The sequence below is a fragment of the Coenobita brevimanus genome, chromosome 2 (genome assembly GCF_032717465.1).
Source record: "Coenobita brevimanus isolate Jiangsu-jjx chromosome 2, ASM3271746v2, whole genome shotgun sequence".
Lineage (NCBI taxonomy): Eukaryota > Metazoa > Arthropoda > Malacostraca > Decapoda > Coenobitidae > Coenobita > Coenobita brevimanus.
In genome coordinates, this window is record NC_136955.1 from 31,298,562 (window position 1) to 31,370,650 (window position 72,089).

Sequence of the window (72,089 nt, forward strand, 5' to 3'; positions counted from 1 at the left end):
ACACATTTTTTTTTTTTTTTTTACAAAGTAATAGGATTGCAGGTACGAAAGTGGTACACAAACAGGAGGGAATAAAAAGGAGGAAGGTAGTAAAACCATGTCATGACAAGTATATAAACAAGATGATAAAGTTGATGTACTCAAATGTGGATGGAATGGTATCTAAATTACTAGAGATGAATGATTATGTCAGAGAAAATGAACCACATATAATATGCCTAACTGAAACAAAATTAACACCAAGGATATCCAATGACATACTAAACTTAGAGGAATATAATATATGGAGAAGAGATAGAAACTTAAAAAAAGGAGGAATTATAATATTAACTAAGAAAAATCTAAAACTCAATGAAATAAAACTAGACATACCCTCACAAGTAGAACTGATCGCAGTAGAGATCAACACATCTGAAGGGAAAGTAATTGTAGCCAATTTGTACATGCCACCCAGATCAAACACATTGAAAAGAGACGAATATGAGGACCTGGCAGAGAGTACAATTCAGAGTTTAAGAGCATTACTACATAAAATGGAAGAGAAATCGGAAAGAATTATACTAACTGGAGATTTTAATACAAATATAAATTGGAATACTCTAGATATAATTAGCCAAGAAAGCTGTTGGGACCAAAAGCTCCTGCATTTCGTGCAAGAGTTTTTCCTAACGCAACATGTGAGGGAAACCACCAGAAAAAGTGGACTCAATGTACCTTCAATGCTAGATCTCATATTTACTAGGCAAGAAAATGATATTGACAGTTTAATATATCACCCTCCACTCGGCAAAATAGATCATGCAATACTAAATTACAACTTCAGGATAGCATATAACATATTTAACAGCAATGAAAGTTACAAAAAAAAAAAAAAACTAAACTATAAAAAGGGAAATTATCAAGACCTAAAGAAGTATTGTTTAGAAGTTGATTGGGAAAATGAGCTTAGAGGACAAGATTTAAATGCTGTATATAAAAAATTCAGCAATGAAAGTTACAAAAAGAGCCTAAACTATAAAAAGGGAAATTATCAAGACATAAAGAAGTATTTCTTAGAAGTTGATTGGGAAAATGAGCTTAGAGGACAAGATTTAAATGCTGTATATAAAAAATTCTGTGAATTTTTTGAAACAGGAGTCCAGAAGTAAATCCCACAGCACAAAGAAGCAGATAAGACAATACAGAAATGGTTCAATACAGAATGTAAAAAATCAAAAGAAAGAAGAGATTTGTTGTGGAATAGATACAGAAAACACAATAGTGAAAGGGCATATAATAATTACAAACAGGCAAGAATCGATTATACAAGAATAAGAAGGAAAGCCCAAAAACAGTTTGAGGAGGATATAATAAATAAAAGCAGTGATCAACCAAAGCTATTTTACAGCTACATCAAAAGCAAAACCAAAGTAAAAGATATAATACAATCCATTACGGACGAGGGAATCACCTATACACAAAAGAAAGATATTTGTGAAGCGCTAAATAAGAATTTCCAATTAGTTTTTACAGAAGAAATAAATTTTGAGGGATTATGTGGAACAAGCATGTCCACACATACTACCAGATATACAAATATCAGAAAAAGTAATACAGGAGGAGTTAAGTAAATTAGACAGAGGAAAAGCAAGTAGCCCTGATGAAATTTCATGTTGGGTACTACGAGAATGTGCAAAGGAGCTAAGTAAACCATTATTTTTAATTTTCAAGAAACCTTCAGTCAAGGTAAACTACCTGATATTTGGAAGAAAGCAAATATTGTCCCCATATTCAAGAAAGGGAAGACACAAAATCCACTCAACTACCGACCAGTATCACTGACCAGTTTTGTAAGCAAGGTATTAGAAATGCTTATAAGAAAAGCTTGGCTAAATCATCTAGAACACAGTATGATAACAGAAAGACAGTTTGGTTTCAGAAAAGGAAAATCATGTGTTACTAATCTGCTGAGCTACTATGACAGAATAACAGACACAGTACAGGAAAGAGAAGGATGGGTGGACAGATCTATTTAGATTTCAAGAAAGCATTTGACACAGTACCACACCAAAGACTTTTATGGAAACTGTACCATCAAGAAGGAATTCGAGGGAAACTGTTTTGTTGGATGCAAGATTTTCTCATAAAAAGAGAAATGAGAACAGTACTATGGGGAAATTACTCATCATGGAAAGAAGTGACTAGTGGAGTACCACAGGGTTCAGTGCTGGCACCAATCATGTTTTTAGTGTATATAAACGATATAAACAGTAACACTGGAAATGAAAGCTATCTATATATATTTGCAGATGATGCAAAAATACAAAGGAGAATTACTAACACAGACTCTTGTAAAGAGCTACAAGAAGAATTAAATAAACTTCATGAATGGAGTAATACATGGCAAATGGAATTCAATGTGGAAAAGTGTCATGTAATCAAGTTTGGTAAAAGTGGAAAAAGACCTGATTGGGATTATACATTAGGAAATAAAACCCTACAAACATCAGAAAGAGAGAGGGGCCTAGATGTGATTATCAATAATAGACTGTCTCTGGCTGACCACATCAGCGAGAAGGTACGGAACATGTATACACTGCTTGTAAATATGAGAATAGCATTCACATACATAAATGAAGACATGCTAAGAAGGATAATAACATCATTCATCAGACCAACCCTGGAGTATGCATCAGTAGTCTGGAGTCCTCATCTCAAAAAACACATAGACAAGATTGAAAAAGTTCAAAGGGCCGCTAAAAGATGGATACCAAGCTTAAGGGATCTAAGCTACGAAGAAAGACTAAATAAACTGAATCTACCAACACTACAGGAGAGAAGGAAAAGAGGTGACATGATAATGCTATATAAATGCATTTCAGAGAAGGAGAAAATAGACATAAACGATTACTTAACATATGGGGAAGCATCAGCAAGAGGACACTGCAAAAAACTGCATAAGAAGAGAGGTGATAAAGACGTAAGGAAATTCAGTTTCCCAAACAGAGCAATTGATCAATGGAATGCACTACCGAATGAAATAGTGTGTGCCAAAACAATTCACAAATTTAAGGATATGTACGATAAATATGGTTTAAGACACGGGACAGTACGAGCTTGACTCATTCCTGTAAAGATACAATTAGGTAAGAATTAGGTAAGAACATCACCCAGCTGAAAACCGGCCAGTAATATATCCCAAGATATCGGAGGTGAGAGTCAGAGAGAACCAGAGAAGGCAGAAGGGGACTGAAGAGATGAGAGGAGGAAGCTTAGGGGATAAGGTAGAGTAGGAGGTTCGCCATCATGCTAACAACATGTGAGTCACGTCACTTGTCTGTTACATAACTGTGTCACAGTATAAACCCCTTAACTCCAGAGCGTCTAAACCTCACCTTCACTTACGATACAAGGTAGAGAGAGAAGCAAGGGAGACAGAGAAATACCTACCTCAAGATAAAATCCACAACGAGCTATCCAATGCATCACGGCTTTATATTGGCAGCAGCTTACACTACTGGTGACAGAGGTGCCTCACCAATCTACAAATAAAATCCCAGATCCAAACCATCACTATTATCTACATTTGGCAACAGCAGAAATCTACGATACTCTATGATACAACATTGGTGGCAACAATTCTCCACAATATCCACTTATTACCTAACTACCTAACTACCTACCTACCTACCAATGTACCCTATTAACATATACAGTATACATTGTCATTATTTTTCTGTGTAACCCAACTTAATCTGATCTAAGAACAAGAGGATGAAGAACAGGAATAATACAGCTCCAATAACAAGAATAAGAACATGCAGATGCACTCAGAGCGTGCAACACCTGTGCACAGCAACTTTACTAAAAGTCAAATATTTGACTTTGCCCTGTAACCTAGACATTCAAAAGATTATTCTGAAACTGAATCATTATTTCTGTCTGACCCTAAACCATTTCAACAACTTTGGCTCAAATCAAAACTGATTTGATTTATCCAGTGACCGTGGCCTTTGGCAAATTGTTCTTTCAGTTAAATATCTTTATCCTTGTTTGAAACTGTACCCTTCCACAATTTATTTAGATTCAGATCAAACCTGTTTAAGTCGACCTTGCCATGTGGTCTTGACCATTGACCCATTGTACTAAAAAATTTAATTAACCCCTTGAGTGATCCTAAACTCATCCATCAAGTTTGATAATTATAAAAATATCAAAACTGTTCTAATAATTTTTTAACACAGACATAAGGATTGAACTTTGACCTTGCCTAGTGAGCTTGATCTTTGACTCGCTGTTCTCAAAAGTGAACCACTTCATTCCCACCATACTCAAAACCATTCCCCTAAGATTAGTCATAACTGGATAAAAAATACTTAAGTTCATGTTGCTAGGCCAAAGTTTGACCTAGCCCTGTGGCCCTGACCTTTGGCCTAATATTCTCAGAAACTATATGTTTCCTCTTTGGCTGATCCCCAACCCTTCCTCCAGATTTGGGTAAAATTGGATAAAACTAAGTTATTTTGTTCACACACACACACACACACACACACACACACACACACGAGTGGAGCAGACGCACATCGACACCAATCCATAACTGGCAGACTTGGCCAGTGGCATTACTTAAATTAGTATCTATATATGAGTCATGCTCTGTACCAGGTGAGACTAAATGGTGTTCTAATATAAAAAGGAAGAAGTTTTAAGTAAGACTTGTTCAAACAGTAAAGAAAACAAAGTAGCACAAGAATGCGCACAATCAGCTGATCGTTTGTTTTGTCTACAACTGCCCCAGGGAATGTAAGTACTATATGTGCTTTTAGTACTGCAAAATGACCACATACTTTAGTAAAGAAAATTTGGAAAAGAAAAGGGATAAAGGTAGAAAGCAGGATGATGATTTCTACCAAGAACTCGTTGAAATGGACACTCACAATAAACTGGTTGAACAAGTACACAGACTAGAGATGGCTTTTCAAAATGAGATTGATGAAATTAGGAAACAGATGCACTTGCAAAAGGAAGAAATAGAAAAATCAGCAAAGGAAGTCAACAAGAAAGACACAACCATAGATGAGCTGACAGTAGAAGTGGGTTCACTTGGGAGAAAATTTAGTCAACTGGCAAGTACACTAGTCAACCACGAGAGTACTATGGAAGAGTTCAAAAATGATACAGAGACAATTAGGCAAGTAAGCAGTCTGACAGATCAGAGCAGTGATATTGAGGAGAAGATAACACAGGTGAATGAAGCTGTGCAAAGCTACAAAAATGATGTGGAAACCACATATGCTGAAATGGTGAAAGTAAGGAAAGACTCAGAAACAAGGGTGAAAGAAAAAAGCATTAAAAAGGAAGTGAAAAGAATAATCCAAAAAATCCTAAATTAGTCAGAGATTCAGCAGATATCAACAAATCTATAGTAATCACTGGTATAGAAGAGGAAGAAGTAAAAAACAAGATCTCAAGAGACAAAAAGGAGATGGCAAATGTAATGAGTTTATTCAAAGAAGTATCAGAGGAAATCTGTAGTAAAGACATAGAGGAACACAAAAGGTTAGGGAAATAAGACAGAAGCAAGTCAAGCCCCCTAAAGTTAACCTTCCAGAGTGTAAACACTGTGGAGGAGATAATAAAAAATGCAAAGAATCTTATGGAAAAAGAGGAGTTCAAGAATGTATGGATAAAAAGATGCCTAACACAAGAGGAATTGGAATTACTGAAAGAGAAGAGCGAGGAAGCAAAAACAAAAAATGAGGGAAGATCAGAGGAGGAGAAGAATACATTTTTTTTTACAAGGTAATTGGATTGCAGGTACGAAAGTGGTACACAAACAGGAGGGAATAAAAAGGAGGAAGGTAGCAGAACCAAGTCATGACAAGTATATAAACAAGATGATTCAGTTGATGTACTCAAATGTGGATGGAATGGTATCTAAATTACTAGAGATGAATGATTATATCAGAGAAAATGAACCACATATAATATTCCTAACAAAATTAACACCAAGGATATCGAATGACATACTAAACTTAGAGGAATACAATATATGGAGCAGAGATAGAAACTTAAAAAAAGGAGGAGGAATTATAATATTAACTAAGAAAAATCTAAAAGCCAATGAAATAAAACTAGACATACCCTCACAAGTAGAACTGATTGCAGAAGAGATCAACACATCTGAAGGGAAAGTAATTGTAGCCAATTTGTACAGTTGCGGACATATCAAACAGAAACACCCCGCCCACCAGCGAGGTGGTGTAATGCTCTTTGCATCTGGTAACACTGATTGGTATGGAACTTCACCAGGTTTCGTTCGGTAGCTAGGACGAACCGAATGCGGTGATTATTGCTGCTGTGCACAGTTACTGATGGCATATAAACAATGTCCCGCCTGACAGTATACTGAAAGTAACGACATTTTGTGAATATAGTAATAAAATAAATTCACACTATACATAGGCTATTCGTAATTTATTTACATGAAATACACGTTTTGTAAGTGTGACGAACCATATATTATTTACTGACGGTTGGTATAAAAGCCATAAAATTATAACATAGTCTGCATTCCCTCATCTATCATAATAATCACAAAATTACCGTGACCCCCTCCTCCCTGACAGTCAACCTGAAACTGGTAGACCTCTTTAGGTGGCGCCACAGAAGGAGGCAGGGTGGGGCCCCTGGATGACAGGAGCAGGGATGTTCGTGAGGAGGGAGCAATACTGGTCTGGCTGGTGGGAGGGGGCTCTACAGGAGACGAGTGATGCGGTAGGGGAGAGTGAACTAGGATGGGGTGCATAAATGATACGCTGATGACATGGTGCCAAATTATCTATAGTTCAACGTTGGTTATGGAATTTGATAGTCAGGCTGTTAAACGTTATACAGACTTTGGCACGTTACGCAGTCTACCAGCATGTTTTGTTATATCGTCTAAAGGGCGACCTACTCCCCATGGGGTGGCACATTACACAAACCCTGCAGTATTAGTGTATGATGACGACTATGTCATCACGTGGTGGTATATGAAACGTCCCTAGAATGTCTGATGTCACCTGTTGTCACAACGAATGGGAGCTATTCTTGTTGCGATTACGTAGTAACATCGTGGATGGCGACTGTGATATCGAAAGCAGAGGAGGGGGAGGGAGGAATTTTCTCTGGCTACAATTAATAATAGTGAACAGTAGTGATTCATGCCTATGGTTCTCGTTACTATCTGTATGGCACCGGTGTAAACCAACACGAGATTTACTAGGGGGGGGGGGAGGGATGGACTTGGTCCCAGAACATAGGTGGCGATACTGGGATGGGTTAATAGTCCGTTAGAGAGATGCCATATCAGCTGTGTTATATGATCTTTATGTCGGATTACTGTTAACCCTAGAGTGATAGAGTAAACTGTGGTATGAAGGACGTGTAACTTAAACAGTCTTATTCACAACATCAGTATCCAGTTTACTATTCCCCCTTCCCTCTTCCCGACGACTGCGTGCACTCAGACATGTGTACTGACCGGGAAGGGAGATGGCCATAATGAGTGCTCCACCATGAACCGCGGATCACATGTTTATAGATCAACTACAGTGGTTCACCTGTTTTCTTTGGTGGATTGCAATATACACCGTTACTCAGCCAGGGCAATAGCTTCATGCTCGGACACTGCTGAAATGTGTGGCTCACTAGTTTCTCTCCGTGAACAGGACAATGGTCCTTGTATCTATCTTTATCCTGTCTGTTTCATACAGTGTATAGGCCACTCGGTTGTTTAGCATAACAAAACACACTGCAGATGAAGTGTTTGCATTTCATACAAAAATTTTCTGTAACTAATGGCAAAGTCAATGTAATATGCACGTGCTCAAACTGGATAACTGCAGACATTACAACCTTGTTCCACCATTGTTGGCTCAAGGGTTTGTGAAGGAATGCTTTCGACATAGGACAGTTGCTCAGTATGAACGTAAGTATAACTAATAACCAATAGCAATCTGTAAAATCAACAGCCAGATATGGCATACAGAAAACGGTAACATACCTGGTTAAGTAAATCCACCTTTAGTTTACACTGGTGCCATACATATATTATTGAGTACCATAGGTACCATCATTACTGTCAGACTGTTCATTTTTATTGTTGATAATGGAAAAACCTACATAGGTCTATCCCTACTCTGTTTGCGGTATCAGTCGTAATAGGCTACAAGGGTAATTCCCAATCACTATGACAACATCCGTAACAGCTGACAAACTGTGGGGACGTGTAATATATTTGCACATTAACAAATAGTCACCATACTCGTAACACAAGGGTAGGCCTACTGAGCCACCCAGTGGAAAGTGTGTTGTGAACTGTTACTAACCATGACGGTCAATAACAACATTGTCAAAGCTAACATAACGTTTCATGGTCTGACAGTAATAATCCATATTCTCTATGAAACACCGACTTGGCCCAGTCATCATCATGTAATCTGTCCCTCCCACTGTAGCTCCTGTCGTCTACCAAAGTCCAGCTTCCCCTGCTCCATCTCCCCTCTCCTCTAGCCCCCAGTTCGAACACTATTGTCCCCTTCCTCATCCACTTCCTTCCCCGTGTCTCCCAGGTCCCCACCACCACCTTGCTGCACCCTGTGGAGCCACCTCCTGGATGTAGTGAACTTGCTTCGATTTCAGAGGTCTACCAATGTTAGGTTCATTGAGAGCTATAGGGAAGCTGATAACTATGACTTATATATATGATAAATTATTAACAATGGCATGGTTCATGACTCGAAACTAAACCACTCATGAAATCCTTGTCAAAACCACTCATGAAATCCGGGTCTAAACCACTCATGAAATCCTGGTCTAAACCACTCATGAAATCCGTGTCAAAACCACTCATGAAATCCAGGTCATTCTTATAATAACTGCCATTATGTAGAGAGTGTACTGTGAGACATAATATTATAAAACTTACTACCATCAGTATATTTTCTGACGAAAAATTGCTCATATAATATCACCATTAACTGAACACAGCGGCAATGATCGCCGCGTTCGGTTCGTCCTAGCGACCGAACGAATCCTGGTGAAGTTCTATACCAGTCAGTGTTACCAGATGCAGAGAGCATTACACCACTTCGCTGGTGGGCGGGGTGTTTCTGTTTGATGTGTCCGCAGCTGTACATGCCACCCAGATCAAACACATGGGAAAAAGGCAAATATGGGGACCTGGCGGAGAGTACAATTCAGAGTTTAAGAGCATTACTACATAAAATGGAAGAGAAATCGGAAAGAATTATACTAACTGGAGATATTAATACAAATATAAATTGGAATACTCTAGATATAATTAGCCAAGAAAGCTGTTGGGACCAAAAGCTCCTGGATCTCGTAGAAGAGTTTTTCCTAACGCAACATGTGAGGGAAACCACCAGAAAAAGTGGACTCGATGTACCTTCAATGCCAGATCTCATATTTACTAGGCAAGAAAATGATATTGATAGTTTAATATATCACCCTCCACTCGGCAGAAGCGATCATGCAATACTAAATTACAACTTCAGGATAGCATATGACATGGTTAACAGCAATAAAAGTTACAAAAAAAAACTGAACTATAAAAAGGGAAATTATCAAGACCTAAAGAAGTATTTTTTAGAAGTTGATTGAGAAAATGAGCTTAGAGGACAAGATTTAAATGCTGTATATAAAACATTCAGCAATGAAAGTTACAAAAAGAGCCTAAACTATAAAAAGGGAAATTACCAAGACATAAAGAAGTATTTCTTAGAAGATGATTGGGAAAATGAGCTTAGAGGACAAGATTTAAATGCTGTGTATAAAAAATTCTGTGAATTTCATGAAATAGGAGTCCAGAAGTACATCCCACAGCACAAAGAAGCAGATAAGAAAATACAGAAATGGTTCAATACAGAATGTAAAAAATCAAAAGAAAGAAGAGATTTGTTGTGGAATAGATACAGAAAACACAATAGTGAAAGGGCATATAATAATTACAAACAGGCAAGAATCGATTACACAAGAATAAGAAGGAAAGCCCAAAAACAGTTTGAGGAGGATATAATAAATAAAAGTAGTGATCAACCAAAGCTATTTTACAGCTATATCAAAAGCAAAACCAAAGTAAAAGATATAATACAATCCATTACGGACGAGGAAATCACCTATACACAAAAGAAAGATATTTGTGAAGCGCTAAATAAGAATTTCCAATTAGTTTTTACAGAAGAAATAAATTTTGAGGGACTATGTGGAACATACATGTCCACACTTACTACCAGATATACAAATATCAGAAAAAGTAATACAGGAGGAGTTAAGTAAATTAGACAGAGGAAAAGCAAGTAGCCCTGATGAAATTTCATGTTGGGTACTACGAGAATGTGCAAAAGAGCTAAGTAAACCATTATTTTTAATTTTCAAGAAACCTTCAGTCAAGGTAAACTACCTGATATTTGGAAGAAAGCAAATATTGTCCCCTTATTCAAGAAAGGGAAGAGACAAAATCCACTCAACTACCGACCAGTATCACTGACCAGTGTTGTAAGCAAGGTATTAGAAATGCTTATAAGAAAGGCTTGGCTAAATCATCTAGAAGAACACAGCATGATAACAGAAAGACAGTTTGGTTTCAGAAAAGGAAAATCATGTGTTACTAATCTGCTGAGCTACTATGATAGAATAACAGACACAGTACAGGAAAGAGAAGGATCGGTGGACAGTATCTATTTAGATTTCAAGAAAGCATTTGACACAGTACCACACCAAAGACTTTTATGGAAACTGTACCATCAAGGAGGAATTCGAGGCAAACTGTTTTGTTGGATGCAAGATTTTCTCATAAAAAGAGAAATGAGAACAGTACTATGGGGAAATTACTCATCATGGAAAGAAGTGACTAGTGGAGTACCACAGGGTTCAGTGCTGGCACCAATCATGTTTTTAGTGTATATAAATGATATAAACAGTAACACTGGAAATGAAAGCTATCTAAATATGTTTGCAGATGCAAAAATACAAAGGAGGATTACTAACACAGACTCTTGTAAAGAGCTACAAGAAGAATTAAATAAACTTCATGATTGGAGTAATACATGGCAAATGGAATTCAATGTGGAAAAGTGTCATGTAATCAAGTTTGGTAAAAGTGGAAAAAGACCTGATTGGGATTATACATTAGGAAATAAAACCCTACAAACATCAGAAAGAGAGAAGGACCTAGGTGTGATTATCAATAACAGACTATCTCCGGCTGACCACATCAGCGAGAAAGTATGGAACATGTATACACTGCTTGTAAATATGAGAATAGCATTCACATACATAAATGAAGACATGCTCAGAAGGATAATAACATCATTCATCAGACCAACCCTGGAGTATGCATCAGCAGTCTGGAGTCCTCATCTCAAAAAACACATAGACAAGATTGAAAAAGTTCAAAGGGCCGCTAAAAGATGGATACCAAGCTTAAGGGATCTAAGCTACGAAGAAAGACTAAATAAACTGAATCTACCAACACTACAGGATAGAAGGAAAAGAGGTGACATGATAATGCTATATAAATGCATTTCAGAGAAGGAGAAAATAGACATAAATGATTACTTAACATATGGGGAAGCATCAGCAAGAGGACACTGCAAAAAACTGCATAAGAAGAGAGGTGATAAAGACGTAAGGAAATTCAGTTTCCCAAACAGAGCAATTGATCAATGGAATGCACTACCGAATGAAATAGTGTGTGCCAAAACAATTCACAAATTTAAGGATATGTACGATAAATATGGTTTAAGACACGGGACAGTACGAGCTTGACTCATTCCTGTAAAGATACAATTAGGTAAGAATTAGGTAAGAACATCACCCAGCTGAAAACCGGCCAGTAATATATCCCAACATATCGGAGGTGAGAGTCAGAGAGAACCAGAGAAGGCAGAAGGGGACTGAAGAGATGAGAGGAGGGAGCTTAGGGGATAAGGTAGAGTAGGAGGTTCGCCATCATACTAACAACATGTGAGTCACGTCACTTGTCCGTTACATAACTGTGTTACAGTATAAATCCCTTAACTCCAGAGCGTCTAAACCTCACCTTCACTTACGATACAAGGTAGAGAGAGAAGCAAGGGAGACAGAGAAATACCTACCTCAAGATAAAATCCACAACGAGCTATCCAATGTATCACGGCTTTATATTGGCAGCAGCTTACACTACTGGTGACAGAGGTGCCTCACCAATCTACAAATACAATCCCAGATCCAAACCATCACTATTATCTACATTTGGCAACAGGAGAAATCTACGATACTCTATGATACGACATTGGTGGCAACAATTCTCCACAATATCCACTTATTACCTAACTACCTAAATACCTACCAATCTACCCTATTAACATATAGAGTATATATTGCCATTATCTTTCTGTGTAACCCAACTTAACCTGATCTAAGAACAAGAGGATGAAAAACAGGAATAATACAGCTCCAATAACAAGAATAAGAACATGCAGATGCACTCAGAGCGTGCAACACCTGTGCACAGCAACTTTACTAAAAGTCAAATATTTGACTTTGCCCTGTAACCTAGACATTCAAAAGATTATTCTGAAACTGAATCATTATTTCTGTCTGACCCTAAACCATTTCAACAACTTTGGCTCAAATCAAAACTGATTTGATTTATCCAGTGGCCGTGGCCTTCGGCAAATTGTTCTTTCAGTTAAATATCTTTATCCTTGTTTGAAACTGTACCCTTCCACAATTTATTTAGATTCAGATCAAACCTGTTTAAGTCGACCTTGCCATGTGGTCTTGACCATTGACCCATTGTACTAAAAAATTTAATTAACCCCTTGAGTGATCCTAAACTCATCCATCAAGTTTGATAATTATAAAAATATCAAAACTGTTCTAATAATTTTTAAACACAGACATAAGGATTGAACTTTGACCTTGCCTAGTGAGCTTGATCTTTGACTCGCTGTTCTCAAAAGTGAACCACTTCATTCCCACCATACTCAAAACCATTCCCCTAAGATTAGTCATAACTGGATAAAAAATACTTAAGTTCATGTTGCTAGGCCAAAGTTTGACCTAGCCCTGTGGCCCTGACCTTTGGCCTAATATTCTCAGAAACTATATGTTTCCTCTTTGGCTGATCCCCAACCCTTCCTCCAGATTTGGGTAAAATTGGATAAAACTAAGTTATTTTGTTCACACACACACACACACACACACACGAGGAACCGAGTGGAGCAGACGCACATCGACACCAATCCATAACTGGCAGACTTGGCCAGTGGCATTACCTAAATTAGTATCTATATATGAGTCATGCTCTGTATCAGGTTAGACTAAATGGTGTTCTAATATAAAAAGGAAGAAGTTTTAAGTAAGACTTGTTCAAACAGTAAAGAAAACAAAGTAGCACAAGAATGCGCACAATCAGCTGATCGTTTGTTTTGTCTACAACTGCCCCAGGGAATGTAAGTACTATATGTGCTTTTAGTACTGCAAAATGACCACATACTTTAGTAAAAAAATTTGGAAAAGAAAAGGGATGAAGGTAGAAAGAAGGATAATGATTTCTACCAAGAACTCGTTGAAATGGACACTCACAATAAACTGGTTGAACAAGTACACAGACTAGAGATGGCTTTTCAAAATGAGATTGATGAAATTAGGAAACAGATGCACTTGCAAAAGGAAGAAATAGAAAAATCAGCAAAGGAAGTCAACAAGAAAGACACAACCATAGATGAGCTGAAAGTAGAAGTTGGTTCACTTGGGAGAAAAATTAGTCAATTGGCAAGTAAACTAGTCAACAACGAGAGTACTATGGAAGAGTTCAAAAATGATAGAGACAATTAGGCAAGTAAGCAGTCTGACAGATCAGAGCAGTGATATTGAGGAGAAGATAACACAGGTGAATGAAGCTGTGCAAAGCTACAAAAATGATGTGGAAACCACAAATGCTGAAATGGTGAAAGTAAGGAAAGACTCAGAAACAAGGGTGAAAGAAAAAAGCATTAAAAAGGAAGTGAAAAGAATAATCCAAAAAATCCTAAATTAGTCAGAGATTCAGCAGATATCAACAAATCTATAGTAATCACTGGTATAGAAGAGGAAGAAGTAAAAAACAAGATTTCAAGAGACAAAAAGGAGATGGCAAATGTAATGAGTTTATTCAAAGAAGTATCAGAGGAAATCTGTAGTAAAGACATAGAGGAACACAAAAGGTTAGGGAAATACGACAGAAGCAAGTCAAGCCCCCTAAAGTTAACCTTCCAGAGTGTAAACACTGTGGACGAGATAATAAAAAATGCAAAGAATCTTATGGAAAAAGAGGAATTCAAAAATGTATGGATAAAAAGATGCCTAACAGAAGAGGAATTGGAATTACTGAAAGAGAAGGGGGAGGAAGTAAAAACAAAAAATGAGGGAAGATCAGAGGAGGAGAAGAATACATTTTTTTACAAGGTAATTGGATTGCAGGTACGAAAGTGGTACACAAACAGGAGGGAATAAAAAGGAGGAAGGTAGTAGAACCAAGTCATGACAAGTATATAAACAAGATGATTAAGTTGATGTACTCAAATGTGGATGGAATGGTATCTAAATTATTATAGATGAATGATTATATTAGAGAAAATGAACCACATATAATATTCCTAACAGAAACAAAATTAACACCAAGGATATCAAACGACATCCTAAACTTAGAGGAATACAATATATGGAGAAGAGATAGGAACTTAAAAAAGGAGGAGGAATTATAATATTAACTAAGAAACATCTAAATGTCAAAGAAATAGAACTAGATATACCCTCACAAGTAGAAGTGATTGCAGTAGAGATCAATACATCTGAAGGGAAAGTAATTGTAGCCAATTTGTACATGCCACCTTGATCAAACACATGGGAAAGAGGCTAATATGAGGACCTGGCGGAGAGTACAGTTCTGAGTTTAAGAGCATTACTACATAGAATGGAAGAGATATCGGAAAGAATAATATTAACTGGAGATTTTAATACAAATATAAATTGGAATACACTAGATATAATAAGACAAGAAAGGTGTTGGGACCAAAAGCTAATGGATCTCGTGCAGGAGTTTTTCCTAACGTAACATGTAAGGGAAAGCACAAGAAAAAGAGGACTCGATGTACTCTCAATGCTAGATCTTATATTTACAAGGCAAGCAAACAATATTGACAATTTACTATATCACCCTCCCTTCGGCAAAAGCGACCATGCAGTACTAAATTGCAACTTCAGGATTGCATATAACATAGTTAACAGCAATGAAAGTTACAAAAAGAGCCTAAACTATAAAAACGGAAACCATCATGACCTAAAGAAGTACTTCTTAGAAATTAATTGGGAAAAGGAGCTTAGAGGACAAGATTTAAATGTTATGCATAAAAAATTCTGTGAACTTTATGAAACAGGAGTCCAGAAGTACAAACCACAGTGCAAAGAAGCAGAAAAGAAAGTAAAGAAATGGTTCAATACAGAATGTAAAAAATCAAAAGAAAAAAGAGATTTGTTGTGGAATTGATACAGAAGACACAATAGTGAAACGGCATATAACAACTATAAACATGCAAGAAACGATTATACAAGAATAAGGAGGAAAGCCCAACAACAGTTTGAGAAGGATATAATAAAAGCAGTGATCAACCAAAGCTGTTTTACAGCTACATCAGAAGCAAAACCAAAGTAAAAGATATAATACAATCCATGCCCACACATAGTACCAGATATACAAATATCAGAAAAAGTAATACAGGAGGAGTTAAGTAAATTAGACAGAGGAAAAGCAAATGATCCTGATGAAATTTCATGTTGGGTGCTACATGAATGTGCAAAGGAGTTAAGTAAACCATTATCTATAATTTTCAAATCCTTGAGACGAGATAAACTACCTGATATTTAGAAGAAAGCAAACATTGTTCCCTAATTCAAGAAAGGGAAGAGACAAAATCCACTCAACTACCGACCAATATCACTAGCCAGTGTTGTAAGCAAGGTATTAGAAAAGCTTCTAAGAAAAGCTTGGCTAAATCATCTAGAAGAACACAGTATGATTACAGAAAGACAGTTTGGTTTCAGAAAAGGAAAATCATGTGTTACTAATCTGTTGAGCTACTATGACAGAGTAACAGACACATTACAGGAAAGAGAAGGATGGGTGGACAGTATCTATTTAGATTTCAAGAAAGCATTTGACAGAGTACCACACCAAAGACTTTTATGGAAACTGTACTATCAAGGAGGAATTCGAGGCAAACGGTATTGTTGAATCCAAGATTTTCTCATAAAAAGAGAAATGAGAACAGTACTAAGGGGAAATTACTCATCATGGAGAGAAGTGAGTAGCAGAGTTCCACAGGGCTCAGTGCTGGCACCAATCATGTTTTTAGTGTATATAAATGATATAAACAGTAACACGGGACATGAAAGCTATCTAAGTATGTTTGCAGATTGATGCAAAAATATAAAGGAGAATTACTAACACAGACTCTTGCAAAGAGCTACAAGAAGAAATAAATAAACTACATGAATGGAGTAATACATGGCAAATGGAATTCAATGTGGACAAGTGTCATGTAATCAAGTTTGGTAAAAGTGGAAAAAGACCTGATTGGGATTATAAATTAGGAAATAAACACTACACACATCAGAAAGAGAGAAGGACCTAGGTGTGATTATCAGTAACAGACTATCTCCGGCTGACCACATCAGTGAGAAGGTACGGAACATGTATACACTGCTTGTAAATATGAGAATAGCGTTCCCATACATAAATGAAGACATGCTAAGAAAGATAATGACATCATTCATCAGACCAGTCCTGGAGTATGCATCAGTAGTCTGGAGTCCTCATCCTAAAAACATAGACAAGATTGAAAAAGTTCAAAGGGCTGCTACAAGATGGGTACCAAGCTTAAGGGATCTAAGCTACGAAGAAAGACTAAAAAAAACTGAATCTACCAACACTACAGGAGAGAAGGAAAAGAGGTGACATGATTATGCTATATAAATGCATATCAGGGAAGGAGAAAATAGACATGAATGATTACTTAACCTATGGGGATGCATCAGCAAGAGGACACTGCAAAAATATGCATAAAATGGGAGGTGATAAAGACGTAAGGAAATTTAGTTTCCCCAAAAGAGCAATTGATCAGTGGAATGCACTACCGAATGAAATAGTGTGTGCCAAAACAATTCACAAATTTAAGGATATGGACGACGAATTTGGTTTAAAACATGGGACACTACGAGCCTGACTCATTCCTGGAAACATACAATTAGGTAAGAATTAGGTATGAAAACACACACACACACACACACACACACACGAGACACCAAGGAGTGCAGACGTGGGCCGACAGCGCTTCATACCGAGCCAGCACGGCCAGTGGCATTACCTAAATTAGTATCTTTATATTAGTCAAGCTCTGTACCAAGTTAGACTAAATGTTTTTTTATTATAAAAAACAAAAATAAGAAAAAGTTTAAACAAGACTTGTTCAAACAGAAAAGAGAACAGAGTAGCGAAAGAATGCGCTCAATCAGCTGATTGTTTGTTTAGACTACAACTGCCCAAAGGAATGTAAGTATTCTGTGCTTTTAGTATTGCAAAATGGCCACATACTTTAGTAAAGCAAATTTGGAAAACAAGAGGGATAAAGGTAGAAAGCAGGATGATGATTTCTACCAAGAACTCGTTGAAATGGAGACTCATAAAAACTGGTAGAGCGTGTACACAGACTGGAGATGGCCTTTCAGAATGAGATTGATGAAATAAAGAAGCAGATGCACTTGCAAAAGGAAGAAACAGAAAAACTAGGAAGGGAAGTAAACAAGTAAGACACAACCATAAGTGAACTAACAGTGGAGGTGAGTACTCTTAGGAGGAAAATGAGTGAAATGGCAAGTACAGTAGTCAACAACAAGAGTATTACGAAAAAGTTCAAAAATGATAGAGACAATTAGGCAAGTAAGCAGTCCGATAGACCAGAGCAGTGATACTGAGAAGATAACACATGTGAATGAAGCTGTGCAAAGCTACAAAAATGATGTAGAAACCACGTATCCTGAAATGGTGAAAGTAAAGAAAGACTTAGAAACAAGGGTGGAAGAAAAAAGCATTAAAAATGAAGTGAAAAGAATAATCCAAAACAATCCAAAGTTAGTCAGAGATTCAGCAGATATCAACAAATCTATAGTAATCACTGGTATAGAAGAGGAAGAAGTAAAAAACAAGATCTCAAGGGACAAAAAGAAGATGGCAAATGTAATGAGCTTATTGAAAGAAGTATCAGAGGAAATCTGTAGTAAAGACATAGAGGAACACAAAAGGTTAGGGAAATACGAGAAAAGCAAGTCAAGACCTCTAAAGGTAACTTTCCACAGTGTAAACACCGTGGAGGAGATACTAAAAATGCAAAGAATCTTATGGAAAAAGAGTTCAAAAATATATGGATAAAAAGATGCCTAACACAAGAGGAACTGGAATTACTGAAAGAGAAGAGGGAGGAAGCAAAAACAAAAAATGAGGGAAGATCAGAAGAAGAGAAGAACACATTTTTTTTTTTTTTTTACAAAGTAATGGGATTGAGGTACGAAAGTCGTACATAAAGAGGAGGGAATAAAAAAGAGGAAGGTAGTAGAACCATGTCATGACAAGTATATAAACAAGATGATTAAGTTGATATACTCAAATGTGGATGGAATGGAATCTAAATTATTAGAGATGAATGATTATGTCAGAGAAAATGAACCACATATAATATGCCTAACTGAAACAAAATTAACACCAAGGATATCGAATGACATAAACTAAACTTAGAGGAATATAATATATGGAGAAGAGATAGAAACTTAAAAAGAGGAGGAGGAATTATAATATTAACTAAGAAAAATCTAAAAGTCAATGAAATAAAACTAGATATACCCTCACAAGTAGAACTAATTGCAGTTGAGATCAACACATTTGATGGGAAAGTAATTGTAGCCAATTTGTACATGCCACCCAGATCAAACACATGGGAAAGAGACGAATATGAGGACCTGGCAGAGAGTACAATTCAGAGTTTAAGAGCATTACTACATAAAATGGAAGAGAAATCGGAAAGAATTATACTAACTGGAGATTTTAATACAAATATAATTTGGAATACTCTAGATATAATAAGCCAAGAAAGCTGTTGGGACCAAAAGCTCCTGAATCTCGTGCAAGAGTTTTTCCTAACGCAACATGTGAGGGGAAACAACCAGAAAAAGAGAACTCAATGTACCTTCAATGCTAGATCACATATTTACTAGGCAAGAAAACGTTATTGACAATTTAATATATCACCCTCCATTCGGCAAAAGCGATCATGCAGTACTAAATAGCAACTTCATGATAGAATATGACATATTTAACAGCAATGACAGTTACAAAAAGATCCTAACTATAAAAAGGGAAATTATCATGACCTAAAGAAGTATTTCTTAGATGTTGATTGGGAAAATGAGCTTAGAGGACAAGATTTAAATGCTGTTTATAAAAAATTCTGTGAATTTTATGAAATAGGAGTCCAGAAGTACATCCCACAGCACAAAGAAGCAGATAGGAAAATACAGAAATGGTTCAATACAGAATGTAAAAAATCAAAAGAAAAAAGAGATTTGTTGTGGAATACAGAAGACACAATAGTGAAAGGGCATATAATAATTACAAAGAGGCAAGAAACGATTATACAAGAATAAGGAGGGAAGCCAAAAAACAGTTTGAGGAGAATATCATAAATAAAAGTAGTGATCAACCGAAGCTATTTTACAGCTACATCAGAAGCAAAACCAAAATAAAAGATATAATACAATCCATTACGGACGAGGGAATCACCTATACACAAGAGAAAGATATTTGTGAAGCACTAAATAAGAATTTCCAATCAGTTTTTACAGAAGGAAAAAATTTTGAGAGGGACTATGTGGAATATGCATGCCCACACATACTACCAGATATACAAATATCAGAAAAAGTAATACAGGAGGAGTTAAGTAAATTAGACAGAGGAAAAGCAAATGGTCCTGATGAAAATTCATGTTGGGTGCTACGAGAATGTGCAAAGAAGTTAAGTAAATCATTATTTTTAATTTTCAAGAAATCCTTGAGTCAATGTAAACTACCTGATATTTGGAAGAAAGCAAATATTGTCCCCTTATTCAAGAAAGGGAAGAGACAAAATCCACTCAACTACCGACCAGTATCACTGACCAGTGTTGTAAGCAAGGTATTAGAAATGCTTATAAGAAAAGCTTGGGTAAATCATCTAGAAGAACACAATATGATAACAGAAAGGCAGTTTGGTTTCAGAAAAGGAAAATCATGTGTTACTAATCTGTTGAGCTACTATGACAGAGTAACAGACACAATACAGGAAAGAGAAGGATGGGTGGACAGTATCTATTTAGATTTCAAGAAAGCATTTGACAGAGTACCACACCAAAGACTTTTATGGAAACTGTACCATCAAGGAGGAATTCGAGGCAAACTGTATTGTTGGATGCAAGATTTTCTCATAAAAAGAGAAATGAGAACAGTACTAATGGGAAACTACTCATCATGGAAAGAAGTGACTAGTGGAGTACTACAGGGTTCAGTGCTGGCACCAATCATGTTTTTAGTGTATATAAATGATATAAACAGCAACACTGGAAATGAAAGCTATCTAAATATGTTTGCAGATGATGCAAAAATACAAAGGAGAATTACTAACACATTCTTGTAAAGAGCTACAAGAAGAATTAAATAAACTTCATGAATGGAGTAATACATGGCAAATGGAATTCAATGTGGAAAAGTGTCATGTAATCAAGTTTGGTAAAAGTGGAAAAAGACCTGTTTGGGATTATACGTTAGGAAATAAAACCCTACACACATCAGAAAGAGAGAAGGACCTTGAGTGATTATCAATGACAGACTATCTCCGGCTGACCACATCAGCGAGAAGGTACGGAACATGTATACCCTGCTTGCAAATATGAGAATAGCATTCACATACATAAATGAAGACATGCTAAGAAGGATAATAACATCATTCATCAGACCAACCCTGGAGTATGCAACAGCAGTCTGGAGTCCTCATCTCAAACAATGCATAGACAAGATTGAAAAAGTTCAAAGGGCCGCTACAAGATGGATACCAAGCTTAAGGGATCTAAGCTACGAAGACTAAATAAACTGAATCTACCAACACTACAAGAGAGAAGGAAAAGAGGTGACATGATAATGCTATATAAATGCATATCAGGGAAGGAGAAAATAGACACAAATGATTACTTAACATATGGGGAAGCATCAGCAAGAGGACACTGCAAAAAACTGCATAAGAAGAGAGGTGATAAAGACGTGAGGAAATTCAGTTTCCCAAACAGAGCAATTGATCATTGGAATGCATTACCGAAAGAAATAGTGTGTGCCAAAACAATTCACAAATTTAAGGATATGTACGATAAATATGGTTTAAGATACGGGACAGTACGAGCTTGACTCATTCCTGTAAAGATACAATTAGGTAAGAACAATTAGGTAAGAACGCAAAGAGAGAGAGAGAGAGAGAGAGAGAGAGAGAGAGAGAGAGAGAGAGAAACATCCCATGTACTCACAAATAAATGTCGCCATGCTCCTTATGCATGTCTTCCAGATGCTCCTGTAAGTTCTTGTTGCTGAGGGGGACGTAGCCGATCAGGGGTAGTCCCCATCTCCCTGTTAAGTTTAAATAAGATGCCGATTAAACAGAGAAGACGAATAGCCAGACCTAACCTGCCATAACACAATACAGTCTAAGCCTCCAGTCGAGTTTCAATGTTAGTGGGGATGCGGAGGAAGTGTCCAGCTTCCGCATATAATCTTTTTACCCGTCCCCGCCCCAGAGGGGCTCGGGGACGGATATTGTTTTCACTCGGTTTGTCTGTCTGTTTGTTTGTTTGTCTGTTTGTCTGTCTGTCTCGCTGTCAGTCTGCCTGTTAACAACTTTACGAGAAAACCACTGGTGCGATTTTGACTAAAATTATAGGGATGTTGGGCTATGACCTGATTACCTTATTAAAATTTTTGGCCGAAATGGGCCAAGGTCTAGGCTGTAGGCCCAAGAAATGTAAAAAAAAAAAACGGGGACGGGTAAAAATCGTTTTTTCATCATAACTCCTTTCAAATTCGTCATATCGACATGAAACTAGAACCCAAAGGTGCATCCTTCAAATCGGCATCCCATAACATGCCTCATTACATCGGGGGGGGGGGTCACCCCGGTTATCGGTAGGGGAGTCAATGTCAGGCGGGTCGGGCGTAAAATTTCAAATGGGCATAAAATCGTCAATTTTCACGCGATTTCCTCCAGATATGTTATGTGACATCTTTGACTAAATAACCTGTTGTTTTTAAACATTAGTACAAAAATGACTGCCGGGGATGGTTTTGCTGTGCCTTGACACCACTTCTTGTTTTTTCACTATCTTGGCCCGGATTTTCATCCTTTTGCAGCTTGTGTCACTCAGTGGTTAAAATGACAACGGTATGACTCTACATCTTTTACATACCAGTTATTCGTGACTGGCACCGAATCCTAGTGCCAATCCTCCGTTACAACTCAGACTTTATGTTGGAGTGACTGCAGTCTTTGGTCAATTTTGAGTAAACAGTTTTAGGACACTTTAGAGTAAAAATGGTATAGTTTCATCACAAACAATCATTTAAGTAAATGCATTTTTTATTTTGTTGTTGCTACGTGCAAATGATAATCCACTTGTGGAGAGCCATCAAGCTGTGAGAGGACTTATGGAAATTAACTGTTTCTAATTCCGTTACTGCAAAACAATGACTTATCCAAAGTTAATAATATGTAGGCAACATGAATAAACTAAAAGAGTACATCATTGGATTCCAGGGGTCAAAGCAGATGAGCTTAACCTAACCTAATTTCATTGAATCTAAGAAGAAAAACAGTAGCCTAGCCTAAGTTAACCTAAGACAAAGAAGAGTTAGATAACAGGAGACTTCTTCACCCTGTTGCTGGGTATGTTAATGTTGACAAGGTTCTGTATGTTATATAGGCAAGGTGTCTCAGTATTAGGAAAGGTATGACTTACAGTTGAATATTAATGTGTTCGCTCCAAAGACGGTTTATACATTTTGTTCTTGTTATATCCAGAAGATAATATTTAGTTTACAACAAATAATTCTACCCGGGGGAAGCAGAGATATCCATCATGAAACCCTTCAGTGCGAAATACTTTGCCCTTTAAATAAAATAATTTAGAGATGTCAAAAATTAACTTTCGAAATTCCTCAGGCTGAAAGCGTTAAAGTCATGTGTAAGGAAAACACTTAAGACGAGGTGTTATGGAGCTTTCTACGCTAGTTCAGTTCTCAGTGATCATAAAGACCATTTAAAGACCGGATTCACAAATTAATTTGCAGTTAATTTTCTGTCTTATTGGAGTTACTTTAGCAGAAATATCTAGATACTGAAAAATCCTGCATTCGTCTGTAACTGTTCTTATTACATTACTCACGACAAGGAACTAAGAGTGAGTGAGCTTGATTGCAGATCCCGACCCATATCTGCTGTAGTTTTCTCTTGCTGCAATATAACTACCAAAAAGCAAATAACAGCTTTTTCACTGTCACGATTTTCTAAGCAGACCAAAATAGTCTGGTATTAGCCAACTAATAACGTGCTCTTACTAGAGTGCGTCTATACCAGTTAAATGGTTTATTGACTTATGAATATAACCCTTAATCCTTGTATAGTGTGTTCTTGCTGCTGCCAGATTTTATTTAACATCGGAAAGCTTCCTGATACTCGAGAGTTAAAAGCTTTGTTTGACTTCTGCGGTCTCAGTGTCTATAAATTGTGTAAAACTTTCTGATTCTTGTCAGACTTAAAGTATCGGCTAAGCAGAATGTATTATACTAATTTTATTTTATGCTTGCTCTCTCTTTTTTGTTTCTTTGGGGGGGGGGGGCAGGTAAACCACTTTTTGTAGAAACTGAAGGGTTAGACAGAACCTTCATTAACCCCATCACTGCTAGACTTCTCTTCCAAATCTAATATAACCACCTAGTCTGCCGGTACTCTAATTCGTACTCAGATTGCTATCTTTCATCGTGAATACCGAACTGCAACAACAGATGAACATAGTAATAGCCTATGATGCTGGTCACTAAGACTATGGAAATCATGAATGCCTTAGCAATGTCTTTTTCAGGCACTGAACTACGTGAAAAAAGCAGTTTTGAGGACAAATAAAAATCTACATAAGTTACTGTGCAAGAAGTATTGTTGTAAGAATAAAGTAAGAAGTCAGAAAACACATACCTAAGCCATCGTTATTATATATATATATATATATATATATATATATATATATATATATATATATATATAACCCTGGTCGAACACTTCTAAGAGCGAGGTCTTGTGGCCCTCTAGCCAGTGCGGGTCTAAAACGTGTGAGAGCATCACCTCGCTTCTTAAATTTACTGGCGCCCCCATTGCATTGGGTCAGGGTGTGCGAATCAGAAACATCACATTTCATGATGCTCTCACACCTTTTAGATCTGCAGTGGCGAGGTGGCTACGAGACCTCGCTCTTAGAGGTGTTCAATCGAACCGGTGGTATATTCCAAACCGTCATGATATATATATATATATATATATATATATATATATATATATATATTCTTTCATTCCCCGAACTGCATCTCTCTGGAACTCGCTTCCCCAGAGTTGTTTTCCTCCAAATTTCAACCTACAACTCTTCAAGTCTAACTGTTACAGATATTTTATGAACAGAGGACACCAGTAATCTGGTGTATGGATTATTTTTTTTTCTCCATTTGTTTTTCCTTCCTCCGTTCTGTTATTTAAAAATATATATATATATATATATATATATATATATATATATATATATATATATATATTCTTTGCTGCCATAATTCCTCTTTCCTACCAAACAAATACGTTTACGGTCTCACATGCAATTAATCTACAGTCACAGTTTACCCTGACACAATATCTTAGAGGATGCATACCTAAGCCAATGACAATAATATCTATGAAGTATTCCTACATCCGGATTCGTATCCACCTCAAAATCTAATAAACTCTTCCATACCGAACTGCCCACCTATCCACCAGACTTCAGTGAATTCCGATGGCAACTTTGTTAGACATCTTGCGCACAAGCAGACAGACACAGGTGAATACATGATCTCCGTCCAACTTTGCTGGTGGAGGTAATAAGCCCTGCTGCTGAAGGGGTTAAAATGATGTCCTGAGGCTAAATGAATTAAAGTGAAAAAAATAAGGTCCTAAGAACAATACAGAGATGATGCTGATAAATGAGATCTAGCACGCCAACATCTTATGTTATGCCTTTCATGGGCCGGACAGTTCTTGTATTCTGTTCCAGCAAACGCCAGATTACTTCACTCATCTGGGGGTGAGTCACAGGAGCCAAACAATTCATGCTGGTGCCGCCATCCTCATGTCAGGACAACATTAATATTTCATTACATGTAAAGTGAAACGATTTTATTCACCTGAGAATGATTTACAGGAGGATAAGCGTGTTCAAGTTGCTACCATCCATCCTATAATGGATAAACCAACTCTAGTAGTCTATACTAGCTGATGCCAGACGATTTAATTCAGCTGAGTCTCTCCTAGGAGGTTGTGAGTGCTGATACTGTGGATAATAACCCTCTGATGGTCAGAACAACTCTGGTAATCTCTTCCAGGAATCTTTATATGGTATTATGCAACTGAGAATGAGTATATGAACCCGAAAGTGGTAATGGGATATAATAAAATAAAACGCAAAGTTGAAAGAAAGAAAAAAAAAATAAACTAGTTGAATGCTAAAATTAGAAACACATACAACTCTGATGTGCTGGTAATGACAAAAGTTTGCTTATTATTTCTCCTTCTCTGCTTCCCATTTTCCTCTCCTCGCTAATATCCTAAGGTGGGAGAGACGATATATTGCTCTGTCATACATAGATGGTCTTTAACCCGCCGCGTGGTGGCTATTTTTAGCTCTATGGGTCACCCCAGTGCCAGCCATTTTTCAACTTTTTTTTTTTTGGCTAAAATGATAGATTTTGATGCGGAAACAACGAATTTCGCCATTAAAATGCTCACCGAGGCTCAGAAATGAGTTTTATTGAGTCCTGCATACTCGTGTACAGGTACAGCTGCTCTCATGCTCACCACGTACGTGAGAGAAAGACGTTTTCTGTGTAAGGTATACTCATGTATTTATGCTGGGAGGATATAGCAATGTTCAGTACACTTTTCTGATTACTTATTACTTCAGCATCTATCACAATTTGCGTATCTTTCTCACTGTGAATGCATTATCTTACACTTACTTAAGATAGGTACAACCTGACTTCATTATGTACAGTCCTGGCACTTACAAGAAGGTATTTACAACATGATTTCACTATATACTCCTTACACTTACAAGAAAATATTTACAACTTACACTTACATGAAAATATTTACAAAATGCCTTCACTATGTACAGCACTGGGTGAGGCACACAGCAGATGCAGAGCGAGCGTGAGGGGGGGGTGAGTGAGTGTATGGCCTTGACAGCCTGGGGGATGGTAGAGGAACAGTTACCTTACATGGCTTCCAATTTTTACCTGCGAATCTTGAAAAATGCAGTCACAGTGAAGTTCTTTATTTTAAACTGTTTTAGAACGGCACTGGCACTGGCTGCGGAATTATGTCAGACCGTTTTAAAACGGCACTGGCACGCAGTGGGTTAATATGATGCATCAGAAAGAAGAGTGCCATGAATGTGAAGTTGACGCAGTGGGATAGTTGGCGAGATACTGTGACTGAATGTACTGTACTGTACAACTCTGCATGAGGTCTTACTCTGGCAGAGAACATGATGAGATGTACTGTACAGTCAAGGACAAAAGCAGCCTACAGTGTCATCTCTTAGTATTTTTCTTGCAACCAATAAACCATTTATTACAACTGCATATGGACTTCTAGTAACACTTGGGTTAATAATGGTTGTCCTTAAACCCTACAGTTAATAAATCATTCTTAAACAAAGTAATTCACCCGGCGGGATCAGAGTAGTAAAGTTATTATTCTTTCTGCATCGTCATTAACCTTTCCAAATGACACAGACATAAAAACGTGCAAAGCTGTAGTAAGCCTCTCAGAGTACCATGACATACTTTTGGCTGACTAGTTTTATATAGTGTTGGCTGGGGGGGGGGGGAAGTTACTTCGCAGATGAGAGTTGATGGTAACAATATTAACATTTCTGATGTGATTTAATATCATGAGAACCAAACAGCCTATCGTCAGCAGGAATAAAATACTAAAGTTGTGCCGAGCAGGAAAGGGAAAATGGAGACAAACAACACTCTTAGGATCCTATTACTTATTTTCAACTTAATTAGTCATCCGTTTTTTGCGGGAATAGAAAACATGAGTTGTCACTGTCATGAAAAGGTTAATATAGTATTTTCTTTGTGCCATTATTATAACTCATCTTCTTGCCTCCTTCACAGCGCTATTGTTTCCCCTTTCTTATCTGTCCCATTGTTACACCATACCTTACCTATGCTTCCTAGTTAAGTTTTTCAGCAATCCCATTACATGCTTCCCTCATATTTCTTTCGTGTTTATAATTCTGTATTTTCTCTCATCACCAAGTGCTGGAGGGGAATCTTTCACGTGGCGGCACTGACATAACTGGGCGGCTCCACTGGCTGGTTATACAGACGTCCCTCTAACTCCCTTCCTATCCCCGAACAGAAGGATGGTAGGCTGCAAGAGCAGAGCAACTTCAGCCTCCAGTCCACCGGGTTCATGTACGGGTGAACCTGGGTTTGTGGGGTTGCAGTTACTACTATTACTTCCTCCACCATCCAGTTCTTTGTTTTCCTTATTGAACCCCCCCCCCTACAATATGTCTACCCCCGATGTATATATGCCCCCCCCCCAATGCATACATGCCCCCACTAAACTTGCTGACCTAGCACGCTTTCCCAGAGTCCTAGCCTGGGAGAAGGCGCTACTGCATCAGTTCAGAGCAGACACTCAAGAAGGGCAGGCTATTTTGTTGTGAGCTCGTAATAAACTTCTTAACTAGCCGTTTGTACATGGAGTATCTATCACCAGAGTATTGCAAGTTACATTTGGTAGCAGCGGTGTTTCAGACTATCAGATTCTGACCGCCTCCTACACTATTTAGTGACACCAACAGATACACGACATCTTGCATCTCACAGCCTCACCCCTCCTCAGTGCCTCTCGTGGTGTAATAACCGGTTGTGCTTCCAGGTGTACAATTCTCTCACCAGTGCTCACCTCTCAAACCTCCCCACCCACACACCTTGTTCCTGACCGCAAGTGTCACCATCGCCGACCTACGCACCTGTTTCACCTGTTCCCAGCACCCGTTCTGAACTCATCATAAATCCTGCCCCCACGGTGCCACTTATCATTGTCTGCCCACCACCATTCTCTGAATTTGCACCTCAACAGCTCTACACCTGCATTGTACCAACATCTGCCCTCACACCCCACCACCGGCCCCGACGCCACCAAACCCTGCCTTCACATGTGGTCTGAATTACGTGAGCCTCCTAGGACCGCAACTCCCTGCCGGTGACTCATCAGAGAGTCTCTTCCCGTCTCGACTTAAGCCCAGCGAGAAGTTCCGCCTCTTCTAAGAGTCATCCAACATATCGCTCCAGTCTCGTCCCCAGCCACTTTCATCTCTGACCAGCTGTCCCTCCAGCGCCGCCCCGCCCTGCACTGCCCCAGCCCCGCTATGCCCAGCCAGACCTGCACGTCATACATCTCGTCAATCCCGTCTCTACTGTGTAACTATAGTATACCTTACCCTTCTATAGAGATTATCCTCGCTTTTCTCTACAGATTGGATATTTTGTAAATATTCCATCTCATTTCCATTACCCCGTTTTCATCTTCACCTACGTTATTTATTATCCATCTCATCCTTCGCCTTTTATTTAAACCCTCCATCCCCTCACCTTCATTCGTTTTCACACCTACTTGTGTATTACATTCCCTCATCTTTATATTATACATTTCCACGTACATATCCATCTTCATCCTTCATCTCATCTTCCATTTCCGCATTAAATGTCATACTTTCCACATCAACTGTTTTAACACCAGCCCTCTTGACCCGGAAACATCACCTGATCACACACCGTCTGCCGACTCTAACACGATCACTCACTTCAGAAGTGGCAAAGAGTACCACCGACCTGTACCTGAGACTCCCGTTTCACTTCCTGCAGAACCACTTACTACCCATCCTACACTCTTAAATCCAGATACCTCTTCCTCTACCCCTACCTCTACACTCCCTTCTTCTTCCTCTACTCCTTCCCCTATCGTTCACTCTCCTGCCTCACTTCATACCCCGTCTTGCTCGCCCTTAACTACCACTACCTTCTCTCTCTCCCACTCCTCTCCTTCCGCCACTTGTGCACTTCCAGCCATGGCCACCCCTCCACAGTCTATCTATCTTGATGCCAATCGTCCCAAATTTACCGGCCAGGACCCAACTTGGTCTGTCTATGATTTCCTCAGAGAAGTCGAAACCGACATCCACAATCGGCAGATCACCGATGAATCGCTCAAAGTAGCCTACCTCATGGGTCGCTTGCACCACGGCAAATCGGACATCGGATCCGCGATCCGTGCAGGACATTTCGATAGCATTCATACCTTTGCTGATTTTCGTACGGAACTCATCAGCCTTTGTTGCCAGCATTCAAATACCGCGTCTCTCATGGGATTCATTAATCTCCTAAACCAAATGGATGAGGACTTGAGGGTCTCAGCGCAACATGCCAAGCTCCATGAAGCTGCCGTTGCCATGAAAGCAACTAGTAGTGAGAAGCTCCAATTACTGGTAGGCATGAAATGGTTAGAAGACAAAAATGGTGTTCAAGTGGTTTCACTCACCAACTTTGCTGACTTAATGGGTTACCTGAGATTCCTTCACTGGCTTACTCCTAAACAGTGAGAGCTAGCTTTGGAAATAGGTTTCAATCCAAGAGATAAAATTATTCACGTCACTAAAGCCATTCATGAAAGAACAGGTTCGAACTACATGCGTCAGGGCACCACCCAACCCTTGGACTCCTCAGTCTGTCACACCTCCACTACCCCGGACCACTCTCACTCCCATCCCACCACACCCAGCAGACCTGCCACGCACCATTCTCCTATCGCAGGTCGTGATCAATCTAGCGTCCGACGGAACAATCTTCGATTCTTTGCTGGCACTGTGGTCATCCTGGACATCGAGAATCCAGTTGCGACCGAAAATACAGACGTTCTCACTCCCAATCCAGACAGCGTACGCCTTCCCGCTCCCGTCGTCCAAAATGCAAATACCACAAATCCAGCACGACTCACACCACTGAGGAATGTCGTTACCTCAACCGCCACCAGTCGGGGGAAGCACCGCGCCCGTATCAGACCAATATCACGTAGAACCAGAAACCCAACTCCCCATCCGCCATGTTGGTCCCATCACATCCTCGGGTTTAGTCATTCTCGGACGCAGTCATGACATACCAACGTCATCCTTCTTGGACACAGGATCTATAGTAAATCTGATCTCCGACAATTCATTACATATTATTCAACAACAGCACAACCATGTCAGTTTCCTAGAACCACCAGACATTCGCCTATGTCGTGTCGAAGGCTCAGAGTTCAAGGTTAAGGGAAGAGTCACTCTAGAAGTCAAACTACACAGAGATTTGCCCCCTATCCAAATTGACTTTCATGTCACTAATGACTTGCAGTATCCCACAGATGCCCTTCTTGGTTTCTCCACCATGGCACAACACTCCATCGCATTATTACCTGCCTGTGGTAGTATAGACATTTCTGGATTCCCAGTATACAGTATGGAATGTCCCCGTCCTGTTCTTATGATCAAATCAGTCCAGTTACCTCTGTACCGATCACTACCAAAAAGTCCAGACCAGTCCAAACCACCACTATCATCATCTGAGAATACAGAGATCATTCCTTTACTGACTGCGAGCAAGGGCATAAATTCCTCAATGTCTACTGATACATCCTCTCAGCCTTCGGAAATGGCTCTTACCTCCTCTCCCGACGACACTATCGCTGACTCAGACATGTCTCAGTTACCTACCTCACACAGTGTGAATGGTCTTCTCCAACACGCAGAGACGAAACATACAGTAACAAATACGTGCACAATTTTGTTACCGCATGAGTTCACCAAAGTCTCTGTTTGTATTGCTGGTGCGAAAGGAGTGGATGTACTAACACTACCTGAGACGTGTTGTGTGAATGGCTTGACTTATGAGTCAGCGTGGTGTACAGTCTTAGAGGACAGTTTATGCTACCTTATGAGTCAGCGTGGTGTACAGTCTTAGAGGACAGTTTATGCTACCTGTACTTGCTCAATGTCACAAATGCTCCCCCCTACAATATGTCTACCCCCAATGTATATATACCCCCTCTCCAATGCATACATGCCCCCACTAAAACTTAAAAGTGGTGTAAAGATTGGAGACTTCCTAGTATACCCAGTGGCCATAAAGGTGTGCCAGGATTCCTCAATTCTTACTATTCAGACTGATGATAGTACGCCAATCAGTGTATGTACTATTAACTCTGCGGAATCTGTGCCGACATATTCACCCGATATGCTCTCACATCTCACTTCCACGGATTTCCCAGAAAATACGTCACAACTCCTCGACCTTCTGACCTCGTACAGAAGCGTGGTTGCCTAACCCGGTGAACCGATGGGGAGAACAGACCTTGACAAACATACGATTGAACTACTACCAGGAACTCAGCCGATTTACATACCAGCGTATCGATTTCCTCACAGCCACAGAAAGCAAACAGATCAAATGGTACAGAACATATTAGACCATGACATTATTGAACCCTCTGTCAGTCCATGGAATAGCCCACTTTTCTTAGTACCAAAGAAGTACAGCAACTTTAGACCAGTAGTCAACTACCGTAAGGTCAATTCTGTCACCGTTCCAGACTGTTTCCCATTACCCATCCTCACTGATTTGCTAGAATCCCTTGGTGAAAATAACGTAGTCTTTTCATCTTTAGACCTCCTCAGCGGTTACTGGCAGGTCGAAATGGAAGAGTCCTCTCGCCCAGTTACAGCCTTCAGCACCCCTTCCGGACATTTTCAGTTTAAGAGACTTCCTTTTGGGCTGAGAAATGCTCCTTCCGTGTTCATGCGACTTATCCATTCAGTCTTCAGCGGTATGATGGGACACTCTCTTTTTGCTTACCTAGATGATATCACTGTTGTGAGTAAATCCAGCCCTGACCATTTTACCAAGCTCCAGCAAGTCTTTGAACGCCTCCAGCTCGCAGGCCTGAAAATCAATCTCAGTAAATGTGACTTCCTGCGAAAGAAAATCAAATCCCTAGGCCATGTCGTAGATGCACAAGGCATTCATACCAATGAAGATAAAACTAAAGCGATTGTTAACTTCCCAGAACCTACCACTACCAAAGCTGTACGAAGTTTCCTGGGCCTCAATGGCTATTATCGTAGATTCATTAAAGAGCACGCAAAGATCGCCGCTCCTCTGACCCACTTACTCATGCAGAATGTGCCCTTTGTTTGGACTAACGACCAGTCACAGGCTTTCCAAAAGCTAAAGACAGCTCTTGTAAATGCCCCTGTTCTAGCATTCCCTGATTATACCAAACCCTTCCTTCTCTGCACAGACGCCTCAGGCACTGGACTTGGTGCCGTTTTGATGTAACTCGATGAAGCATCAAGGAAGCGCATAATAGCGTATGCTAGTCGCACCTTACAGCTGCTGAACGTAACTACACTGTAACAGATCTCGAAGCGCTAGCGGTAGTCTGGTCTTTGAGACATTTCAGAGATATAGTCTATGGTTATCCAGTGCATATCCAAACAGATCACCTTCCACTATGTGATTTGTTCAAGAACCGCAATGTAACAGGTAGGCTAGCTAGATGGTCCGTCATCATCCAGGACTTCAATCCCACTTTTCAATATGTACCAGACAAATTGAATGTAGTCGCAGACGCACTCTCACGTCACGTAGCAGCAGCTATAAGATCACTGCAGCCCGAAGTAACTGAAAACACTACACTAACGTCAGAAGTTGTTCGAAACTTTCAGCGCCAAGACCCCATATGGTCCAAAGTCATTTATTTCCTAGAATCTGGCGATGCCTTGACCTTACCTACTCTGCCAGTATCACTAGATGAGTTCATGCTAGATGATGATCTCTTGTACAGGAAAACACTACTAAAAGGAAAAGACATGCCCAATCGCGAAGTACGCCAACTTGTCTCCACTGCCGTGATACCAACAGTTCTTCACATTGTTCATAATACCCCTCAAGCTTCCCATCCAGGTAAAGACCGATGCTTGCACCAAGCACGTCTCAAATACTATTGGCCAACCATGCGCCGCGATATCAATGCCCACTGTGACTCTTGCCTCTCCTACCACCACCACAAAGGATCAACCGGCTTACCTGCACTGCTCTTACAATACCCAATCCCGTCACGACCATGGGAAACTGTCTCAATCGATCTCTTAAAACTACCTCTCACGGAATCCGGGGCTGAGTCTTGTTCGTAGCGGTCGACCACTTCTCCCGCTACTGTGTCCTCGTACCCCTCTCCAACAAGACCGCGAGGAGCGTTGCACGTGCCTTTGTAGATCACGTAATTTGCCCGTTCAGTACCCCTCATACCATTCTTACTGACAACGGTACAGAGTTCAACAATAGCCTTCTAGATGAGATCTGTCGCCGCTTTCATGTCAGTAAGTGCAATGTTGTGCCTAACCATCCGGCTTCCAATGGCCTTGTAGAACGCCACAACCGAAAAATCTTAGAGTGCCTTAGACATCTAGGCTCCCATAGTTTGTCCTGGGATGACTGGATTCCCCAAGTGGCATCCTCAATCAATAGCTCCATCAATGCATCCACTGCTGAATCTCCCTTCTTCGTCCTCTTTGGTTTTGACAGGGACCTCCCATACTCCCTCTTATCTTCAAAGCCAGAACCCATCTACAACATGGATGATTATGTTAAACTAAAATTGGCCAACTTCCCGACAGTCCACCAGTATGTCCAATCCCCTTTGGCTTCCTCTCAGGAGGACATGCTGCAGCACCAACATAAATCCGCCTCTCCTATCACTATCAATGTAGGCGATCTTGTCTTTGCTCATTCCCATACGCGTTCATCTATGTTGGATGACAAATTTACAGGGCCCCACCGCGTCCTCACTCAACAAGGCAACAAATTTCACCTCCAGGACCTGTCCACTAATGACACCAGATGGGTCCACGTCGATGACTTAAAGCATGCACCCCGTGGCCTCGTGTTGGAAGAGTCACTTACACAACCCCCTGACCCCCCTTCCCCTCCACACATCCCTCAATCTCCTTCATCTCCACCTACACCTACTCATTCATCAACCAATCAATATTGGTCCAAACTGCGCTCTGCCCATCAACCTCTTCAGGACCTCTCCCATTAACTCTACCCTGATTTTCTAGGTACGAGGTTAGTGATCTCCCTGCTGGCAGTGCTGATCCTCCTGGGGTATGGGTCGGATCAGGACGATGGTGGAGTACGTCCCGGGGCCTTGGTTGGCTCAGGAGGCGAGGTAATGCTTATCAAAGATGTAGTCTCCCTGTGCTACGATCTTGAACCCCTGGCCGACGTAGCCATTGCCCTACCTGCCTACGCGCACCAGCTCCATGGAATCAAGACCCATCTCATGGCCATCATGGGGACACACAACCGAAATCAGTATCTCTATAACCTTTTCCTACCACGCTCCTGGCAATTGCAATACATAGGTAACAAATTCACTGAGCTCAATGACATTTTCCATTCAGACACCCGTTGGTCGTTCTCGTATGAAACAAGGTCTCTTCGACTTCAGAGGTGAGATTCTAAGTTGCTTGTTTGGCGTTGCTACAGCCCGTAACATTTCTGGCTTCAAATCTGATCTCACTCATTTAGCTTCAGCCCTAGAATCCCAACGCCGAGTCATCAAAATCCAACACACTATGTTACAGAAGATTACGGCCCACCTAAATGAAGTCACGTCCACTCTAAACAACTTCACCGATATCTTACAACAACACCTTTCAGATTTCAACGTTATCTCTCAGTTCTTCTACCTAAAACTCAACATGGATAATCTCCAACTGGCTACTGACTCTCTCCTGTCTCAAGTCTCTACCTTGGTTCGTATCCTGGTCGATGCTATAAATGGACGTGTCACTGCCGACTTAGTACCTGTCTCCGCTCTCCATTCTGTCCTGGAATGGGCTCACTCCACCTTCGGTCTAACCCCAGTCCTCCCCTACTCCCTCGAATATTATTATCCTGTTCTCGAAGCCACTCTTCTCACCAAATACGTCATCGTCCATATTCCTCTCCGTTCTGCCATAACCTTTAACCTTTTCCACATCATTCCCTTCCCTTTCCGCCTCAACAACTCCTTGTTACAAGTATCTGTTCCTTCAGAATATTTCCTCCTCTCCCATGATCATCTTTCAGTTGCCTTCCTTTCTTCCACAGACCTCCAGAAATGTTCCTCCCTTACTCCGACCTCTCGTCTCTGTGCTGCCCACCTTTTCGCTATCTTCCCTAGCAGCGCTACACCCTGCGAGTCTGCTTTAGTTCGCAACCATTCCATCTACTTGGCCTGTTCCTTTGTACCAGTTTCTGAACTCCTGGTCCTCCATGCTCACCTCAACCATGTCCAGTACTTCTTCTTTGCTGTTCCCATCTCTGTCACAATCATGTGTCCTGGTTCTTCAGTTCGATCAGTCCCCGCTAGTGGTCTCTACAAAGCTCCAGACTATTGTACCGTTAAATCAGAGTCCGTCATCACTTACGCCACTCGCTATCACCAAGTTGTCCGTAAACACTCCTATGACATCTTTCAACCAATCGACATGCCTTCAACCCTACCATCTGCCAACATAACCGTCACCTCCCCTAACTTGCGCATGCTAACATTCCTCAATGACAGTGACTTCATTATGGATCAATTTTCTCTGGCCTTCAGCCGTTCATGGGTTCATCCAACAGTTGTGTTTCCCCCTGTGGTTATCGCTTTCATAGGTTTTCTACTCATCATATGTGCAGTGCATTGTTGTGTCAGGAAAATGGAATGCTGTCTCCAAGATATCAGAGTCGCTACAGGCATAGTACGCCCTACACACGACATAGAAACTCCCCGTACTTAGTGCCCTCACATTCAGTGACTACCAATGCCATCTGACAATTAACCAAACTGTGAACAGAACTCTTCCTACTAGAAAATGATGGTATTTCTATAATGCCTTATTGAGTGACAATGTATCCTACAGAAACTAACAAAAAAAAAAAGAAAAAATGAACGAAGAAAAACAAAAGAACTCTCATATCTACTCCTTTATCATGTATCAAGATATTATTGTGTAATCCCCATTATGTCTATGTATACCTTCGACCCTTACTGGACACATACCTATTAATCCTTGTATATCTTATATGTATATATCCTTCTAATTCCCTCCCCTAAACATGGCCATGTCTCCCCTACTGCCCCTGTATCATACTTATCCCTTGTACAAACCTCCCTGACCCTGCCTTAGTAATATAATCAAACACCATATAACTCCTGGTGTCAGTAGACACCATCTCAACTACCCGGGGGAATAGTGTACCCCCCCTACAATATGTCTACCCCCAATGTATATATGCCCCCCCCCCCAATGCATACATGCCCCCACTAAACTTGCTGACCTAGCACGCTTTCCCAGAGTCCAAGCCTGGGAGAAGGCGCTACTGCGTCAGTTCAGAGCAGACACTCAAGAAGGGCAGACTGTTTTGTTGTGAGCTCGTAATAAACTCCTTAACTAGCTGTTTGTACACGGAGTTTCTATCACCAAAGTATTGCAAGTTACATTATCCCATATATCTCTGTTTTCACACTTTCATTTTTTTTCCTCCACAGTAGTAATTCCTTTTTCTTTTTCCTAGTCCTTCCTCTTCGCAGTGCCCTTCAGTACACTCTTTCCTTTTTCATGCACTTTTATCCACTTTGTTTATTCTCCCTCTCTCTATTATTACCCCCTGTCAATCACCATCTGTCGAGAGATTCTTTGTCAAAACATTACCTTCCTCTTAACCAGGAAACTCAGAACTGTCTCTATGATTTCACTCTTTATTATTTTGTTCCCCGTTTTTTCTTCTCTCAGCCTCTTCCATTATAAAAGTCTTTCATACATTAGTAGTGATACCTGTCAGCTATGTATTTCTCCTCGATTTATGTCTGTTATGAGTACCGACTATCTTTCAATAATGTCTCGATAGTGATGTGTTTTCTGTCTGCATGTCCAAGTTCTTCCTGTCCTTTGTAGCAACACTTTAGCAGTAAACCTCATTCTCGTTACACCTTAATCCGAATTGATAACTTAGTGATGTGTTTTCTGTCTGCTTGTCCAAGTTCTTTCTATCCTTTGTAGCAACACTTTAGCAGTAAATCTCATTCTCGTTACACCTTAATCCGTTATTGATAACTCTTAATTTCCCAGTCTCTGTTTTTACTATTTGTCATATTCGTTATCTCTGTTACCGATATCTTTCATTCTCCTAGTCCATTATAATAAAATTCTTCTATTTCTCTCTTCTTAGTACTCTGTTTCCTCCTCTCCTTATATCTCCTGTCGAATGCAATCTCTCTTACTTCGTATACTCTTCTGTTATAGCTATCTTTCATTCTCTTTTCCCCCCTCTCTCTCTCTCTCTCTCTCTCTCTCTCTCTCTCTCGCTCGCTCTCTATTAATGCTGTCTCTCACTCTGCCTTTCCTTTCATAGTACTGTTTCTTTCCCCCACTTCCAAGTTCACATTTTCTCTGCATACCTGCTTATTTCAGTATTATTTCTCACTCATTCGTTGTTTTTCTTTGTACTGTTTCTCATTCTCGTTTTCTCCACCACTACCACCTCTCTCCTTTTTCTCTTCTTAGTACCGTGTTCCTATTCGCAACTTCCCCTTCTCATACCAAAGTTTATCTGTAACATACTTATCTTCATTCCACACTCGTTCCCTTCTTATCCTCTGTTATTACTCTCTCTCATTCTTCTTTGTCATATCGCTATTTCTTTTATCCTTACTCTAGTGGTAGGTGGGGGTGCTCATCATCCACTCACTCGATGCTGTGCTGCCCTCGGGTGACTGCCCTTTCCTCTCTTCCTTCTGTCTTTATTTGCTCCATTCTTTCCTCTTCCTTCTGTCTGCGGGTGACTCTACACTGAGTGACAGTCAAATGGTTTCCTGTATACCAGGAAACCATTTACTAAGCTTGGTAACCATATGATCAAATTATGTCACCTGGTGGTTTAGTGGGTAATTAAGGCGCTCCAACTAGATTGAGCCTGTGTAGGTTTATATCCAAGGGATGGTGGGAGTCTATTGCTCAAGTAATGCAACTCAGGGATGTGTGAGGCTGGTCATTCTCATCTTAAATGTCAGGACCAACTTGCCTAGCCCCAGGCTCCTACGCTCCTCATGGAGCAACACAGGATTAGATGATGATGATAGTTAACTCTTATTATCAGAACTCCATATTATAATTACAAATCATAATAGATAGATAGATAAATAGATAGATAGACAGCTCTATGCGAGCCTGGGAATAGGAAATGAGCTTGCAAATTACACTGAGGAAAGCTGACGACAGTGGCCAGTAAGGAGATGATGCAGTTAGTTGTCAGCAATCCACCCGTGAACAAAGCCCTAGTGACCATACACACACATACACACATACTCACACACAGGCTTCTTAAACTTTCCATCCACAAGGAACACACGTGATACGTCTCCTGTTTCACCAGAATTTAGGAAAGAGAGCTCAGAAGGAGACAGGTCTTAGAAGAGACAGGTCGCAGGGGGAAGGGCTTGGCAACTTCAGAGAGAGACAGAGAGAGCGAGACAGAGAGATAGCTAGCGGGACTGGACTCTATACTTCGCTCTGTGTGAGAGACTTGTTAATATTTCCAAGACAAATAAAAATAGTCCCATACTATTCTTTACCTCTCCTGTCACTACATGACAAATGGGAAAGAAGATTATCTACTACAAGCTACTCCAGTATAATAACCGCTCGTCCACGAGTCTAATATATAGATAACTCAACTACAAGTAACCACAAAGGAACCACAAAGTCTTTTATGACATTTAGTCTTTTATGACATTTGGTAGCAGCGAATCTACGGACATCGTCTCCGAATTAAAAGCAAATTTCTACAAAAGCAGGCGAGACTCTACGAGATTAGCTTCAGTTCTACAGTGAATTCCTACAAAATACAGCCTACAATGCAAATAGCCTACAAGTCTACAAAACAACTCTATAATCTTCACGTAACTTCAAGCAGCAACAAGAAGAATATAAAACAAAGCAAGTAAAGAAGAGGAAAGACCAAAGCAACAAGCACACAAACCCCCACCACTCTCTCCCGCCATCGCTGACGCAGAGGTCAAGACGACCAAGCAAACACCAAGTCCATATTCACAACTCATCTTACTCACTCGTCTTCACTCAAGTTACTCATCGCTACTCATTCACTCACCACAGCTACCAGTGTGGGAAGCCGACGTCACCATGTGCTGAGATGACATCACAACGCAAGTCTGCCATGCCAAGCGACGTGTGACTGACACCAGGCACTTCTCACCCACTACTCATTACTCATTATTCACATAGCTCCTACTCATACTCATTTATTTTCACAGTTAAGCTGGAAATTCGACATTCTATGCTGAGGTTTGCCTGGGACAGCTGTTAACCACCACAAGCACCAGGCCATGGAATTTCCTGAGTAATATCGTCCACCAACACACCACTAGAATTATCAAGAGATCTTCAATCAAACCTGTATTTTTCTTCCGAGATCGACTTTTGTATCGACACACCTCTACGATCTGTATCAAGTGGGTAAAATTATACTTACTCATTTCTTCTCAGTGCTAAAATTAGCTATATTCAACTTATTTACTCATCTATTTTGCTAGGACATAAATAAACAAGAGGCGTATTTCATAACACCATATCTTAATGACAGGAATATTTTCGCCACCACCCACGTTAATACCAGATGACACACAATTTGCCACAACAACAGACTCACAATTAAGAGAGCCCCAAGGCAACACACCAGATGACACACAAATTGCCACAACAGACTCACAATTAAGAGAGCCTCAAGGCAGCCCACCCCTTGTACAAACCTCACCACACACTAAATATCGAGAAACAAATACGGCAGTTTAGATGATGAGTGGGAAACCACCTCTGATGTAGGAAGTGCGGACTTTGCCACTGCCTTGCACAAGTATGCCAATACACTTAACAGGGTTCACCGGTCCGGTCGTACATATTCCACCATTCCCTCACACAACGATAAACATGTCCAAGTTGAATTAACAGGGCAAACAGTAAAAATGGATCAAGAAACAAATACCGCTGATCTAACAACCACACCTCACGTGTTTGTGTATCACGAGGATAAAACTGCCCCAAAATTCTCTGGCACAGACAAAGATCGCATTGATGTCATTTCATTAGTCAGTCAGTGCGAACAAATGTTCATCAAGCACCACATACTAGATGAACAAGAGAAAATTGCTATTTTTTCATCTTGCATAAGCCAGGAAAGATGTCCAGCGAGCAACTTGCTTCGCTCCGACAAGCTCTATCGTGCTAGGACATATGATGAATTTAAAACTGAATTTTTGAAGAAATTTTCTGGAGGTATGAACTTCTTGCCCGGTATAATTCCAGAATTACATAAAATTGTAGATCTTGTAAGGGAGCACACTACAAACCATGTGCTCAGTGAAATAACTGCTGATGTCTCCACAATCAGGAGAACTTTATTAGCTACAATGGAAAATTCTAATTGGATAACAGATGATGGAAAGATGTCCCCAGACCTCGTCGTGGACATCATTGGTTATGTAGCTGCCTTGTGTAAATTACCTGATAGGACCCTTAAGATCGCCAAGACGATCGCGTACACCCCAGGAATGTGCTTGCCAGACTTAATGAACGAGGTAGAGATGCAGTGCAGTAAAGCAGGTGTGGTCGACACATGCACATTCTGGTAGAATCAGGGTACCTGAGACAGTATCAGCTGTGAAAACATCTACACCGACCCCAAACAGAGAACAAAATCGATCGCGACCAGCAATCAGGCAGGCCAAACAAGCAAATACACCAAGGCCTCGTTCCCAGACGCCTTCCTACAGGCAGTTTCATAAGTTTTCGCGCAGTCCGAGTAGGTCTCGCGCCATAAACAACACTTCTTATGGAAAATCACCTCGTAGGTCACAGTCAAGGGATAGGTCCATTCTATGTCATTATTGTGCAAAACCAGGACACACAAGGTATGAATGCTTTATCAAGGCAAAAGAGGACAAACAAAAGACACAAGGATTTGGTCCTTACTGTAGGCATCATAGATACCAAGGGCACTGGACTAGTGATTGCAAAACAGTAGAAAAAATTGTGTCTATGTTCAAATCAGGGGAAGACCAAGTCATGACAAAAAACGAACAAACGTAAAGAAGAACAAGGCTAAACTTCACATAGGAGGCATGTTGGGAAATGAGTGTATCTTGATACCAGCTGTATGTGAGGATCAAAACGTTTCCTTATTTTTAGATACAGGCTCTCCAGTGAACTTAATAACACATGAAGAACTAAATAGAATTCTTAAAAATAAAAAGAAAGTAACTTTTCTGGATGTTGATTTAGATTTATACACAGTAGATGGACAAGAGATTACAGTGAAAGGTATGATAAGATTAAATCTCAGTTTCACAGAAACTACAAGACCATTCTGCGCATTTTTCTATATCGTTGAAAACTTAGCAATTAAAGCTCATATGTTACTGGGCTTAAGATCCATGAGAGCTGAGAACATAACTATACTCCCACAAATGAATGGAATAGACTTTGATAATGAATTCATAGAGGAAATAACTTCAGAGCCCATACCGATTGGTAGAAGAGAGCCAAAAAGAATTGGTAATATTAAAGGCTTAAACAAACATACACAAACAGATGAGTGTATAGATCCACTCCCACCACCAACCCCATCCTCCAGAATTAGTGACCCAGATAACAGTACTGATTTATCAATTTTTCCAGCCCATCTCACTAATGATTTAGTTATACCACCTAATTCATACATGAAGGTTACCATAAAGAGCAAATTACGGAATAGTACTGTTCTTGTCTTAGAAGAATTATGTAAAGTAAAGGGATTGTCAGTAGAAAACGCATTATGTCATACGAACGAAGAAGGGCAAACTCAAATATTCATAATCACATGAATGGGGAAGTTCAGTTGAAAAAGGGAACTTGCATAGTTAATATTGAAAAATGTCCCACCCCTGTGAAGGAAATAGTTATAGCTGGAGTAACAAGTGAGATAAAATCTACGGATAGAGAAAGAATAAAAGAGAATTTAATTCACTCAGGTGAATTTGATGAAGAAAATGATTTGTTAACCCTGCTGGAAACACACAGGGACACCGTAGCATTGCCCGGAGAACAATTAGGGTGTACTAACTTGATTAATCACATGATTAACGTGCACCCAGAAACACCACCAATTTTCGTACCAGCTTACCGCATACCACACTCCCAACGTACACTTGCAAATCAGTATGTCGATGAAATGTTAAAACTTGGAATCATTGAGCCTTCAGTCTCCCCGTGGAATGCCCCCCTATTCTTCGTGCCCAAACGAAATGGAGAAATGCGTGCGGTAGTAGATTACCGTAAACTAAATTATCACACAATCCCAGACAGATTTCCCATGCCATTGCTAAGCGATGTTCTACAGAATATTGGTCCTGAGACTAATATATTCTCGACCATCGATCTCCTAAACGGCTACTATCAGATTCCGGTATCTAAGGAGTCACGTAAATACACTGCCTTTTCAACAGAGGCCATTATCAATATACAAGAATGCCAATGGGACTGAGGACAGCCCCAGGCACATTCCAGCGTCTTATGAATTACGTATTGTCCGGAATTTTAGGACAAGGAATATCTGTTTATCTTGATGATATTATAATCGCAACGAAGAATATTAAGGATCATCTCAGGAAATTAGACTTACTCTTACAAAAGCTTAGTGATGCTGGATTAAAAATTAAACTTTCTAAATGCAAATTTTGCTTTAAGGAAATAAATTTCTTAGGCCACAAATTAAGTTCTGATGGTATTCACACCACTGATGACAAAATACAGGCAGTGAGAGATTTTCCTGAACCCACTACGACTGACGAAGTTAGACAATTTTTAGGGCTGGCTGGGTACTATAGGTCATTCGTACCACTGTTCTCTCATATAGCCTTTCCTCTATTCCAACTACTCAAAAAAGATGCTGTATTCCAATGGGAAGAAGAACAAAAAAGGGCATTTAACAATCTAAAAATTAAACTAACAAATGCACCTTGTTTAGCATATCCGGATCACACAAAATCATTTCTTATTTGTACAGACGCATCAGTTAAAGGATTAGGGGCTGTACTGATGCAGGAAGATAAAAGAGGAAAGAATCAACCAATTGCATTTGCCAGCAGACAAACAAGAGGTGGGGAGAAAAATTATTGCACTACAGACTTAGAGGCACTTGCAGTGGTTTTTGCATTACAAAAGTTTCGAGATTTGGTATATGGTTACGAAATCCACTTATTCACCGACCATAAACCACTGGTGGGTATGTTTAAAGAAAAACTCCTTTCTGGGAGGAGAGCAAGATGGAAATGTACAGTTGAAAACTACAATGTACAAATTCATTATATACAAGGTAAAATGAACATAGTAGCTGACGCATTATCTAGGAACCCGAACACAATTCAGGTCGCGGCGTTAGATCTCAAAGGAAATATCTCAAACCACGAGGATATCGCAAAGGCACAAAGACTTGACCCAATATGGTCTAAAGTAATATACAAGTTAGGAAGTGGAGATGACATACAATTACCCAAACTGCATGTCCCACTTGAACAATTCACAATGGTCAATAATACATTATACAAAATTAACTCTAAACAACCAAAACGCCAAAGAAATACTAACCAGTTGGTAGTACCTAATGACATGATACCCCAAATATTACGATTGATACACGACAGCCCGCATGCAGGACATCCTGGAAAGGATAAGACATTCAACCAAGCCCAGCTATTATATTACTGGCCTTCATTACGAAAAGATATAAACAATCATATAGACAGATGCGAATCATGTGCGAAACACAAAGGATACCCAATCACACCTGCACCGATGGGTAATTACCCTGTACCACATCAACCATGGGATGTTGTCGCTGTTGATTTACTCAAGATGCCATTATCATACAATAATAACCTATACATATTCGTAGCAACGGATCATTTTTCCCGTTATGTCATTTTAGCTCCAATTAAAGATAAGACAGCAGAGACAGTAGCAAAGGCAATAACAGATAATGTAATATGTCGCTTTACTACCCCAAAGGTACTAATAAGTGATAATGGAGGAGAATTTAATTCTGAGATCTTACAAGAAATATGTAAACAATACATCAAAAAGGTTAACGTTTTGGCCTATCACCCAGCATCGAATGGGTTGGTAGAGAGACAAAATAAAAAGCTATTAGATGTGCTACGACACATTCTCAGTGAAAATTATGCAAGCTGGGATGATTGGATTCCCAGAGTAGAAGCCTCAATTAATGGGTCTATAAATAAATCCATCGGTGACACACCACATTTCATTATATATGACACAGATAAAAAATTACCATATGAGCTCCTAGAAGGTGACAGCATGCCTATATACAATTACAATGATTACTCTAAACTCCGTTTACGTGAATTCCAGGACATTCACAAAAGAGTCAAAAAACAATTAACGATGTCCAAGGAAGAAATGACGGAGGCATTTAACAAGAAGGCAAAAGATTCACCTATCAGCTTAGGAGACATTGTTTACGGTGTCATTCATACGAGAGACAATAAATTATCACCAAAATTTGAGGGCCCATACAGAGTAATTAACATAAAAGCAAACAAAGTTTTAAGTCACTTTCAAGTGGCGAGGAGAAACAAGTTCATATTGACCATTTAAAACGAGTTTCAAGGGAATTATCCAATAATTATTCAGCATCGGATACAACCGAACAGGCGAACGTACCTCAAGAAACCAAGCAAGAACACAACAATGATTACAAAAAGAAATTAAGGTCATATACCAAACAATCGAACATAGGTGCAACTGTTCCAATCAAATCTACAGTACATCATTTACGAGAATTAAATATCGATTTAAACTCCTTCTATAAATGAAATAACAATCAACCGTAACGCACATCATCACTATCATCGACCACAGCATTATAGGAAATTAATTTTTTTTTTTTTCGGTAGGTTACGATGAAGGGACTTATGCTATGGATTCTCCTCTACATAGCAAGAGGATATGCGCACTTAGACCCCAAACATATAGTACGACAAGGATGCCTCATAGCTCCAACGGCCACGACTACAATCGTTAAGGACGTCATGAGTACTGAAATAAGTCTAGATTACTTGTATGACTTACCTTCTTATCTAGACAGACTTGCGACGCCGATGCGAACTCTGGACTTCATGATAGGAAATTATGTTTCACAAGCACATAACACCAAGGAAGTGAATGAAATGGTAAAGTTAGCGAAATGGAAACTAGAACAGGCGAAGTCAACTATGCTCGTCATGATCCAAGATCTCCCATCTTATGGAACGGAGGTACTGCGCGACAGGAACAACATCATACGTACTCGCCAAAAGCGCGGTTTGTTCGACCTGGGTGGCGCAGTTCTTGGGAACATCTTTGGATTGGCTACAGAGGATGACCTTAAAGAAATAAACAACAAATTTAATAAGATAGCTCAGGTACTAACATACCAAGATAAATTCATCACAGGACAGAACTCAGCAATGAAGACAATTGTGAAAAATCTGAAACAAGCAGAAAACATAGCTCTCGAGAGTGTAAAATAAATGAATTGGAGGGAAACGTTACACTTTTCCAACACTTCTCCATCATCACAGAACATATTGACACGATTCTACTACAATTAGAGAACACTAGAGATCGTTTCAGGGCACTTATGCAAGGAATTTCGAATGCTGGTGATGGCAAGATCACAATTGACTTACTCCCAGTTCATGAGCTACGTCAGATAGTCAACGCATACATAAACATAAATTGAAGCCGTTGTTCCGCAGTAGGGAATTTATGCAATATTACCCGTATTTAGAAGCAACACTAACACCAACATCAGTGGTAGTTCATGTACCATTCATCACTGAAGACCTGTTCACAGTATACCAAATACACCCCTTCCCCTATAAAAATAACAACACTTTGTCATCATCAACATCAACACAGACACCGAACTCATCATGGTCTCCAAGAGACGGGACACTGTCACTTTCGCAAATGAGTCAACGATTGAACGAAAGTGCCGCACAACCTTACATGCTGTTCATCTTTGTCCTGCGTACATTTTCACGTTTCAGCCTACTGATACAGTCCCTTGTGAAATGGCTATCATCAGAAATGACAATATTCATCACTGCAACTTCACTTTTGCTCCAGATAAACTTGTACACCATCAACGCATTGGACACTCACAGTTTTTTTATTTCCCTCATAACACATCAGTTTACATAGTCTGTCCAGATATACCACCATCTCATACATCAGCATCAGGATTATACATAGCACCAGACTACTGTGCGGTATTTACACCAGCCATGTCTACTTTATCCACCATCAATCACTACGCCATTCTCAATCATACACACAAACATTTCCACCCACTGCCTGATATGAACTTAAACATGAGCACATGTATTAAGCTGACTTCACCTAAGTTTGAAACTATGCAGCTGATCAATGAAACAATGAAGCCCTGGGAAAATTTGAGTTTGAGTATGTTCAACCCATATTATGTGTACAGCCCAGCACCTACTGTCTTTATAATCGTCTGCATTGTAGTTGCAGTACTGCTGTTCGCAATGCACAGAATGCAAGAATTGATAATTTAGAGTCATTATTTAGTGGGGGGAGAGTTAACATCAAAGTTAACCACCCTGAATGAAGTGTATATATTTTGTATATAGTATTAATTATATATATATATATATATATATATATATATATATATATATATATAACAAAGAAGAATGACCCAGGTATGGCAGACCAGTACCATTATCTTTAAATGAAATATTAATAACTCTTACCATAATCTTTATTTTAAACTATTTTTTTTTCTTGCATGTATGCATTTCACTACAATAACCCAAGTACATACTGTATTACAGTTAAATAATTTACTTTAATGCATTTATTCAAATATGTATACAACTTGTTTAAAATGTAATATTACTGAATAATCACTTTTTACTATATTATATGTATACAATATTCATACAATTATGTTACTTTTACAATATTATGTATTTCACTTAATTAGCTTATAGGTTCATTATAATGTGTATATAATATGTATTATGTTAGGACTATTAACTGTCGATGGTACGCCATTTTCCATATTATAATTACAAATCATAATAGATAGACAGATAAATAGATAGATAGACAGCTCTATGCGAGCCTGGGAATAGGAAATGAGCTTGCAAATTACACTGAGGAAAGCTGACGACAGTGGCCAGTAAGATGATGCAGTTAGTTGTCAGCAATCCACCCGTGAACAAAGCCCTAGTGACCATACACACACATACACACATACTCACACACAGGCTTCTTAAACTTTCCATCCACAAGGAACACACGTGATACGTCTCCTGTTTCACCAGAATTTAGGAAAGAGAGCTCAGAAGGAGACAGGCCTTAGAAGAGACAGGTCGCAGGGAGAAGGGCTTGGCAACTTGAGAGAGAGACAGAGAGAGCGAGACAGAGAGATAGCTAGCGGGACTGGACTCTATACTTCGCTCTGTGTGAGAGACTTGTTAATATTTCCAAGACAAATAAAAATAGTCCCATACTATTCTTTACCTCTCCTGTCACTACATTACAAATGGGAAAGAAGATTATCTACTACAAGCTACTCCAGTATAATAACCGCTCGTCCACAAGTCTAATATATATAACTCAGCTACAAGTAACCACAAAGGAACCACAAAGACTTTTATGACATTTAGTCTTTTATGACATTATTACTATCACTGATTAGTTTTTGTCTTACCTTTTTCTTCTTTCTGCTAGTATAACTCTCTCTCTCTCTCTCTCTCTCTCTCTCTCTCTGTAATCTATTTTTTTTTCTCTTTAACCTCATACCACACACACACTCTCCCTGCTATATGTCTTTCAGTGCCATGTACCTCTTTCTTCTTGTACTTTTCTCTATTTTTATTTCTCATTCTCTCACTCTCTTATGTGTGTCTTCCTTTCACCATCCACTCTTTCCTTCTTGGCTATATGTCAGTGATTTCCGCTTTTCATATTTTTTCCCTTATTACTGCCTCATAACTTCCTCTTCTTACTCATTACTGCCATTCTCCCCTTTTCTTCATAGTAAGCCAAACATTCTCTTCTTCGTACCTATGTTTTTCAACGCAGTCATCCACCAAACATTCTCGTCTTTGTACTGTGCACTCGTGATTACTAATCTCTGACCAGAGATGCGTGGCGGGCAGTGTCATGACCACACGCGAGCAATGCATACGAACAAAGCCTCTACACCACTGGGAGGGGCAAAGAACTGTAACCAGGTGATTTAAAGCACCTCATATCTCTGATATTACCATATTTTTTTGGTTTCTTTTCCATAACATAGCTATCTGCGTTCATGTACAGGGGCCGACATGTCTTCAATTAGTCTGCAATTGGGCAATTTCCAAGAAGTAAATGAAAGAAAAGCATCGGGAGCCGCATGCTAATCGCCCGCCAGGATGTGCAGTTGGTCAAGTCCAAGATTGTGGCCATATCTTGATACCCAGAAGGTTTCATGTTGATAGCTCAAGACATTCGTGAGATATAATGGTGCTAAAGGCGGGCGATAAAAACTAGTTGATCTTTGACAGCCATTTTGGTGACTTTCACCTCGACCCCGAGTGGCCATTTTCGATCTCGGCCAAGATTTTGGCCATATCTGGATACCCTGAAGGTTTCATATTGATAGCTCAAGCCGTTCATTATATATATATATATATATATATATATATATATATATATATATATATATATATATATATATATATATATATATATATATATATATATATATATATATATATATATATATATATAATACATATATATATATACTGTATATATATATATATATATATATATATATATATATATATAATACATATATATATATATATACTGTATATATATATGTATATATATATATATATATATATATATATATATATATATATATATAATACATACACACACACACACACACAGAGGCAGGCAAATATATTTTCACTCCGCCTCGCAAGGCTGGCGATAATAAACATATGCCACTATATTATGTGCGTATTGGCATCATATATATCGAAATAATCAATTGTGAATTAACGGCATTAATTGGCACACATTTTGACCAGAGGGGGCATGCAGCTAAGACGTCGCGTCGGAATAGCGCAACCATTCCCACTGGGTAGTTAGTGGGCCTGTTATCACTATGGGAAAAAAAAATCAATTCAAAGTAGCAAGTACTGGTAAATTATTGTCAATGATATAAGCATTATAAAGCTTACATACTTGGAATATGTCGTGTGGATGCTGGGTGCTGTGGTAATCGTGGATATTTCTCCATTGTCACCTATCAACAGCTCGTTTATAGGCTCGCCTCAGGAAATAGGTCAGCGAATTAATAAAGAGATTAATAAAACACTGTCAAATAGCCTCACGCACTCATTACACACTTAAAAAAAAAACAGTTATCAACTTTCATGTCTGTTTCTTAAAATGCACATGACTTACTTGAAAACCTAATATATTATGCGAAACTGTTTCAGTGATCCTTTGAAATTTGTTCATTGAAGCAACACACCTTTCTTGAACGATGGTTGAGCGTGTCTGATTGTGTAGCCTACGCCTGGCCACGACTCTGGCTAACTCTATGGTCAGAAGTTAGTAACCTAATCATGAGTGTACCTATGTTTTTCAACGCTATTTTACGCCAGACATTCTCTTCTCCGTACCTGTGTTTTTCAGCGCTTATCATTCGCCAAACATTCTCTTCTCCGTACCTATGTTTTTCAGCACTATCATCTATTCGTTCATATTTCTTTATTATTCTCTTCACCACGATAATAAAAGAGTTTAGCTAATTCCTGCGTCCTCTAAGCTGCTTTATATAACTTCGGGATGGCCTCACATATTTAAGGTGTTAAGCGAGTCCATTTAGAATGCCTTCAGATCAAAAATCCCTCTTAAACAGAAACATATTATTTTGAAATAGAATGATAAAAATATAAATAATGTCCATCGGTTAAAGGGTTCCTCTCTCTCTCTCCTATTATCCCTTTTTCTTCGCTGAGCTTCTTACATACAGTACTTTGCTTTATTTCATCGATGTTCTGTATATTCATCACCTCTTCTATTATCCCTCCTTTCCTCCCATACTTGAACATCTTCCTCTTTCCTTTCATCTCTTCGATACTTGAACCTCTTCTCTTTCCCTCCTAAGGCTTGTTCCCTCCCATTCTTGAACCTCTTCCTCTTTTCTTCCTTCCCTCCCAAACTTGAACGTCTTCCTCTTCCCCTCCTTCCGTCCCATACTTGAACCTCTTCCTCTTTTCCTCCTTCCCTCTCATTCATGAATCTCTTCCTCTTTTCCTTCTTCCCTCCCAAACTTGAACCTATTCCTGTTTTCTTCCTTCCCTCCCATCCTTGAAAGTCTTCATCTTTCCATGCTTCCCTCCCATATTTGAACCTCCTCTTTTCCTCCTTCCGTCCCACATTTGAACCCCTTCTTCTTTTCCTCCTTCCCTCCTTTGCTTGAGCCTCTTCCTTTTTTCCCCCCTTCCCTCCCATACTTGAGCCTCTTCTTTTTTCCCTCCTCCCATCCTTCTGTCTTGTTCTCCTTCCCCTTCCCTCACTCACCTGGGGGCAATCCATCCGGTTTCTTCAGCAGTTGTTTTAGTAGTACAAAAAGCACCACCAGTAGTACCACCTCCACCAACATCACGTACAGTACACCACACCTCTCGCCTCGCTTACACCAACTGAAACAACAAACAACATACAAGTGAGGGGATAACCAAAGTATTCCTTAGCATCATCGTCGTCATACATACAGACGAACAAGAAAGTACACAAAACACGACAAAAGACAAAAAAGCAAAATTCACACACAGCACCTAGCAAAATGGTCCGCATACCCATTCTTTAATATTTTAATCCTCCGAAATTCTTGTGTCCATCTCACAATCAACACAAAACTGCGCTTCATACATCCTATGAGATAATAACATTTCGTCAACTACTCGTATCAAGTCCAGATAGCGATGCAGCGACTCTCATGAACTTCGCCCCCCCCCCCCTCTCCCGCAGCCAAATTTACTTCAAGTCATTGTAGATGTTGATAGGACGATTTAATCCATTTTCAAACTTAACCCGTCACGTCCCGAGGTTTTCCGCACCTCCGACTTCCTCCAGTCCTGAGCCTTTTTGGAATTTTTTTTTTTTTGGCTAAAACTTCCGCTTTGGTTGAGAAACGAAGGAAAATCACCAAGAAAGGGCTTACCATGGTCTATAAGTGGTCGGAACAGGTAAGGTCCCCCGCGCCAGGTATCGTATTCTATCATTGACGTGTCAGGTGCTCACGTTTTCTATGGTAGGGAATACTGGGAGAAACAACACACAACACCTCTATATTTATTGAATTTGAACTAATAAACAATAACAGTAGCAATATAATGGATTTCAGACACATATATGTGAAAAATAAGCATTGTACCATCGCGCGAGCATAGCGAGTTAGGTCCAAGTCGTAACATGCTATATGCTAAGTTTCTTGTATCAGTCAACATATAATTTTTTCTACTTGTATACTTCTGTTTCAATGACATTTTACCAAGTTCTACTGTTTGTGTTTTCAGATGTTTTCATTCATTATGATGACATGCAGCATAAGTTTAGCGCACATCAGCTTACTAAGCGCACTCGCAATGACTCATATTTCAACACACCCAATTGTTTTATCACTTTCCTATTATTTTTCCCTTTACATAGAACCTTTCCTCCACCACTGTTTTCAATTATTTACATTCATTACGAGGGCATTTAGCGATATGCTAGCGCATATTCACGTAGCAACCACAATCTCAAACACTCGTGTTTCATCTACTTTATTTATTCACTCTAATTATACTTTCCCACTTACATTACACACGTTTACACCCCTATACTGCACTGTACATACTTGCTGGCATTATTTATTCAAGTGAGCGTCAGAATATCGCATGAAAATACTCTCGCAATGAATGTTTCGACCAACATAATACTCAAACACCTATATAACTAATTCATCACATATATTACACACTTTCCCACTTGTTGACTTCTATTTTCATTATTACGGGCCTTATTCATTCAACTGAGCGTCAGGATATCGCATCTCTATACACACGCTATGAATATTTTGACTTAGAATATATTTCAGCACTTACAATAATTTGAACTTATATTATACCCGTTAGCATTTCCAATAATAATTACATATTTACGGGCTGTATTTATTGCACTGAGCGACAGAATATCGCATCATAAAACCCTCGCTATGTATGTTTCCACTTACAGCATATTTATACACTTACAATTTTTGCACTTATGTTATACCCGTATGCACTTTATACTAATATTTGGAGATCAACATGACTGATAATTTCACTGAGCGTCTGTTTGTCGCATTCACGTCATAGTTTCAGCGTCCTATCGCATCCACACCATATCAGAATTGCATCAACGTGTGATATTCGCTGAAACATGGGTGAATACAGAGACCCACGTCACACTCCACGCACTCATAGCGGGTGTCCTTCCTCTGTGTCGTGAGTCTCACCCGGGAATTGCTACACAAGTGACACCTGCGTTGGGGCCTAGGTCTGTTTGGCTGGGGAGGGTTAGGAGTGGGGAAATGGTGGCCGGATATTCTCAGGGGAGTTTGGGCAATAGGGGCAGTGCGGGTGCGATGTTGGGGCCTTTCAACAGCATAACGTGCAAACATCTCTCTTGTGAGCTCCCTCACAAACCCTTCAAAGGTTTCCTGAATTCCCGTTGTCATGGCGTGAAGGTGGTGGCAATTCAGAGCAGTGATGTCTAGCAAGTGAAAGAACAGTTTCTTATACCACTTCATCGTGGTCCTGGCACACACTACCGTCGATATCATGGAGTCTGACTGGTCCACCAGGCGCATGTTTATGTTATAGTCCATGATACACTCAGGTTTCCAAATGTGACGCCTGTTCTTGCTCCGGTAATCTACAGAATCAGTACGGTGCATCAAGGGGTGGTGAACCATTGACAAGAGGCTTACTTCTCTATTGTGGTTCCACACAGGTGCAAGGATGTTGTTGGCTTTGAAGAAGACAACCTCATTCCTGGCAAGTTTCCGCCCTACCTTGGCCATGTGACGCCGGTTCACCTTCACGGTTCCACAGACTCCCGTTTCATGCGTGTGAAGATAACGAACGAGAAGAGGGCTAGTGTACCAGTTGTCCAGGTAGAGGACGTGACCACAATGAAGGTAGTCTTCTATCATTGTCTTTACTACTGCTCCCGACAGTCCAATACTTCGATCTTCTATTATGTCTGTGCACCGGTGTACAAGACTATGTCTTGCACGTATTCAGTCCTACAGTCGCACATAACAAAGATCTTGAACCCAAAATGGTGCCTTTTGCTGGGTATATACTGCCAAAATGAAATATTACCTCTCCACAACATGAGACTCTCGTCTATGACGAGGTCTCTATAGGGATAAAATGACGAACGAAAGGTTTGCCTCAGGTAATCAAAGACCAACCTAATTCGCCTCATTTTATGTGTTGTTTGCATTTGCAGGATCATGACCATCGTAGAAATGGAGGCGACTTAGAATTATGGCTCATCACTTGCCCAAATATTGGGGTAAACATAACAGGGACCCTTGTCCAGTAAGCAGGAATTCTGTTCTTTCGTATAATACCCATCAAAAGGACCAGGGCAAAAAATAGAAACATTTCTGAAAGGGAGACAGGGTAATCATATATGATAGAATGCCTACTCCTTGTTCCCAATCTTTCACTCTCAAGGCGCTGGGTGCTTGCAAAAAGGTTGGTTTGGTAAACAATCTGCTCCAGGAATGTCTCACTAAAAAACAGGTGGAAAAAATCCAACCTGGTGGAATTACGGTGAATTCCGGGAGCAATGCAGCCAGAGCGCCCCTGCTCAGTGAAGGGGTGAATGAGGGGAGAAAAATCACTCCCATCCTCCCAATTCCATCCCACAAATCCCTCGTCCCCATCATCCCCATCACCGCCTTCGTCTGGGTGGGGAGGAGATCCTGGTGGGGGAGGTGGGGGAGGAGTGCGGAGGGCTTCCCCACTGTCACTTCTCTTCCCTCTGCCTTTACCCTTTCCCTTTCCCTTACCCTTATGGCCTTGAGGACATTAGGGGGTTGTGGGGATGAAGTATGGGAATATTGGGGAGCATAAGACGTGCTGAGGAGTGGTTCCTCCTCACCTTCCCCCTCCATGACAACACCACGTGATTTTTCACGCACCCTAGCTCGACCACGTATTAGGGGATATTGGGGAGCATAAGACGTGCTTGGGAGTGGTTCCTCCCCACCTTCCCCCTCCATCACAACCCCACGTGATACTGAACGCACCCGCACTCGCCCACGTGATACACTCCGCCACCTCACACTACCTAGAGAGAGCAATGACTCACTCACGTCACTCACTTTCCATACTCCTCCCTGCACTTTCCCTATCACTCCCCACTCCCTCCACGGCACTTCCTAAGTCCCCAAACAAAATACTAGGCCCATACCTGCTCGTCCGATGTGGTGTGCACTCTGGGCCACGATGAGTTATTACCTCACGTCCATACCACGTGGCAGCACGTCCCACGACTCCGTCCTCGTCCTCGTCCTCGTCATCGAAAACTGGTTCCACATCACGTTGGGGCTGGGCATAGGATGTTGAACATGGTTTCTTGGCCGGCTGCCCCTCTCTAGCAGCACGGTAAGTCATGTACTGCCGCTTCCTGGGAGACGGGACTTCTTCATCACTTCTGGTGGTTTCTTCCTCCTCTGGCTGCACATAATCTTTATCCACAACCTCGTCATCCAGTGGGGAATCACTGTCGCCTGTAAAGGTGTCCAGGGCAGCTTGAATTTCGCCCTCTGAGAGACCTCTCTTAACCATGTCTGAGCAGGACCGTTGCTACCAGGTGAGTGGACGAGCGGCGGGTTAGCGCGGGTCGTGCGGGGTCACCGAGTGTCCCCGCCTGGTAGCAGGTAGGGGAAGGTCATGCGAGGATACGTACCACAAATCAAGCGCGAAATTTGAAAATTGTCGAAGTTATGCACTTTGCAATTGCACGACGTACCGGTACATCGCCGGGACTGGCAATGCAAATCGTTGCAATGTACCCATACGTCGACGGGACGGGGCGGGTTAAAGAATCATTCATGATGCAGAGCAAAAATACCAACTCAATATTCCTCCACTGGCACACCATCCAAACACCTCATAAATCACAAGAAACAGCAAAATTATTAACAGAAACTATATAATAATACAAGAGTAGTGCAATGACGTCATGTTGGTGGCATTCATCACTCCATTCTTTCTTTACATATATATATATATATATATATATATGTAATTTAACGAAAGAATGGAATGATGAAAGCCACCAACGTGATGTCACCGCGCTTCTCTTACAATTTTATATTGCTTCTATTAATACTACAGTAATTTTGTTGACTCTTGTATATATATATATATATATGTGTGTGTGTGTGTGTTTGTGTGAGTGTGTGTGTGTGTGTGTGTGTGTGTATTCTTGCAACCTTTGTAATGCCTCTCACTGAAAGGAACAGAAACATTCTTCATTAACTGAAATAGGTTTTTAAGCTAATGCCAGACAGGAGTCCTTAAGCAGAATAAAATCATCCGACAGTAAACAGAAAATTTATAATTCAATGTCGCCCAGCCCTGCAAAAGGGATCAATTACATTTAATTCTTACTACAGATTAAAGATTTATCCAGATAATGCAAACCTCTTAATATGAGACGACTGATGTGGAAGATAATAGCAAGGATGTCATCGGGTTACTGAGATTATGTGGAAAGAATACATAGTGGAAGAAGGGAGTCATGGTGTTGTGGTGTTATGATGATACACAATGGAGCAACTGTAGTCAGTTGTGGATGATGACTTGTATTTCTTCAGACCCTGCAGTATATAGAATGTTTGTTGCGGCACCAGAATCTGTACACTGGATATCTGACCTACCTGACTGGATTTTCCCAAAGCTGAATAAAGCAGATAAGGGTTGGCCACAAAAAAGTACATAAACACATTAGGAAAAAAAAAAAATGCATTCAGGGACCGCAATATTCGCGTTAATCCAATGTAAAGGGGCCGAATATTTGTTTTTTGCCCTGTGACCTTGACCTACGACAATGACTCAAAATCGACTTACCTCATTTTTGCCTACTCTTTAAACCCTCCACCAGCTTTGGTTCACACTAGACCAGAAGTGTTTGAGTTTACGTTGTCCTTTAACCTTGATACTTGACCTTTCCTTGTGACCTTGCCCACTGGCTAATGTTCACAAAATCGAAAATCTTTATATCACTATTTTAATTTGAACCCTTCCAGTGACTTTAAGTCGAATAAAATTTTAAGTTTACCTTGTTGTTACACTGACCGATGAACCATCATCCTCATCATCATAACGATGATAATAATAATAATAATAATAATAATATATTAATAATAATAATGATAATAATAATAATAAACAAAATATTAATATTAATAAACTGTCTATCTATTTATCTACAGTATATTCTAATGACCCGTTTTCTCTTATGATTTTTGGTTTGCCCATTTGTTACCGCAGCAGCAAAAACGGCGCACTGTAACACACTTTTGTCAAAACAAGGTACCGTTACAATGATCTAACCTGAAGAATAAAACAATTTCCAGTCCAATCGGGCCACCGGTTCCTGAGTTATGACTCATTTTGGGCCTTTTGACATCGAGCAGCTTTGGTGGCCTTTAGGCAGATCATTTTCTTTGTGGGCCTTGAAGTTATTGTAACACAGTCTTTTTGACATGGAGAGAAAAGGCCGCCTTAACCCGAGGCATCCCATCGACGTATGGGTACATCGCAACATTTTGTCACAGCTAGTCCCATCGACGTACTGGTACGTCGTGCAATTGCAAAGTTCATAATTTGCAAAGTTTTCAATTTTCGCGCATGATTTTTCGTACGTATACATGGGACACCTTCCTCTATTCCTCTGCAAAATGCCAGGCAGGGACAATGCCTTACACCGCATAACCTCCCTCCCCCCCCCCGCACGCCATTGTCTCGGCAATTCACCTGTTACCAGTGACCTCACCAATAAAGACATTCAGGGCCAGAGTGATTCCCCAATCGATGACAATGTGGAGGACAAAGTTTACACAGCATTAGAGGAAGAAACAGTCAGAAATGATGATCAGGTAATGTTGCCAAAAAAGGTCAGGTATGTTGAGTTAGGGAGTGAAACAATGCTTATAATGCCTATATTACTCTTTGAAAACCAATATACTCTCATACTACATATAAATTCATACCAAATAAATACCATTCATGAGTGGTGTGGAATAGTTACCCTCCCATAGAACTCATTTTCTTTGGAGCCAGCCTGATAGAAAACCCAGTAAGGTAAGGAGGTACTGGTACCTGGATCGAGTATTTTAAACCTCAGGTGAGCAATTTCTCTATGAATTTTCAATGTTTCTCACCAAAAGAGGTTTAAGCGAAAATTTTTTTTTTCCAAAGTAGCTCAGGCATGGGGGGTGTTGGAGGTGCAAAATAACTCGGGACGCGACGGTTAAGCAAGTAATAATATCCGTTTTACTTCTTGGGTGACTCTTAACTCATTGACCAAGCTTTATCCAAATCAGGACAAAACTGTTTTTAGTTACTTTTGTTCTCACAGCCACACGGTCTGAACTTTGACGTTACCTTGTGACCCTGACCTTTGACTGTTCTCAAAGCTGAATAGCTTCGATCATCCAGAATCCTTAACCTCACAAAAGTTCCACTCAGATCAGACCAAAAATGTTTGAACTGAACTTGCTTTGTGACCTTGCACTTGAATTTTCCCCATGACCTTGACCTTTGGCAGATTTTCTCAAAATCTAATTATCTTTCTAACATCTTATTTTCAGCCCCCCAAGGCTTGGTCTAAATCGGATAAAACTAAGTTTACCTTGCAATGTGACCTTGGCCTTTAAGTTTCTGTTCTTAACAAAACAATAGGTTTATTCTTAGCCAAACCCTGAACCCTTCTATCAAGTTTAGTTAAACCTGGATTAGAACTACTTGAGTTATGTTGAAACACACACACACACACACACACACACACACACACACAAACACACACACAAGTTGAATTTTAACCTTGCTCCATGATTGGCATTTTCCAAAACTGAATCACTTCATTCTTGTATTATTTGCAACCCTTCCTCAAAGTTTGATTTATAAAAAAAAAACTGCTGAGTCAGCATTTGGCCTAGTCCAGTGACCTTGATCTCTGACCTATTGTTCTAAAAAATATGTTTCTCCATTGGCTGTGCCTCAAACACTCTACGAAGTTTTGGACAAATTGGATAAAAGCGGTGTTATTTTGTAAAGACACAAACAGACATAACACCAGTTCTTACTTTGCGAGTGTGCGTGTAACAGTGAATTATGTAAAGGAAACACCGCAGAAGCAGCAGCAAAGGGAATGGTCTCCACTTTATTAGTGTGTGTGTGTGTAGCTTTAGGCCAGTGAGGTGTAGACGATTCGATGCCTTGAATGATGGGAGGATAAATACTGTGTATAATTTCATTTCAAACTCCCCTTTGAATTGTAACTTTTACCAACATGTTCCCTTTTAAGTGTGTTTTCCATGTTGCATGTGTTATCTGGATTCACTTTACACCATTCCACCACCTTGCTCTGCTCTGTGTCAGTGTTCTCGTAACACCTCTGGATCTGTGGTCAGCACACATCACTTAGTCATGCGTCAACGACCTGGTTCATAACTTCTGCACCTCATTCAGCTTCATTCCTCCATTCTGTCGACATGACCAAACCATACTGATCTCCTTTGCATTGTACTTCCTCTCTGTTGTCTTTCAGCCATCTTCTCAGTTTCTTCTGGGGATGTCCTATCATCCAGCTTTACTCCACTTATTCAATGGATCATTACCATATCCTTTCGTTCTAGTCGCCGTTACACCTCATGTTTCCCTGTCATACAGCATAATGCTCTTAACAGGAACCGAACATTTCCGCTTTTATGGACAATGGGAACACTGGAGATGGCGGGATAGGTAACACTTCCTCTGGGTATTTCCCAGCCACTACGTACCTTGACATGGCACTCTGTCCGACACAATCTTCTGCACTGATAACATCAAGTTGGCTGAAATTATCGTCTCCAGAGACTTATTTCCTATCAACAAGGATCTTATTGGTTTATAATGGAACAAGCTGGATGTGCCCCTACATTAACTACACCAGAAATCCACAGCTGAACTCAATCTGCGACTCTTCTCGCCACATGCAGACATACATTGTGTAAGAAATGTTTGCAACCAATACAAAAATTACTTTTCCTACTCACACCCTACATACAGGATGGTGGGAAAACAGCACTCCAGGATAAACTCACTTGGCGGTATGTGTTGCAGTGACGGCCTAGTCTGCTGGTGTGGGCGTGGGTGAGGCAATGGGAGTAGGAAACGAGTAAATGATAAAGGGCAGACAATGATCTTATAGACTGAGCCGCTCCCGCAACACGACAAATCTCCCCGCAGAGTGGAAGAGGGGCGTAACCGGGTATGTATAGATCACCCTCCCTAACACAGCCATTCACCTGAATCCGTATTCGGTCCAGTGTCACACACGCAGATCACGGTTTTGCTTTTCTGATGTTTGCTAAGAGCCCATTTGATGCAGCGTCTCTAGGAATTTTCCAAACAGTTCTTCCATACTCACTGCCATCGGCTCGAAGTCACTGGGGTATGAGAGTTCCCAAAAACCCTCATCCCTACGTTGCACATTCTTCTTTATATTCCAAGAGTTTTCCTACCTACTGTGGGATAGAGAACTGATCTTGGATGATTGAATGAATGATCGTCTGACTTAGGAAAATTCGGTGCTCTGAAGAAACACTAATACGAGTATGATTCAGATTACTATTCAGTCCATAAAATTATCAGAGAATCTTTCTGCTTGTTAGTCGTCTATAGAAATCGAGATGGATGCACACACAACTCTAAACAGCTCGAACATGTGTAACTTTTTACGACGAATTTAAATGTATACATTACAGTTGCTGAAGTGGCATTCCTGATGGCCTGGATTATAACTAATTAGATGCAATCAAATAAACATGGTGGAAACGTGGTAAACTGTTTTTTTTTTTTTTTACTTATACAAACATATTAGCTACAAAGAGTCGGATGAGTGAATGGATTGGTGCGAGAGCCAGGGTGGGTGCGATGGGTGTGCAGTAGGGTCGTCCTTATTACTAAGGGGGGGGAAAATAATTCTGGAATATTTTATTTGCCGGTAGTGTATGCGAATTTATTTAAACTCTTGAGACACCAAATTTTAGCCGAATTGGATTATATTTACTGGCGTCGCATCTTATCTAATGTTTGGGCCTAATAAGCAAAATAATTGATATTTTTTTAATATTTCAAAAAAGTGTGTGCTTTAGGCCTACTTCATTGGAGGCTATATTCTGGTAATACCCATATTATTTCTTGTTTTAGCGATTTGCCTTTTGAGTTGTTATTAAGCACTTATTTCCCATGACTGAAGTGAAATTATTAACCCCTGTGATCAAAAGCAGGAGCAAAACCAAGATTTGGCTTCTTGGCAAACCAAGTGAAAGACAACTTGAAGTTACCTTCTTGTGGAGAAGTGTGAGCGCAACTTTTTCCCCTGGTGAGAAGAGACACGAACACTGAGGGATTAAACGTGAGTTCTGTCTGAAGAACTTGGGGGATTCTTGGAAAGAGCTCGCATTCCTGCATCTGAGTCATTGAATCGTATCCCCAAAATCGAATCTCTCTATAATGAACGAAGAAAGTTGGAGAAGAGTAAGAGCCGGAATACAGAAAGAGAGAAGAGAAAGAACTTCCAAGAAGAGATGAAAGATCTCTTTGACACTGCACACGAGTGCCTTCGACCTCATCAAAAATCGTGAGGATAAGTTCCTTTTGTCTCAGAGGGAGAAATGGAGGCGAGGCTCTACGCTGGGTGTTGATGTCAAACTCTATGGGAAGAAGGAAGACAGAGAGAGACTACAGACTGAGCATAAGAGAAGAGAGCGTGAGGAATGTCATCGAACAGTGAGAGAGGACACAGTGGAGCTGGAGGAAAGCCCAACCAGTGATGAAAAACAAAACAGATGATGATTATACCGCTATAGCAGCTCCTTCTATTTCAGCTGCAGGTCTTCCTCTGAAACACCAACGAGCATGAAAAACAGTTGTCACCTCTCCAGTTGCTGCTGCTTTAGATTGGACCAAGACTTCAGACCATGCTGCAGTCCATCTGCTTTCTGCGACCATTTCTACCTGTGGACAATATCCAACAATGTAGACTATCAACAGGCAAAGTATCCGCCGAGACTGAATCAAGAGCCGTAGAGAATCTGCAGAATGGCTGGAGAAATCATTCCATCCAACTGTGTCACTAGAAGTGCACTGGGATGGAAAACTAATTCCCAGTGTAACAGGAGCAAATATCACTGAACGCTTTCCATTCTCGTCTCAGGTGATTGAGTTTGAAAGCTTTTGAATGTATACAGTTTGGAATCGGGGACACGAAAGGCCATGGCCGATGTCATCATTGAAACCTTGAATGATTGCCGTTTATCTGAACGTGTGGTAGGAATGGCATTCGACACCACTGCCAGCAATACCAGACTGTGGGCAGGGCCGTGCACCCTTATTCAACAACAGTTGCATAAGGATCTCCACCTGGCTTGTCGGCATCACATTTTTTAGATCCTTGTTCAAAAGGCCTTCACCATTTGCCCGGGACCGTCCTATGGTCCCCAGATTCATATATTCAAGCAGTTCAAAGCCAAGTTGAATACTTTTGACAAAACACGCTTTCAGACCTTGAATGACAATGAAGAAATGCCGGTGATTGATAGTGAGCACTGTGATGAGCTCATAGCATTTTGTATGAAACAGTTGCAAGAATGCCTACCTCGAGATGATTATTGAGAACTGCTAGAACTGTCCATTGTTGTCTTGGGTGGTGTACCACCCCGTGGAACACTGTTTCAGCACCCTGGTGCTTGCCATCATGCCAGATGGATGGCTAAAGCTACTTTCAGCATCAAAATCTATCTTTTCCATCATCAGGCAAGCATCACACTGAAGCAATGCCGAGGACAGAAGCAGTTTGTTGCGTTCATCATGAAGCAATACCTGAAATCATGGTACATGGCAACAAAAGCAGCTCTAGCTCCAGCAAACGATCTGCGGCTTCTCCAGGAATTGTCACTTTATCCTGATAAGGACATTTCACAAGTCTGCTTGAAAGCATTTGGTCGACACTTGTGGTATTTGTTAGAGCAGTTAGTTGGATTGGCCTTTCTAGATCCAACTGTTAACCTTGAAGAGAAGCAAAAATTGGTGATGGTTCTTAATGAAGAAGGAAGCAAAATCAACTTATGAGAGTACAGTTTAACTTGAGGCGACAGCACTGAATCAGAAAACATTTCAAGTTTTGTGACCAGTAACACCAAGATCTTCACACTGCTTGGCCTTCCTTACTCATTCCTAGAATTCGTTCTATCCACATGGGAAAGTGGTGAGGATTATAAGGAAGCTGAGCGCATCGTCCAGGGGCTACAGGTAACAAATGACTTTGCTAAAAGAGAGGTAACACTGATTCAAGAGTTTAATCCATTGTTGACAAAGAACGAAGATCAACGGCAATTTCTTCTCCAGGTCGTTGAGCAACACAGGCAAGTGTATCCAGATACGAAGAAAGCTATAGATGGCAGCAATTACAGGCCATAAAACTAGGCAACAATGAGTGGGAGTTGGATTCCTATGATACTGCCCCCAGTGAGGGGCTAATACTCTGCAAAGACTGGGACCCAGGTAGCCCAGTGGCATATTAACATTATGCTATAATAGTATAACTGAACCGGATGCGACATCAGATTTGCATACACCAGTTTTTTATCAATAGGGCTGAAGTCCCGCAGCAGCTGAAACAAATTTTTCAAGCTGAAAATTAAGGACCAACTTATATTAGTGTACAGGGATGAGTGCGAAGGGACAGAGTGGGAGGAGTGGATGGGAGGGTGGGTGTGGTGGGCGTGGTAGGGCAGCGTGGGTGGGTCAGTGTGGGTAAGTGGATGGGCAGAGTGGGTGGAAATGGTGGCTGGATAGTGAGAAAATAGGTCCAATGTATGAGTAGGTACATGGGGAATACATCCCTGGGGAAATGGGGCCAAGGAGAAACCTAAATTCAGTGGGTAAAATGGGACTCCAGGGATCTTACACTGGGGGAGTGGCCATCTTAGGTCTGAGGCATTGCCGGTGTCGTATGCAAGGAATGACTTATGCTGAAAGTCACCGTTCCGCTCAGTGCGCATGCGCCAAGTGGCCGTTTAGCTTCTATTTTGAAAGTATCCGCATGACCCTTTCAAGTCTCCTGGCCACTATAGTGGCTTTCTCGGTAGGGGTCTCCTAGCCACTCCCGTGGCAGCATATTTAGGCATGAATGAAAACTGTTGCATGAGGCTGGTGAATGAAATAACGATACGAGCCGCTCCCCAGACCCCTCTGCTTCTACCAGGCATGCGCAGATCACAATATTTTAGTTTAGACGGTCTGGGAAGAGCTAATCATGGTGGGGGGTTAGGTTGCACGTATTGGTTTTTTATACTGTTGCTCTGGCAATATTTTTTACTATTCTGGTATCACACAGTACATTTAGCAACAGAATATTGTTTGCAGTATATTTTTACTGCTCTGGAGGATACATAGCACCCCCCCCAATTGGCCCCTCTCTCTCTCTCTCACCTCCCTCCTCCCTTTCATATCCCCCTTCCCCCACCCCCCTACCTCCCACTGGTCCCCCACCCCTCTACCTCCCACCCTTCCCCCTCCACTCTCCCTCCAATCCCCCACCACCTACTTCCTCCACACACCTACCTCCAACCGATCCCCCACCCCTCTACCTCCCACCCTCCACTCTCCCTCCAATCCCCCACCCCCTGCCTCCCACCTACACACATACGTGCCACGTCACAGGCAAGCAAGAGATTTCCGCATTGTACTGTATGTCTCAATATTCATTTCCTGGGTGTCAGTGTCTGAGGGAAAATAAATACAGATTTATGATTTTAGGTTTCTAAGGTTGTGTCTGTACCCTTTTATAGAAGTACCATGCATTTATTTGTTACCAGGCGGACATACACGTGCAGCGAATGTTGCCTTTTTCATTGACAAATAATTGTTAGTGTCTCCTTACTTTTTTCTGATTTATATTTCATGAGTTTCTCACTTTTCCTAGTTATAACACCATCAATTTTGAGAAATAAATATTTGATCACTGTCTCTACTGCTGCCTGTAAGTACACAGGATGATATAGTTAGCAACAATAAAATAAACATACAAAATGCAAGCTCGTAGGCTTACCCTCGTGTCCTAACTCCCACAGCCTTGGACGGTACTAAGCAAAATAAGAGCAAAGTAAAATAAATTAGTAGTAACTAGTAACTGTTTCGTTTGTTGTTTGTAAAGAAAACATCTTAATCATTCCCAAATCACATGAAATATAATGTACATATATATGTGCACTGTTTTTTACGGAAAACATGGAAGCAAACAATGCAATCATGTTGCCTGTGCACCAAATTACCTACCTACCGAGACGGCAATACTCAACTCGCTACCACACACCACTTGCTACGCAACTTCCCATCATTTTTGCAGCACTTGTATAGTAAGTAGAGCTCTAATGTTTAATAGGCTGATGTGTATTACTTCCTTGTGCATGAATATTTTTTTTCTATATTTGCAAACCTTTTTTTTTAAATTCGTCTCTCAAACGTGACCTTGGGACCTATTTGAGACCTGAAAGGGTTATCTCAAATTTTGTGCCATTTATCAACAACATTGTATGAAATACATGTGCCAGGAAGATAGTTGGATGTCTTATCGACCTGTACTGTTGGTAACTACAGGTCGATATATGGATATATATAAATATATATATGTTACAGGCAGATTGTGAAATGAGTCATTTCGTGAATTAAGATTATTTAGGTTTATTTAGGTTAGGTTGATCTAGGATAAGGTTAGCTTAAGGTTAGGTTAGGTTTGGTTAATTTAGGCTTAACAGAGAAGGGAACGGTAACTTGCAGCATAAAGTCACTCCGTGCATATGACATCGGTATGCACGATTATAGGTTTTTGTCCGGGCAACACCGAGTACCCCTGCTAGTGAGCTATAAATCGGAGGTTTAATATGGGCGGTACGATTCTGTTGTTACATTTTAACACACACACACACACACACACACACACACACAGGACAAATTCATCTATGGTGGTAAATGGAATGATTCACAGACAAGTTCTTCCTACCTCACCCGTCGGACACCCCGTAAATACTACCAGTCACTGACTGGCTGAGGAAGGGAGTGGTGAATGCGGTCCATGGGGACATGCAGTCTAGCCAAAATAGCAAACGACGCTAATCTTGTTCTGAAAAGCGTATAAATCGTCGATTAATTATGGTAATATGGAAGACTGTCATAAAGATGAAAATATTATTAAATCTTTGCTAATTATAAAATACCAAGGATAAGGCTGGATATCCATGAAAATTTAGCAATAGGAAGATGTAAATACAGCTCGACGTAGTGCTGAAAGCACTAAACATGCAACGTTTAGTGCCTATATCCTTCCCTGACAGTGTTACCAGTTTAGCGACGTTGCTACTCTCTTTTTTAATTTTCATTTAGCTGCATGTGTTTGGTGATCAAGCCGAAGTTTTAGTGATAATACTGAAATTTCATACATGTCATAATTCTAAAGAAGCTTATGTTTAGCAACAATGCAACACTTCCTAAAAGTAATTTCGGTGGCACTGAACTTGGGTTTGGCATCTCAGGTAGCAAATTTACGAACTTTCTAGAGATTAATTGTTATATTAAATATCGTGTTTATCCCTTTGTCTGCACTCATACAGCCACCATATACATCACTTCTTTAGAGTTAACAATGGAGGGTAAAGTACGAAATAAAAGTAACCGCCTATCGCAACGTATATTTTGTGTACTTTGTCAAAGATCCTTGATAAATGCGGATCTTCATACTTTTCATCTGTTACCGGGAGGCGCATTATCAGTATCAGGGTGATATATATATATATATATATATATATATATATATATATATATATATATATATATATATATATATATATATATATAATACCGAGCTCTTTAAGTTCTCTAATCTTCATTGCTTGGTTATATGCCGGTATTATTGAAATATTATAGGACGGATTTCTACCTTAATCGTGCATCCATTAGTAACAGTGTTGATGGACGTATCCTACGTCAAAGAGAACGTCAGTTACACCTAATTCTTGTGACCAACAGACGACTATAATCAGCTTTGGAGGGACTCGTCAGATATTAATGTTAAGAAGTAATCATTAGCTTATTTTTAAAGAGGTCTTTCCTAAGCTGAATAAATTGATTTGGAGTAGAAGGAATAAACAAATAATTTAAATAAAAGAGGTAAGTGAGCTATGCATGTAATAAACTGTTTTACAGATGGTTCTGTGTGTGTGTGTGTGTGTGTGTGTGTGAGTGAGTGAGTGTTGAAACACATAACACGTGTGGGTATGGAAACTTTCCAACGCTCTACCCAGGAATTCAGCCCTAGTTAGGTATGCATGTACTCATTTTTAACTCGCTAGCATGAAATCGAAACCAGGACTCCTAGACAAGAACCAGGTACTGTTTCCATTACGTAATAGATAGGTATATATGTATTACGCTATATAAGTATGCAGTCGCTATATAGGTATGCATGTACTGCGCATTGCATACGTCACACACACACACACACACACACAGCCGACTGTGAAACCGTTTAATACATATATACTGTATCTCTCTCTCTCTCTCTCATATATATGGAGCCTCCGTGGTACAGTGGTAGAGTGTGCGTTTCGTACACGGGTGAACTAGGGTTCGCGCCCCGCCAGGGTAATAAACTTTGGGAGTGTTCACCCGGCCACGTACTGCATTGGCGGACACAAGGGGTGCTGTGGTTGAACCAGTGTCGCTTACTATAAAGTATGCTTGCACCCAGTCGGCTTGCACGGGCCGATTACACTTGATTCACAGACTACACACACATCCAAAGCCACTACAATTTCACTTACAAGCACTTTTCACCATTCATACAATCTCTACCAGACAGCCTAAGCCACTTGGTAGAGATACATTGGCTGTATCGTCCCGACTGCGGTCGGGATAGGCCGGTCCTGCAGTGGATACTCACACGGCTGATGAAGATATATATATATCTATATATATATATATATATATATATATATATATATAATATATATTAAATAGAAGAATGCGTGTACGTATACGGGTAAGTGTACAGGGGCGGGAGACTGATACCAATATAGCTGTGATGTCACTGTCGCGGCCACACGACGAAGGCTCTGTTAGCCTTGGCAACGTGATAAGGGAGCCACAAGCAAGCAGCACCAAGACTCACCATGATTTGCAGATTATGGGACGGGGTCCTTATTATTTAGGTAATAATCATGGTTAGTCTACCTTATTTTGATGATGATTTATTAATATTAACTTTAGCAGTGTGTGAAATGCAACTGAATATACACTGTTTTGGCTTGTACGACGCGTTTTACACATCTATCTATCTATCCATCCATAGCCCGACGCCCTAATCCAGCAAAGGGTGGCCGCAAACAAAACGCCTCCAAGTCGCTCTGTCACCCATCATTTGACTACCCTCCCCCCAACTCACCTCCCCCCCTCATATACCTCTCAAATCCATCCCCCCACCTCATCCTCGGTCTACCCCTCCCTCTCCCTCCCTCCACCTCACCTACATACACCCTCTTAGTCTTTCATTATCCATTCTCTTCACATGTCCAAACCATTTCAGTGTATTTCTCCTAATCTTCTCAGCCACATCCACATCCACCCCACAACGTTCCTTCACTTCTTCATTCGTCAACCTGTCCCTCCACGTCACTCCACATGCTCCTCTCAAGTAGCTCATTTCCACTGCTCTCACTCTTGACTTGTTCCCCTCTTGCAAGGTCCACGCCTGGCTTCCATACGTCAGGGTAGGGATCACAATACTATCATGCTGTGACTTCTTAACTTCCATACTTACCTCCCTATTTCTCATCACTGCTTTCAGTGTACCAACAACCTTCCTTCCCTGCTGTACCCTTTCACGCACTTCATCCCCCAAAGTTCCATCCTTGCTCATCACACTACCCAAGTACTTGAATGCACTCACATTCTCCATATCCTCACTATCCAACCTCACTGCACACTCTGTGACTTCATTACTCTCAAACACCATAACTTTCCTTTTGTTTACATTAACTTTCAGATTCCTCCTCCTACACACTGTCCCAGATTCATTCACCTAACCTTGCAACTCCCATTCATCTTCACTCAACAATACTATATTATCAGCAAACAGCAACACCGGAAGCTTCCAAATCTCGCCCTCATTCATTAGAGCCACCCCCACGTCCACTGCCCTACCTTGCACCTCCTTTACAACCCCATCCATGTATATATTAAACAGCCATGGAGACATCACACAACCCGGTTTCAGTCCCACATTTAGATCAAAGAACCCTCAGCTCACCATCCACTCGCACCGTAGCACTAGCTCCCTCGTACATACTCTTCACAGCACTAAACAATTTCCCCTCCACTCCATATATTCTTAATACCTTCCACATACCTTGCCTATCTATTCTGTCGTAAGCTTTCTCCAAGTCCATGAAGGACAGCATACACTTTCCTTCCCTTCTCTAAATACTTCTCCACTAAACATCTTACAACAAATATCTGATCTACACACCTTTTTCCCTTCCTAAATCCCCCTTGTTCTTCTCCAACTAGCTCCTCTGTCATATGCCTAACCCTATCAATGAGTATTCTACCATATATTGTACCAGTCGCACTAAGAAGGCAAATACCCCTATGGTTACCACATACTTCTCTCTCGCCTTTTCCTTTGTATAAAGGAACAATTATACCTAATTTCCAGTCCTCTGGAACCCTTCCCTCTTCCCAAGCCAATCTACACAACTTCCATATCCACTCCAGAACAATCTCACCCCCATACCTAAGCATTTCACCACACACTCCATCAATTCCTGGGGCCTTTCCCAAATTAATCTTCTTCATTGCTTCCACTACTTCCGCCCTACTGATCTCTTCCTCCCTCCTCTCATCTCTTCTTCTCCCAGCCATTCCCCAACCACTTATACTCGCACTGTTCTCACACTCTACATTCAACAAATCCTCAAAGTGCTCCTTCCATCTCCTCAATTTCTCTCTATTCTCCACCAGCAATCTATTATTCCTATCTTTCACTCCCCTACTATTTCCCCTTTCACACTGCCGTACTTTCTTTACCTCCTTCCAAAACAATTTCTTACTCTCCCTCCATTTCATACTCAGATTCCTCCCAAACTCTTCACATGCTTTATAATATTGTGAAAAACTTGAAAAATAGAAGAAACGGATTTGGTTGGTATTTAGGTGCCCTATATGTATATATATATATATATATATATATATATATATATATATATATATATATATATATATATATATATATATATATCAGCAGCAGCAGCAGCCAGTACATGTCCACTGCTGAACAAAGGCCTCCTCCAACCTTCTCCACGAATTCCTTGACTGAGCCAATCTTTGCCACGTTTTCCCTGCAAATTTCTCTATCTCATCCCTCCACCTCTTGTCTGTCTTTTTTCTGCTACGCTTACAATCTCTTGGTGTCCAGTCAGTCAACCTCTTGCTCCATCGATTATCCCTTATTCTTGCTACATGGCCTGCCCACCTCCATTTCTGTTCTTTTATAACTTCTATATATCTTTGACTTTAGTCTGCTCTCTCACCCAATTTGATCTTTTCCTGTCTTTTAAGATTTTTTTTTTTAAACTTTGACCTTTCCATTGCTCTCTGAGAACGAATTAGTTTATTTTCCATCGATTTTTCAGTATCCAATTCTCACAACCATAAGTCATAGCTGGAATTATACATTCTTTATATACTTCTCGTTTCATACAAACTGGCAAGCTACTTTTCATAATGACCCTATGTTTACCGAAAGCTTTCCATCCAACTGTAATGCGTCTTTTTATTTCGCTATCCATTATCTTTCGTTAATTTTAGTTTGTCCCAGGTAATTGTATTCCTCGACTTCTTCAAGAATTTATCCACTTATTCTGATGACGCTCTATCGTGTTTGAAGATTAAACATTACTTTAGTTTTACTCCGGTTCATCTTTAGCCCTACTTTGAGACTTTCTCTGTTCAGGTCATTTAACATCTCTTGCAATGTCTCTGCTTTTTCTGAGATAAGGACAATGTCATCTGCAAATCTCAAATGGTTTAGCGTTTCTCCATGTATGTTCACGCCTTTTATTTCCCAGTCTAGCTTTCTGAAAATACTTTCTAGGCATGCTGTAAATAACTTTGGTGAAATTGTATCTCCCTGATGCACGCCCTTCTCAATCTTAATTTTCCTTATGTAATTTCCTTGTGTAATTTTAATGTAGCAGTTCCCTCTTTATATATGTTTTCGAGCAGTTTTAGAATGTTCCCATTCACTCCTTGTTCTCGTAATGAATTTATAATTTCTATGTGCTCCACTGAGTCGAAAGCCTTATCGTAATCAAGAAAACCTAAGCATAGTGGTTTATTATATTCTGTAGTTTTCTCAATCAGCTGATTCAGTGTGTGTAGATGATCAGTAGTCGAATACCCGCTTTGGAATCCTGGCTGTTCACGAGGTTGGTTCTCCTCCAAATTTGTAGTTATTCTGTTTGTAAGGACTTTAGTGAAGAGTTTGTAAATGACTGATAGCAAGCTAATGGGTCTATAGTTACTAAGGTCTTTTGAGTCGCCTTTTTTGTAAAGTAAAATAACAGTTGTATTACACCATGTTTTGGGAATTTTCTTTTGTTTTATACATTGGGTAAATAAGTGAGCAAGCCTATTTTGTACTTCTGCTCCTGCATCCAACAGTAAATCTGCTATTATTCCATCTTCTACCGGAGCCTTCCCTCTTTTCATATTATTAAGAGAAATATTTACTTCGTCTGGTGTTACCTTTTTTTTTTTTTTATAAATAACAGAACGGAGGAAGGAAAAACAAATGGGTAAAAAAAAAAAAATCCATACACCAGATTACTGGTGTCCTCTGTTCATAAAATATCTGTAACAGTTAGACTTGAACAGTTGTGGGTTGAAATTTGGAGGAAAACAACTCTGGGGAAGCGAGTTCCAGAGAGA